The sequence below is a fragment of the Thalia democratica genome, chromosome 1 (genome assembly GCF_965202585.1).
Source record: "Thalia democratica chromosome 1, ktThaDemo2.hap1.1, whole genome shotgun sequence".
NCBI lineage: Eukaryota > Metazoa > Chordata > Thaliacea > Salpida > Salpidae > Thalia > Thalia democratica.
In genome coordinates this window covers 28,887,469-28,959,557 of record NC_139165.1, presented here as the reverse complement: position 1 = coordinate 28,959,557, position 72,089 = coordinate 28,887,469, and the positions used below count along the sequence as shown (strand labels likewise).

At 24.4% G+C, this 72,089-nt stretch overlaps 2 protein-coding genes and 3 long non-coding RNA genes across 5 annotated transcripts; 1 reads left to right on the top strand and 4 right to left on the bottom strand.

The window, feature by feature from the left end:
* Positions 1-10,976: 10,976 nt before the first annotated feature.
* LOC145847687 (uncharacterized) lies at positions 10,977-12,642 on the bottom strand. Its single transcript, XR_014371461.1, has 3 exons — positions 12,528-12,642; positions 11,168-11,273; positions 10,977-11,075 (listed from the first exon to the last, which is right to left on the bottom strand). It is a non-coding gene; the product is annotated as an uncharacterized LOC145847687 (long non-coding RNA).
* Positions 12,643-12,872: 230 nt separating this feature from the next.
* Positions 12,873-25,503, bottom strand: LOC145847674 (uncharacterized). Its single transcript, XR_014371457.1, has 4 exons — positions 25,379-25,503; positions 24,558-24,714; positions 14,133-14,311; positions 12,873-12,974 (listed from the first exon to the last, which is right to left on the bottom strand). It is a non-coding gene; the product is annotated as an uncharacterized LOC145847674 (long non-coding RNA).
* A 6,361-nt stretch (positions 25,504-31,864) lies between these two features.
* LOC145847684 (uncharacterized) lies at positions 31,865-33,451 on the bottom strand. The gene is made up of 3 exons (XR_014371460.1): positions 33,361-33,451; positions 32,588-32,647; positions 31,865-31,986 (listed from the first exon to the last, which is right to left on the bottom strand). It is a non-coding gene; the product is annotated as an uncharacterized LOC145847684 (long non-coding RNA).
* Positions 33,452-38,701: 5,250 nt separating this feature from the next.
* Positions 38,702-40,805, bottom strand: LOC145849124 (uncharacterized). Its single transcript, XM_082954219.1, has 5 exons — positions 40,725-40,805; positions 40,513-40,584; positions 40,137-40,289; positions 38,947-39,107; positions 38,702-38,765 (listed from the first exon to the last, which is right to left on the bottom strand). The coding sequence occupies exons 1-5, from the start codon at positions 40,750-40,752 to the stop codon at positions 38,715-38,717; spliced, it is 465 nt and encodes a 154-aa protein (XP_082810345.1). The 5' UTR covers positions 40,753-40,805; the 3' UTR covers positions 38,702-38,714.
* Positions 40,806-58,084: 17,279 nt separating this feature from the next.
* LOC145835009 (uncharacterized) lies at positions 58,085-69,926 on the top strand. Its single transcript, XM_082942542.1, has 5 exons — positions 58,085-58,153; positions 66,064-66,145; positions 66,512-66,703; positions 66,915-67,116; positions 69,716-69,926. The coding sequence occupies exons 1-5, from the start codon at positions 58,085-58,087 to the stop codon at positions 69,738-69,740; spliced, it is 570 nt and encodes a 189-aa protein (XP_082798668.1). The 3' UTR covers positions 69,741-69,926.
* Positions 69,927-72,089: the final 2,163 nt, after the last annotated feature.

Sequence of the window (72,089 nt, the reverse complement as noted above, 5' to 3'; positions counted from 1 at the left end):
GGCTATGACTATACCCTATTTTCAGATTTTCTTTTCAGTCCTGGTAGTATTAGTTCTCACAAATTGTTACAAAAGCTATAACGATATCATTTCGTGATTTGTGTGGTATCAAATTTTCCTCAAATTTTATTATCAGTTTTAGAACTATTGTGACAAACTTTGTTTGTATTTCAAACACTACTTAAATAGTTTTTGCTCTATCATAATGTTATTTAATAATTATATAGTTACTGGCTTTAAAAATCTAAAATGTTATAAGTTTATCAACTTTTATAGTATAGATTTCTAAAACTACTGCTGCTTTTTTTATTATTTCTGACTTCGTTCATACTTTTTACTTAAGTTGTTACATTACCGTTTAGTTGCAATGTCAAAAGTTTATTAAGTTCAATAAAAAAGTATTAACAATTTACGTACTTATTTAATTACTTAATCTAACTCTTCTTTGGTTTTGATTTTTATAACTATTCCAACATTTGATTCAAAAACCTTTGTGAAACAACGCTTCTACTAGTATTGTTAAAAAAGTGATATTGAAAGGAACGGTTTAGGAAACCTAAAACAACATTACATGTTTTTTAGTGAAAAAACAAATTTATCAACAATAAAACTGCTAATGTATTAAGTTGTTATTAGCTCAATAAATGTATTTAATTTAATATTTACATTATTACTAACAAGAAAATAATTCTTAAGCACAATCGAAAAATCACAGTTTCATTACCTTTTGAATGAAGTGACGGAAAACACTTGCATATTAATGTTCATATCTGTTAAGTTAGATTAGAAATATGTTGTTATAGTAAACTCACAATTTTTACTAAGTATGTTGAATGACTTACCGGATAAAGCTTTTGTTAATCGAAAAAACTACTCCGTCTTATATTTACAATTTCTAGGCAGTTCTATAAATTGATACTTTTAAACAATAAAAAAATATAAACTTTATATAAAAGCTAAATAAACATCTATATCCCTCCACAAGTCAAATTACTTTTAAAAATTAAATTATAAGAATCTAACATTTAGAAGAAATTAAAATACTTTAACTGTGTACTACGAAAAGTATCTACTTAAAGATCAAGAAAAAAAATCAAGACAACGACTTACATTTAAATTTTAAATTTCAGGTTTTTTTTTGTATGTTTGACTTATATTTACGTTGTGTTAATATATTGTACTAATCAAACTCCACAATTTGTAAAATGTATGTCTGAATCATTAAAGTTATTTCCAATCTGATACCTGTTTTATTTTATTGGGCTGGTTAGATAAATGATTTGATGATGAACCAAGATGATGAACCAAGAGCCATTGAATGGTATGGTAAACAAATGTATACTTGACTTTTTTTTTACTTGTACACGCATTTAGGAGAAATATATTTTTCATTTAGGTTATCACAAGTTAAAATAATACAAAACTTCAAAGTTTAAACTAAAAGATTACATTACAAATTTATTATAACGTTTTCTATTTATTAGTAAAAATAAACAAATAAATCTAAACCTACAATTATTTAAAAAGTTTTAGCTTATTGGTAGTGTTTAATATAACAAAGTCCGTTACTTAAAAATTTTTAACATAACAACATTAATCAATATTTTTATAGTTTATATATGGCTTTTTTTTAGTTAGCAAATAAAGAGATAAAAAAGTACCGAATGTTATTTTATAAAACGTGTTTATTTACGATAATGAAAGATAGAACTGTTTTTTGCAAAACTTTTTATTAATAGTTAGTCGATTTTTATGATTTAATAATAATTTTATTTAGTTGATATAGTAGTACTTAATTATTTGTTTTAAAAACGATTTACAATACAAATGTAATTTTTATCTAAATGGTATCGAAATAGTTTAAAAAAAAAAGTTTTACAATTTAATGAATTTGAATTGTCCAAACTTTGTTTTATGTTGAAAAACTTTACTATACTTTGTTTATAAAATTGAAACAAACGATTTTTTATAAACAAAAATATATTAAACTTAATAGAAAAACACAATTTTGGTGTTAAAATCTTAACTTATACTGTATAATTTTTTGTAATTTACTCTATTGATTTACAGTAAAATGAAGCTGGTAAACATCAGTACTTTATTTTAATTTTTTTGATAAGTTTTGTTTAAGGAAACTTATTTAATAAGAATACTTATTAAGAAATAATTAAGTTAAAACGAAAACATGGGTTTATTAATTTTGTGTTTCAGTATAAGTTTGTTATGTAAACTACATTGTTGTGCATAAATATTAAGTAACTTACAAAAAACTTTCATTTAAAACTTGTATACGAGGTAATGTAAAAACAAAAATTAAGATTAGTTTCTATAATCTACTTACTATTTGAAAGAAAATTTGTTAGTCATAAGAAGTTAATCGTTAAACTTTGTTTATTCTTTTTGTTTAATTTCTTTTAGTTTGTCTAATTATTGTTTTCTATACATTTAACAAAGACACTATGTTATTTTACCAATATAAACAAATTCATAAAGAAACAAATTAAACTTAAAATCTTTGTTTGTTTTTATAAAAAGTATTATGTGTAATTTGTTTTATTAGGAAAAACTATATTGAATGAACATTTTGTGTATAGCAGTGTTTATTCTAAAATTAAAAAAGCTAATACTAGTATATATAAATGAAAAATTATTTCTTTAAATGTTAATCTTTTAGTTTTTACCTTGTGTTTAAAAGTATTAGAAATTTAAATAACAACAAACCGTAAGTCATTTAAAAATTTGTTTGGTTGTAGAATATATAAAGTAAATGACAGTTGATTTAGTTTAATGTTTTTATACTTTTTTAATGTAAAGCAGCTATATTTTCCTATATTATTGTGGAAAAATTTATGCTTGATTGACCATCAAAAATTATGTTATAACCTAATGTTGCAGAAAATAGCTAGTGTTAAATCATCTTATTATAGCTACCAGTCAACAAAAATGGCGATCAATCATCAACAAGCTTTCAATTTTCGTTTGATGAACTCACTAAAAGTCGTTAGCACTTATGTGGACGACAAAAACAAAAAGGTTTATCTAAGAAATTATTTATAAAGCAATTACAAATGCTTTTAAAACTGAAAAGGCTACTGAAGTTTTGAGAACTAAACAATTTACTAGCTTAAGTATTTAGCTTTAATTAAATTTACACAAGTTTAGTTGAAACAACATTTAATTTTACTTCGTACTTGTTTTTAAGTTATTGTTTTAATATTTTACCGACCAAAACTAGTAGGTTACTTGCAAAGTTTAAACAAAAAGTTTATCTAATAAAGAAATAAGTATGCTTAATTTAAAGGTAGACGTTGGATATCATCATTATTTATGGAGTGCTACCTTGAACAACGTAATGCTTCGTGCGAAAGAAGCGTTTGAGAGAATGGGCTTGGATAATGTTGAAATGGGTTCGTTATGAGTAAAACTAAAACTTATAAGTGTTTTACGAAATTTTATCGTTTTCAAAGCAGCTTTGAGTATTAGAAAAAAATATTAATACAAACTAAAGAAGTTTTTTCAAATGTTTATGCTAGTAAACACAAACTCGCATTGACTTTTAACTGCTTACTTTTGATGTACTAATGAACTTCAGAATGAAAGGCTATTGAAACAAAGTATACTGAGTGATTGAGAAGTTGAAATTTATCTTAATTCAACTTTTCAGACAAAATCACCATTGAGGTCCACGATGGAGCCAACGACGTCACGTTCGAAATCGATGACGTCAACAAGACGTTTGCTGACGTCGTAATCGAATGGGTGCAAAACGTGATCGAGTTGAGCAGCGATCCGATAGAAAACGGACTTTTCACTTTGTACCTCGCTTTCGGTGAGTTGGGTTTTCAAAGTTTTCAAAGTTTACTTACAAAAAAAATAAAACTAAAGGCATATATAATTTTCATTTGCAGGGACCGAATCAAAAGTTTAATCTTAAATAGCAAATAATGTATAAATGTTTAAAAATTACTGTGTTTTAACAAGATAACATTAAAATTGAGTTAAAAACAACTTTTTTTTGTGGCTAATTTTTCAATTTTACTTTAATCAAAACTTTTGATTATGTCGTAAATTAAACAGTTTTTTTTTCAGAGTATGAAGGATAAAACATTGAAAAAATCTACATTAGAAACTGGAAATCTTTCATAATTATTCTATTCATTCAGTTTTTTTTAATGTGTAAATAAAGTACACTATAAAATATTTTGTTTTTATTTAAAAATACTTTTGATATTTACAAAAATGTACTAAACTGCTAAATTTTTTAAAATGAGTTTATCAGGCATAATTGAATATTTTTAAACAACTAAATCTTAACAATTGTTTCAATAATAAAAACAAATAAACTAAAAAACTGTAATAAATTATTGTTTAACAAAAAAATAACTTTAAAATACTTTATTAATTAAAAATAAGGTACTAAAAATATAGTGATAATAGTTTGCTTAAATTATTAATGTCTTTAATGTAAAAAATAACAAGTTAAATGACTACAGTTAGTAGTAAGTACCTAAATTTGAAAACGGTGTTATAGAATAGTCTAGGTCGAGATAAAATCAAACACTTTTTGTCAAAACTATACTTAGAAATGAACAACAAAAGTATAAAATAATCTTTTAGAAATACTACTAAAACTAAGTATATCACATTCTCAAGTTACGTATACTGAAAAAAATATAAACACATCGAACGATCTTTATAAACATATTATCAAAAATTTTACAACATCTGATCAAAATAGACAATATTAAGTTTTAACCATATCACTATGAAAAAATACATAATAGTATTTTCAAACCATATAGTTTTCTATCAAATTTAAACTGTTTACTGATTTAAAAGCACTTAATAAATTTTTTAGAGAACACTTTTGGTTGTGTTATCTTATTTAACGTTTTAACTACTAGATTTGACATCATTTGTAATATAATCAAAAAAAAAGTTACTTAAAAGTTACGGTGTCTACCTGTATAGATATGGCAAGATTATATAAAGATAAACCTTCTTTGTTCTAATATTTCATTAACATGTAAACACTTTTTAGCTAAATGTTTAGAATAACTTTAAACTTTTTAAAACAAGTTTTTTAAATAAAACTCTAATAAGTTGAGTTCCTCCTCTAATCATTACCGTAAACTAGTGCTCTTTAACAAGACAAAAAAAATAATAGTTAAAAATTTTTTTTTTAACTTTTTGTCTAAGGAAAACCTACACTAGAGTCTAGTGACTATACAGTTTAGAATTTTGAAAATTCTACACGGGAAAAATTTCCTTTGTTTTAAGTGATATGTTAGGAAAACAAATGCTAAAAACGCTAAATACCTTTAAACATTACAAAGTTTATTTTTAATAATTTTATGAAAATAATACAATACTCGCTTTTATCAGTTTTGTATTAAAATATATCTTGATTGTAGTTCAGCTTACAAACTGTTTTAGTTTTAAAACGATTGGAATAATATTTATTTATAGTCTAGTAATGCATCAAAACTCAAATAATGTTTTAAAAGATTTTATAATAAGCAATAAACTTATAACAAGTTTGTTATTTCTATTTGTTTAGTATTTATAAAAAAAAATATTAGTAATTTTTATATAGAAAAATAAAATTAACGTATACTAAATATTTATAAAATACAAAACTAAAATAAAACTCACATGGTTAAGAACAGAACTCTTAGGATTATAACTTTAACCGTTTACTAAGTTTCTACTTTTTTTTTGTTAAACAAAACGAGTCTTTACAAATATTAACACAGGATGAACTTTAATTTCCAGGAAATAAACTTTTCAATAGGTATACTTTCAAAAAACATTGTATATTGAGCCAATAAAAGATTTTCACAATCCTTTTGTATAAAAAAAAACTATAATATAAATGAGTAATAGTTTTTTTTTAATGACGATTATTGTATAAAAGTGTTAAAAAATCGAAGCTTACTTGTTTTAGTCAATTATAATCAGCTTAAAGATTTAGCTCGCAATCATTATATAGTTTATATAATACATGACATTAATCGATACTAGTAATAAAATGCTAAACATTTTTAAGTCATTAAATGTAGTTTATTATTTAAAAAAAGTAGTCTTTAAAAATATTAATTTTTCATAGTACTTTTTGTTGCTTATTATCACTAAATTAGTTTTTATACTATTGACTTTTTTGTGAAAATAAACTTATCAAGTTTTAAACTAATGCAGACATCTACTTTTATATATGCACATACACAGTATATATCGAAATAAATGAAACAAAACTAATACATTTATAAAATTAGAAGATAAAACTCTAAATACTTGAATACAGGAAAAAACGATTTTTGATAAATGTAAGGAAGTTTTTATAGTTTATTTAATGAATAAAAAAGAGAGTACTAAGCTAACACAAAAAGTTAAGCATATAAATCTTTGTTGGAAAAAAAAACCCATGTATTTTTAGGTCGGTTGTTTTCTAATTGATAATTTATAATAGGAGATATGAATGATTTTTAATGATAAAACTTTGTTTTAGCTAAACATACTTATTAGTAATAACAACAGTTAAACTTTCAGAATTAAATAAATTAAACACGACCAATAACTTTTATTTTTGAATGGTGAGGGTTAAGAAACAAATAAAGTCATATTTATTAAAAACATAAAAAGTAAAACAAATCTACTGATAATAGATCTCGGCTAAATACATACGTACAAAACTAGAAACAAATGTTCAGTAGGTAAAGATTAGTATAATTCGCAAACATAAAGATATTAGTGTTAAGGTTTCTGCTACACTTGGTGACAAGCCTGTAATGACTGAATGACAAAACAAAAGTGAGGTAAACTTTATCCCGCCAAAAAATAGCTTCAGCAGTAAACTGAATGCTGCAGAAAAAAATCTGCAACCATCGTCATCAAATGGCCGGGAGTTTTGTCGAATATTGTGGAAGTTCTGTTGGTTTGGTGAGTTATAATCCATGTTCATAACGAAAAGCAGGTGAAAACTGCTATTTCTACTTTGTTGCTGTAGACTTTTTTCATTGGGATTGGTGAAACTGTTGAAACATACGAAAGGTCTGTTTTATAAAATTCGAATGTTATGACAACATCAAGTTAAATGGTATGTCTAGTTAAAGTCATACTTTTAATCGCTGTTGATAAATAAATGTTAATACAATTTAAAATGAAGATTTTGTACTATAGTATTCTAAATAATATTTAAAATTAAGTTTAAAACCATTTTAATTACCAAAACAACTATTAAAATGTTTTTTTCAAACGTTGAACTACTTGAATTTTATCAAAAATATATTTGCTTCAACTGAACTACATTAAATGAACATAAATTCACTTACACCCATTTGATATTTAGAAGTGTTAAGTATACTAAAGCAAAGCTTTTCTGAATATCTTTAAATGGTTGTATGTTTTCGAAAGGTTTTCTATTTAGTTCTCAAAATCCTAGGTTGAATAAATATATTCTAAGTGACTACATTATTAAAAAAGGTGTAATATTATTTTATAAAAACTTTTTTTACATTTACATTAACTAAAAATAGTTTATTGCTTCAAAATTGTTTATTTAAGTTATCAATATAAACCAACTATAACTAATTAACCAACTGTCTAAGCATAGTATTACTGATAACTAAACTTATGTAACAAACTTTAAATTCATAGTATTGAAATTTAAAATTGAAAAAAAAAAGTTTAGGAGCTTTAAGTGTATGTTATTTATTTTATTTTCCTTTATATTCTAAACTGTTACTCTTAGCTGTCTTAGCTATAACTAGTTTAGTTGAATGGCCATCTGTAGTTTACTTGCGATTTATTTTACAGATAATTCTTTTAACTACTATTAGTTACAACTATCAAGGTTGCCATATGTTTTAGAAAATTTTCCTTTACGTAAGCGCAAGTTTTTGGATCTATTGTTATAATAAAGTTAAGTTTTAGGTAAAATACTGTCTTATTTAGCTTGAAAAAAATTAAAGATTTATCAGTGCTACTTAATTTCGTAGCAATCAAACAATATTTTATCGATATGACAGAATTTTGTATTAAACGGAAACTTCATTACTTCAAATGTAAAAATTGTTTAAAACTCTAGACTTTTTAGTGAATTTCGTTTAAAATTCGTTTCTTTTTTATTTTCTGTTTTCTATTTTTTTAGTTTATATTGACTAACTTCAAGTATTTCCAGGATTCCAGATCTCAGACAACCAAGAATTAATGAAAAACTAAAAATGCTTAATACTATATATATTTGTAAATATTTTATTTTCAACAAATAACTAAATGGATTTCACCATTAATATTTGATTAAGTTTAATTGATTTTCAAATACTAATTAAATTACCAAGACAATGATAAAAATAAAAAGGATAAGAATTTTATATACCTTTATTTGTAACTCTAGATCTTTTTATTTTAACGGAAAAAGAAAATAAATCAGTGTTATAACAAATCTAAATAAAATATCCATATAAAACGAAAATAATTTTTTTTCATTGTTTACTAAACTTATTAAAACAAGTCTTTACGCCTATCACATTAATATTTATTGCCACCAAAGCAATTTAAATACTTTATTTATATTTTATACTATAACTTTTGTTACTATTGAATTTTAAGCTGCTACTATTAGATGTCTTAGCTACAAATAATTTGCAGTTTGCAGTTTTTCAAATCTTAAATTACAGGTTATTCTTGATTAAAGCTCCTAATTAGTTCTATATGGAAAGTATACTTAAAGACTAGCCTTAGATGAAAAAACCTGAATTCAGAAAACTTTTCAAATCTTTGTTTATTTTTTATTAATTTATATCCTTTAACCTGACCAACTTTACCCAAACCAATTACAAATTAATCAACAATTTAAGTTAAATAATTAAAATAAAAATGATAAAAAAAAACTTTTTTTTACGCTAACTCACCTTCTTTTAAGCTTATTTCAGCTTAGACTGACTTTTTAGAAAACTAGCCGTACAAAAAAAGTAGACATAACTGTAAAACTTTTTTAAATCTTTTTTGTAAATTGTCATTTGAAGCAAAAAAGTCAGCCTAAATCTACCTAAGCGAACATATTTAATGTAATACAGGGTTTCCTAAAGTGGACCATTTCAGAACTTATGAGGTCAAAAGCTGCAAAGAGGCTAAACAGATGCCATGAATAGTAAAAGGACTGTAGGGAGCAATGACGCCTAATTTAAAACCTACACCAGATATTCTAATGATAAGGATTACGAACAAAAAAAAAGTTTATAGGTGTGTTTAAGGGTAGTTTTGGAACTTATACTAGATATTTTGTTTTGGTAAATTTCACAATATCAAAGGATCATAAGCTGTAAAATAAATAGTAAAAAGACCATAACATTAAACTTACACTAAATATTCTGGAGTAGATAATGTAGAAAAATTAAAAAAGTTTTAGGCGTATTTAAGGATAGTAATTTGGAAAATGTTATATGAGAAGACCATAGCTTTTTAAATTTTTTTGAAGGGCCATATGAAAAATTGTTAGAAAACCCTGATGTAGTATATAGCAAAATATATTCAAGTGTCATTAAAATTAAACTTGAACAAAAAATACTTAAAAAAATATTAATTAACCATGTGTTAAACAAAAAACTAAGAAAATTTCATTGTAACTAGTCAGGTTTTATGAAACCCTCTACGTGAATTTACTTTATTTAAGTTTCAATGAGTATAAATTTTACTTTATATACTACTCTTAGCTGTTAAAGCTACAACTGATTAACAATAATGCCATTTTTAATCAATATCATTGATACAAACTGTTCCTGATTAATGTTACTATCAAGGCTGTCAAATGTTTTTGGCAAATTTTTTCCAGGTTTTTAAAAGTACACATTTTTGTGTATATTTTTAATTTAAATAAAGTTTAAGTTAAAAACTGTGTTAAATAGTAAAAAAAACATTGAAAAGATACTGTAAAGCTACTTTAAATTAGTAAATAGATTTTTTCGTGTCAAATCAAAGATTTTCTACTTAACATGCAAGAATTGTTCAAAAATACAGTTTTTTTTTTCTAAGTTTCTCAATTCCAGGTTTTTTAGCCTACATTTTCAACTTCCAGGTTTCTAGGCAACCCTGTTTAAATCATATAACAGGATTTTCTAAAGAGAGCCAAGTTTTAGGGTCCATAACATAAATTAAGGGGCTGTGAAGTCATGAATTGAAAGTTTTACTACATATTCTGGAGTTAATAAAGAAAAGCGAAAAAGGATTTTACAAAGTTTTTTAAGAAATCTTTTTAGAACGGCCTTTGCTTTCTTAAGTACTTTTAAGGGGTCTTATCCAAAAAAAGTTTGGAAAACCCTGGCATAGAAAGATTTTAGCTTAGCAAGTCACATCTGGATAGTGTTTACTGCCAAACCTTATGAAAAATGTTCTTTTATCTTTATTTTATGAACTGGGTTCACGATTTTGTAGAATCGCTTAAGCTTTACTAGTCCAAATGTTATTTAAATATATATAATTACTCAGGCATATTTTAAGCAAAAAAAATTCTACGTTAATAGTAATTTATTCTGTAATGGATCTTTTAAACTCTAAATTTTTACTTTCACTTGTAATCGTTTTTACGCACTGATCACTTTTACTATTAAATGTCAGTTTTTTTTTTTTTCTTTTAACATTTACTTTATCAAAATGTTGAAAAAGTCAAATAATTAATTAAGTAAACTTTACTCAGCTACTATCAAATTTTAAGTTATCTAAAGTACTGAATGTTAAATAAGTTTTTGTTTTTACCAGTTTTCCTATTAATTTAAATATAATTTATATGATACCTAACAAAAAGTATTTTGTACGACAGGCATATTTCAAAAAATATTTACTTCAAAATCGATTTTATTTGTTCTAGTAACTATTTTTATAAACAAGTGACAAGTTTATTTTTTAAACAAAAGTGACTAAGTATTGAAATTAAATTTTAATGAAATTATTTGTATATTTTTGATCTAAACGATACGTGTTCCTCTCAAGCGACCTTTCTACCAGCGGAGGCATATCTGCGAAAAGTTGATGGCATACCAATATGCTCATGGGTACCTCTTCAAATAGATGCTTTACGACTGTTTTAGAATTATTTAATAAATATACTTTTGTTTAGTTATATGAAGAAAACTTAACATAACACTATTTCTGAATATTGAATAAGACTAACGTTCATAGTAACACCCCTAAGGCCAACAGTTACGCTTAGTACTTGTGCTGGGCAGCTCCGGCTTTCATGAGAGGCTTGTCAATACGTCCATCTCCAGCAACAATACCTGAAAGTTAGTTATATATTTTATTTTTAAGTCAGACATACACTGTTTAAAACTTGAACAATTTCTTTTTAAACAAAAAATCGGTAGACAGAAGTAACATAGTAGAACTTATGTTGATCTAAATGAAACTATACCTTTAATTTTTATGAGCGTTTAATTGAAATATGTCAGAATTATATTTTTCTGTATTTTTATAATTTTTACACCAAAACTGAACAATGTTCTAAAGTAATAACAATATTTTTTATTCGAAAAGTGAACACCTTGTTTGCAAGATTAATTTAATGAATATTGTTTTGCTTAATTAACTAGTAAGAACAACAGTTTTTGGTCATCATTTAAACTTTTTTTTAGTATCATATAAATTTGTTAACAGTGTTAAGCAATAAGAAATAAACTATATATACTAACCAACAAGCAGATTGATTTTTAACAGCTAAAACAAAATATAGTACTTTGTTTTTTATAAAAAGTCTTTACTCTTAACTTCCTTTTTTTTTTGATAGACAAAAAAAAAATTAGTTTACAACTTATACCAATTAGTATGTATCATTTAGCTACTGATATAAAAAAATCATTCAAATTCAGTATAAAAAATAATCTTCTGATTATAGTTGGTTAATTTATTATACATTAACATGGAAACAAAATTTTCAATATTTTACTGCTGGTCTGAAATAAGTGTAAAGGTATTTTGTTATTATTTATTTTTATTTCTTACTACTGTTATAAAGATATTTAGCTAACTAATATGTGTTAATAAAATTCATTGCTAAAGAATAAAATTTAGGTAAAATTAATTTTAAAATGAGTTCAAAATTTCATATAAAATGTACTAAACGATTGAAGTAAATATCTATCTTTCAAAATTAAAAATACAACCAGTAAATAAATACAGGGACTTTTTTTGTATGTATACACAATTTTTGGATATTTCTTCTCCTAAACTAATAGATTTATAGAAAAAAAAAAGATGGTATAACTTAAAGAATCATTATACTGTTAATAACAAAACAAGCAATCGTTATTTCAGTTTTATAAAAACAATTATATAAAATGTATGGTACTAAAATTGGTTGCTGTTTTAACAACATAATTTAGAAAATACACAATATTGCATCAATTTTACACACAAGCTTGTTCTAAAGTATTTTAGAAATAAAAAAAGGATTTCGAAAAGATTTTTTTAAGAATTATATGTAAAGACTTTCTTCGTTTAAATTGATTAAAGGTAATATTTAAAAGTCAACTTACCAATGACGGCACGGTTGGTAATTGGGATCATTTATTTTTTGGGAAGATTTTGAACTTCCACACAGGTTTTGCCAGTGTCTGCGTTGTTGGCAAGGATCGGGGCATAGCTTCCTGAATTAATATTATTAAAACTACATACTAGTAATAAAGTTCTAGAATCATCAGAAAAAGCCACTTGGCAAACTATCATATTTAAAATAGTTAGAAAAAAAAATTTAGACATTAGATTGTCCAAGGTTATTGCGAAAAAAAAGTTTAAAACTAAACAGCTGTTTAAAAAAATACATGTTAAACATTTATAGTAAACTTAGTGTTTAGAAGTTATTTATAATTTTAAAATTACCTGATGTTTTGACAAGCTTGCCACGATCACCTATCTTTTCTTCAAGGGAAGAGTAGCTTCAGGCATTTGTCATACTGGCATGACATTTCCAATTGTGAGTGAAGCTGTTAAGATTAGTTTTTAAATTATAACATTTAAATTGAAGTTATCAATATACTATTAATTTTTAAAAAACTTCAGAAATAGCCTCTTGTCAAATGATCATGTTGATATAGATTGAACAATGATATCAGACATAAGATCATCATAAGTTTACGCGTATATATCATTACGCAAAACACGCATAAGTTTTATATGGGATTAAGTACTCAGTTAAACTTTAAACTTAGAGTCTGTAAAGTACTAAATTCCAATTATTGAATAATTAGAACATTTCAAATACATATGTTTATATTTTGTTTCTACAGGTAATCATTTTTTTATTAACCTTTAATAGTTAACAATGAACATTTTAAAGTAAAGTTGCAGTTTCTAGTTCAAAAAAAGTAAATAACCTTTAATTTTATACTTTTGTTAATGTAAATGTTTCAAACGAAACTAGATTACATTATAAAAGCTGAACATTTTTAAAACCAGAATTAAAAGTATTGAAATATTTACTTATTAAAAATTCTTATGACTTTGAAATATTTAAGACAAGTAAGATATTAAAAGAAAACTTGTTTACAATCAAATGAGCATAAAAATCATAGTTAATATTTTAGATAACAAAGTTGTTAATACTTACAAAATTTCCAAAAGATTTTTGAAAATATTTTCCGTGTTTTTGGAAGTACTTTTTTTTGTTCATTTCAAGTATAAAATTACATTCAAGGTAAAAAACGGTGCAAAAGAGGATAATATGTTAAAAAGATATTTCAAATCTGTTTTAAATGTGATCTATAACAAATTTTTCAACGTACAAATAAAAGTTTACTAATACAATTAAGTTTCTATGAAGTGCACTAAAACTGTATATAAGAATTAACGCAACTACTTTTAGACTTGATCAGTGTTTAACCAAAGTTAATTTAAAAAGCGAACGCAAAAGTAAAAAAGAGAAACATAAACAAATTAGGCATTACTTAAAGTATGAAAAAAGTCAAGATTTAAAACAATGTTTTAAACTTTTTAAAGAAGAAAAAAAAAAAGTAATTAGAAACTTTTGTTGTAGTTTTGAAACATTTTTATTGTTATTTAAATTAAAATACTAAATAGAAAATTTTATGATACATTACAATATTTACTATGTTTAAAAGCTGAACAAAAAACATATTACTAACTTAAAAAGTAAGCGAACGAAACGGTTTCCTGTGCAACTTCTATTTACTCAACGTATCCGGGAGGAGTGGAGTCGCAGAAAGAAGTAGTGAGTAGTGACGATCACCGATCCGATAAACATTCTGGTACGACTTCCTGCTGAATCACTACTGACCTTCTTCTTATTGATTTTTGTGACTATCTAAGAAATAAAGATGTAATAAGGGAAATGTTTTCTTATAATTATAAGCGTAATGGTTTTAGATATGTTTAAGCAAAAGTTAGCATAGTTATTATTAAAAATAAGATAAAAACAGTTTCATATATGTTTGTCTAAAGCTCTCAGCAAAATTTAAACAAATTAAGTTTTATCTTCATGATCTGTAAAGGTTTTAGCGGTTGCGTATTCCTGGAAAGTCCAAGTACAGCTTTTCAGATTTTTAAAGCATTATTATCTTAAACAACACTGACTAAAAAAAATATTTTAGAAGATTGTTTAATAGTAACCAATATATATCTTTTATTTTTTAAAAATTTTATTATTTGTAGAGAAAATGTTAAACAAGCATAAATGTTAAATTTTTAAAAACAACCTTGCAATTAAGTCGAAAATACATACAAAAAGTATGTTGTTTACTATCTAAAAAAAGGTTATATAAATAAATGTACATATGAACATAACATATTTTACCTATGGTCTGTTTTTACTTATAGAAGCAAGTCATAAGTTTTTGTCAAAATTTAAATAATGTCTAACTTAAGGACAAAATTAATGATATCATTTTAAATATATATTGTCTATGAGTATATTTAAAGTATAATTAATTTCAATAAAAAGACTTTTGCGTTTAAGTTCATCTCAGAGTATATCTTTAAAAAATCTATTTAGAAATTAAAACATATTAACTTTGTTTAAGCACTAAGTTGAGTTTTTGATATAACTATTAACAAACTTAGAATTGTTTGCTTTTTATTAAAGAGATCACAATAAAAGTTCTCACTGAATAATAAGGAGAATGATCAGATCAAATTTTCATACTTTAATGTCAAAACAATGTTTCACTTGTTTGAAGTAGTTTAAATGAGACCCTCAGTTGAATTACTTTAACAAGTGAAATATTGTTTAAAAGTTCAAACTAAGATTGACAGTAAGAGTGTAAAACATAAGTTTAAACTTTAATTTTACTTATTAAAAGAAAATGACACAAAAAAACAAACTGAAACAGTTTAAAAATAAGCGTGTAGAGTTTAAAAATGACAAGGTTTTAAAAGATTTAGCTATTTTTAATTCTGCATTTTGTAGTAGTTGAATTATCATAGTTAACAGAATGTGAAAAATAGTTAAAAAACTAACTTATTTTCCTTCTAAAGGGAAATTGGCTTGAATTTCAAAATGAAAGGTTTTTGAAACCATCTCCTTTTAGATTTATTAAGTTTAATAGCAAACCATATGTTAAAATCATAAATAAAAGTTTTTTTGTTTTTAAGCTATTTGTCAGTGTCTCATTTTTCAAAATATTAAAAATGTGTAATATTTATACATAATTAGAATCAGAGTCTTATAATTTCAGGTTTGAATAGTTTTTTTTTATACTTATAGTATAACATAATATGCTAACATCACTGTTTTGTTAAAGCCTGAGGTGACTGACACTTTGTTGTCTGTCAAAACATCTTCAAATTGCAGTCTAAAAGTGAACAAAGAAGTACATAATTATTAGCCAATTTAACAAAAACATATAAATTATTATTGACAAAAGTCCCTTAAAATACTACATAAACAATAACAGTAAACAACTTTAGAAATGTTTAAAAAGTTAAAAAGGCATAGTACTTAGTTGATAAGATATTAGCTATACACTTATAAAAACAAATTTGAGAATAGGTTGAAATAGAATTGTCTATAGATGTTTAATAAAACTAATACATTGTAGTAGCCTATAACCTGAACATTATAATCACTTTATATTACAACATATATAGAAACTTCAAAACTATAAAAAAGGATTGTAATGTAAAAGAAGCAAAATATCTCTAAATCAATAAGTCAAAAGGTTTTTATTGACCAAATTAAAGAAACAAAACTACCATACTACATAAGAAAAAGTTTCAAAAACGTTTAGACTTTTAATTGAAACTTTTTTAGCTTGGAGCGAAATAAAAAACTTAGAAAAGATAAAAATAAATTCAAATATAGATCATTTACTATATACAAAAGTATCTTATAGATTTTTTTTGTTTTTTTTTATTAGTTTATTCGTTTCATCAAGATTTTTTATATTACAATCATAGCATGATAATTTATTACTTTTAGATTTATTGTACTAACTAAAAACTACTTGACTTAGACTCTTTTTATAAAATTGTATCTAGATAGTTTAAAATAAGTATATACATACTTGTTAGCAATAAGGACAACTTCAAACTATTTCTGATAAAACTTAACAGTTCAAATATGAAAACTTTTATCAATTTTACCTATTTAATTCTTTCTAGTTAATGACTAATTTTGTATTGCTAGAAAATTAATTATACCTTGTAGAAGTTCAACAATTTATTTGTTAAATTCAGTGTAAATACTTTTTAAGAACTAACTTATAGTACAAATAATTCTCTACCTACTATATGTTGTTAGAAAATTAAAACATTTAAGATAAGTTAAGCTTTACAAGAAAAACATTCTAATTAACTGTAAATAAATAGAGTTGAGGTAGATAACACGTTTGCCAGTCTCTTAAAACTAATTTACTAAATATAAACAACCAAAATTTAAGAATAATTTAAGAAAGTTAGGTAATACCACTAGTTGAATAGATATCTTAAGTCCTTTTAATAGAGTGTTAAAATTTATTGTAAACAGTTAAATTTTATACTTTAAAATGAATTAAAATAGTTTAAAAGAAAAAAGAAATGTAAGAATTCTTATAGTTTTTATCTTTGTTTACACAAAGTTAAAACAACATTACAAAAAGGAACCACACTCAGATTAAAATTCTGTTTTGCAGAAATTCAGCCGAGTGTAAATAGCTTACAAAATCAATTGCGATTTTATAGTTGTTTTTCTAAAGTAGAAAAGATTGACATTCACTTATTAAAATAAGAAAAAAGCTAGGGTTCATAGTTTGTTATCAAGGTCACCACTCGTTTTTTCAAAATTTCTTCCAGGTTTTTAAAAGTACACCTTTTTAATTTATTTTTAGTTTAAAATTAAGTTTTGAGTAAGAAACTGTGTTAAATAGTATAAAACAATGAAAAGATACTGGAAAGCTACTTTAAATATGTTTTTAAATAAAATAACTTTGATAATGACAAAATTTATATATTTACATAATATCTTTTTCAAGTCAAATCGAATTTTTACTACTGAACATGTGAAAATTGTTAAAATTCCTAGTTTTTCCAGGTTTGCAGGTGAAGTGACAACTCTGTTTGTTTAAGCTATTTTCTTCGAAAAAAATAATTCAAAATCTATGTTTAGATATTTTAGTACTAATTGCTACCTAACTTGAATACAACTATGAATAAAGTTTTGGGTCTAATTTTAGTTTAAAGTTAATTTTAATATAAACAACTTTCTAGAATATCATAACAACATTCAAAAGATACTGTAAAGCTACTTTTAATATATTTTTTTAATAAATTTATTTTATGATGATAACGATAATTTTTTTTATCTATATTAGGTTTCGTACGTCAAATTAAGGTTTCACTACTTTACATGTAAAAATTTCTCAAAGTTCCAGGTTTTCCAAGCTTTTTTAGTAATTTGTGTTTAAAACTTCAGGTTTTTGTAAGTTTTTATTTTAAACTTTTTCATATTCCAGGTTTTTCGAGGATTCCAGGTATTTTTGCAACCTTTAATGTAATAAAAATGATTAAATACATATTACCAGAGGCGTCGCGTGGGGTGGCACACTGAAGTTGTTGTTCCACGTAGTCAAAAAGAAAACAGAAGGAAAATATATATTTTCTATTATTTACAAAATTTTTGCCTTTTTTCATTGAATTAAATGATAAGTTTGATTAGTTTTCTGATATTTATATTTGAATTCTTGTTAAATTAGATCTGCATGCTCAATCTGTGTCAGATGCATTTTAGATATATACAAATTTATCCTACAAAAGGTACGAGCATTAAATTAACTCGAATAGCATTTTTTGCAATTTTAAAGAAATATTTAATATTAAACTCTAACTATATTCCTCATTTTAAAGCTAGCAAAGACTTTTTTTATTCTAGAGAACGCTTTTTTGCCTTTAATGAAAAATCCATTGGATTGAGGATTAAGAATTTTAAAGAAATAGGAGGGATTTCATGTTCAAATAATGATAGTTTTAGTAAAACGTGCATGGGTCATGTCTAAAAAAATAGTTTATATTAATAAAAATGTGGAGCATTTAAAATAGTCATAATTAAGTTTATTACTATAAGTTATTTTTTTTGCTTTAGTGACCATTACAAAATTGAAGGTCTTTGAAATTTACAATCAGCATATTTGTATATATTATAAAAACATTATAAATTTGAAAAAAAAAACTACGACCCTGAAAAACACTGCAAAGTAAGAATATTGAAAAAAAAAATTTCTAAGTGGCCCCCGTCAAAAATTTAAACCCCAATCCAATGGATTTTTTTTAATTAAAGGCAAAGGAGCGTTTTCTAGAAAAAAATCTCAGTTATCTTTAAAAATAAGGAAAATAATTTAATCTAAAGTTCGAATATATTTAAAAATTGCAAAATATGCTAATCATGCTAAATTAATGCTCGTATAAAAAGTTGTTAAAAAGATCATTTTTTGCTGCAATAAGCTGCAGAACTTATGTAAATAAAAAAATAGTTTCAAACAATGTGCATTTAAAAATGTAGTGATTTTAAACAATCTGAATGTAATAAATGTATAGTTAACAGTTTGAGTTGATTGTTGAAAGATCAATACTTAGTGGTAAATACATATATAACAAAAAAAAAACTATTAAAGCCAAAAATTATACTTTGAAAAGCATTATTGTTAAAAATTGCAAAGCATTATAGGTTTTTGTGGTTCTATTATGAGAGGTTTATTAAACATTTTTGATGATAGTTTTGGTTATTGTTCATACATAAACATTTGTCTTAACTGAAAAAGATTGCTTAACTTACTGAAATGTAAAGAGCTTATTTAAACAGAGATGTGCAAATAAGTACTTTATTGCAACCAGGTTTTGGTGACAATAAAATTGCGACCTCTTCACGTAAAGTAAAATAGTAAACTGCACATAACAATGTTGCTTATATTTAATGTTATTAGAAAACTTATTTATGCATAACAATCTAAACAAAAAAGTAAAATGCTACATATTCAAAAATTCAAGCTTATCAGTGTAAAGTAGGAAAAATTTGTCCTAATTTTACAACGAAGTGAATATAATTAAAAAAATAAGTCAAAAAATAGCTTTTAAAAAAATGTCTAAAGATATTTATACCTTGAAATTTTTCTATATGGAATTAAAACTGTCTCAAATTGTAATTTTAAGCCAAGTATCAACAAAACATTAAGAAAGCTAAAAGTCACTGAAAATTTCAAAATCTAATTTGCATTAGGTTAATGGAACAGTGAAAGTTTAACGGATTTAAGAACTATGTAAAAAAAGTTCCGAAAAATTATTTAAGTTGAATTATGAACTATCTAAAAGTTTTAGTAAAAGAATAATCAAACAAAAACAATATAAAATTAAGTTACAGCTGCATGAAAAACATTGAAACAATAATTAAAAACCACAACAACAAGCTAATAAACAACATAATAAAATAAGCAGGGATAAATCATGTAATTGCAGAAAGGAACAAACATGCCTCCTAGAAGGAGAAGAATGTAGGGCAGAAAATGTAATTTACCAGGCAACAACAAAAACAGACATATCATCAGAAATATACATTGGACTAAGTGCCAATCAACTAAAAAAACTATAGCAACACACAATACCATAATGGAAAACCTAACGACAAAAACCACCTCCAGTACAAACAAGCAACTAAACTTTCAATACTAACACATATATTAAAAAATGAAAACAAGAATTAGAAATTAACATGGAAAATACTAAAAAAAGGAAAAAAATCTAAACAAGTAAGAATAACATGCAGGTTGTGCTTAAGAGATTTTTTTTAACTTTTTCATTAAGTTTTGTTGATGTTAGGCTTAAAAAAGTTTTTAATATAGTTCTTAACTCGGCTTAGATAAAATTTGAGAATCTATTTAGATAGTTCTTAAATCCGTTCAAATTTAGACTGTTACATTAATCTTTAACAATTTAGATTTTGAAATTTTAAATGACTTTGAGTTTTCTTAATGTTTTGTTGATACTTGGCTTAAAACTTCAATTTTAGATAGTTTTAATTCCATTTAGAAAAATTTTAAAGTATATATTAATTCTATTTGAATAAGAATAAGTAAATGTCTATGGAAGCTGAAATCCAAGATTTGATTGAAAGTTCCAAAAAAGGAAAACTGTTCTAAGAAAAATTGATTGCATTTGGATGTAAAAAAGACAATGAATTCAATTCACTCCAGGCTGATATTTTTAGATTAAAAACTGAGTATAATGAAAAATGTAAGAGCATTGAAAAGAGTATTGTTGAAATTTAGAATGATGACAAATATGTGATGTTTAGTAACAGAGTTATTTCCTTAGAAGAAAAAGTCACAGAGTTACAAAGAAGTTTTTTGGAATTCAAAACAGAGTTTTCATCTAAATTTGAAAATTTTGAATCAAAGTTTTTTACATATGTTGATGCAATGAAAAAAATGAAACCAAAAGACTTATTTCTAAAATTAATTCTAAAATTAACAGTTTTGAAGCAACTTATGCCGGTATTGTCAAAAACAAGCCAAGTATTGAAGTTCTTACCGACATAAGCAGTAAACTTGATGTTGTAAAAGATAAAATAAAAGCTGATAACGAACAAAAACAGATTGAAAAGATAGTGTTTAATATTCCTGAAAATAAAGGTGTTCCTTTACAGGGTCAATTCTAAAGGTACAAAAAAGATTTTAAAGTCCTACAAGAAGTATTAGGTAAAAATAAAATCTTAGAAACACGAACTAAAATCCTTATACTGTATAGTTAAATTTGAAGTTGAAACAATTAGACCTATAATTGTAGAACTTAGTGACACAAAAGCTAAAGAAAGACTGATTAAACTGAGAAATCTCAAGTATGTGACCCATAAATTTGAAGTTAAAATCTACATAAATCCGGATCGAACCATTGAACAACTGAAAATGTTTAAGAAGTTACGAGAAGAATTAAAAAGAAAACAAGGTATGGCAGAACAAGATAATCTCTACATACAATATGTGATAAAGAACAATAAGATAGTTGAAGCGACAAATCATCTTTTTCGATTTGACACCTAGAAGCTCTTGGATTAGTAGGACAGACTGTAAGTCAGACGTTTTAAATTTTTATAAAAAACTTAACCTATCTGCTAGTTTTGATGAGATTAATCAGTCTTCTTTTAATAGTTATAATAATAGTAATTTAAAGATTTTTTATGCTAATATACGATCTGTTTTAAACAAAGGTGATTTTTTAGAAAATTATTTATATATGAAAGATATTGACTTATTTTATTAACTGAAACATGGTTGACTCCTAAAGTCAACGATGCCGTTATTTATCCTCGTAATTATAACATTGTTCGAAACGATAGGAAAAGTAGGGGTGGAGGTGTGGCAGTTCTCTACAAAGATTTCTTTAAAACGATTTAAACTTGATTAATACCCTTGGTTTTGAATATTTATGTATAGATGTGATTTTTAAAAAGACTAAACTAAGATTTTTTTGTATATCTATCTTTTTCCACTGGGTGAAAAATGTGCCCCGACTGATAAAAATGTAATTAAACTGATTAAGATGTTTTTGCCGGATAGCTATTCTTTTTTTTTTATTTGGGGAATTTCAATCTGCCAAACATAAACTGGAGAGTTAATTATACAAACTTTAATAAGTCCCATGAATTTTTTCATGATTTCCGTACAGATAATTTTTTAACTCAAGTAATTGAAAAACCAACTCATAAAAGTGGAAAAATACTCGATTTATTAATTTGCAACCATATTGGTTTAGATAAAATAACATCTCTTTTAATTAGTTTCTCATTAACAACCACGTGTGACCACAAGTTGATATCATTTAACATTAAAACTGAATGTAAAAAATACCTAAATCTAAAGTAGTTTTATATAATTTAAAAAAGACTGATTTAAAAAATATTAACAAATACTTGTTAAATATTTATTGGACTTCATCATTAAATAACTTTATCGACTTTATTCAAACTTCTATTAAACTTTTTATTCTACCTTATCATAAAAATAACAAATACAAAAAATATCCATCTAACATTAGAAAATTATAAAAAAAAACTTATTCTTTACAAAAAAAGTAAGAAAAATAAATCATTCACCAAAGACTATAAAATTAAATCAAAAGAATATGAATTAGTTGTTAAAAAATACACTTTAGATTATGAAAAATACTACTGTACTAACCCAAATTTAAAAAGTTTTATAGCTACGATAAATACAAAATTAAAATAAATACTTCATTGTCTCCCCTATTTGATCACCATAAAAACGAAATACAATATCCCAATATGGTCACCCTATTTAAATAAAGACATTACTAGGATTGAGTCTGTACAGAAAAATTTTATCTGTTTTGTTTGTAATAGGAACAGCATCTCAAGTGCCTTATACAAAGATAGATAAGTGAAGCTCAGATTAAAGTCTTTAGAGTATAGAAAATGGCAGTTTGACTTGATAACACTTTTTAAAATTGTTAATTGTAAATATAAAGAATTTTTTAATCAGTTATTTGTTTTTTCTTAGACCAATTATAATTTGAGAGGAAATGATAAAAAAATAAAATGTAAATATAATTATAATAACAGTCAGTAGCAAAACTCTTTTTTCTGCAGAACAATAAATATGTGGAATAATTTACCGCAGGATGTGGTTTTGTGTAGGAGGGTGGAACATTTTCGATTAAAACTAAAAAACTAAATTTAAATAATATAAACACAAGTAAAATACAGTGAATATCGAATAAAATTCATTTTAAAACATTAGTATCACTAAGAATAATTTTTCTTCCCTACGCTTTCCTCCTACAGATTACAAGTTGTTATATATAATTTTTGTTAATGTGTAATCTTTTATAGTCTATGCATAAGTTTTTATATTAGAATTTATTTCGTTTTGTTTTTCGTGGATACTAAGTTATAATTTATCATACAGGACTATTTGTTGTAATTATTTTACTATGTTATGTTTAGATTTTAATTTTCATTGAATGTAATTTGTTTGTTTTCTTTTTCGTTTGTATTGTTTGAGCGGCTTAGGTTTTAATGCCCGAGTCCATCTTCGCACAATAAACTCCAATAATGATATATATCTTTAAACTAAAAAAAGCTCTTAACTCACTTAATTTTTTGACTCCTTATATTAATTAAATTCAATTCGTTTTAAAATTAGTACTAATTTTACCTACTTATACACTGATAAACTTGAATTTTCGAATATGTAGTATTTTAGTTTTTTGTTTCGATTTTCATGCATAAATGAGTTTTTGAATAACATTGTAGATAAGCAATGTTTTTATGTGCAGTTTAATATTTTATTTCACCTGAAAAGGTCTTAATACATTTTAAAACAACTGAAGAAAGTAAAGATTATCTTATTCGGAATTTATTTAAGACTAATTAGTTATGTTTTTTGATTTTTTAGTTCTTACTATGTAAATAAGTAATATGTTACAAACAACTTAAATGCAAGTTTTAAATGTGTTTGCCTTAAATTGTTAATACAAAATGTGAACAAAAATTTTTATCAAATTAAAAATACTCATTACAAATAAGTTTGGGCTTCACTTAGTAGGATTTTTTTGTAAAAAATAAAGATAAGGTTTGTTCCAATAACTATACAACGCAATCGGTTTAATTGAGGCAAAATAGTTGACACAGCCTACTGTCAACAACTAAATCAATAACAAGTCATTTAAAAAGTAAATTAAAGTCTACAAAAGTCTTTATCTTAAATCACAGAATCACTTTACAAACATGCTTAAAAATTTATCCACAAAAACAAAATCAAATAAATATTAACATAATAACAAAAACTGAAAAAATAAACATGCTAGTAAGTAAACATATTTACTACGCCGACTACAATGAATTTTGTTTATCTATTTAATAAGAACTATGTATTTTTTAAACATTTAAAAGTTAAGTCATATATCAACAAAATTAAAGTCTACCTAACTATTGTTTGTTGATTTCAAGTTACGAATTTAACTTCATATTTATATAAAAAAGTAATAGTTATTGTACCACAAAAAATAAAGTCAATTAACTTCTTAAACAAATACTACAAATTTAATTGATATATATTAATTAATAAACAGACCAACGTGGACGATAAGAAGTTTATTGATCCCCCACTAAGTAGTAATTACTCTATAGTTTCACTAAAGCGTCTGTACCAACAAACTGTGCTGTGTTCGATAGGGACTTTCAGGTGCTTCACAGGAGCTTTCAGGTGCTTGCATTGTGTCTGATATTGTCTAATAATTATTCTTTCAATAGTATTTGAGAGTATTTTTTACGTAAGTAGAACTTTAAAGAACAAATAAGTTAAATTTAAATAATTAAATTACTTATTGATAAGAACAGACCATTAGAACAAAAAAATGCTTCTTTACAAAAAATACAATGAAACCCAATTTTTTAAGGGCTGGGTAATTAAAGTTGAAGTGTAAAAAGCTAAAACTATTTTTTAAATATTTCTCACAAACTTTATTTTCAAGCTGTTAATTGTGTGTTTTTTTAAGGTTTTGTTTTTAATAACTTAATTTAGTTAAAACAAACCAATCCTAGATACAAGCTCATATTTAAAAGTTTATATTTAGTAACAATAACCGTACACTTATAATAAAGTTAAAAAAAAAAATTTTTATACCAACATAAAAAAATACCCTTACATTCTTTACAGTATTTGGAATTACTAAGCGTCTTTTAATAACGAAAATTATATAACATTTAAAATTTATTTCTTTAACAGATAAATTAAAGTCTTCTTATTTTTTTTACTATTGATTTTTACTCAGTAACTAAAGTAAGTATTGTATATAATTAGTTAATAAAAACTAAACCACAAGAAATAAAGTCAATTAGTAATATAATAAACACTACAAAACTAGTTTAAAACTCAATAAGTAATAAACAAACCAACAACGCCGACAACAATGGAGGTTTGTTGATCTCCCACTCTGTAGTAATTACTCAACAGTTTCAGCAAGGCATCTGCACCAACACACTGTGCATTAACAAAGCGACCTAAATGTTTCACTGATACCACATTGCTTTGTATCTGTTAAAAATTTTAAATACTATAATACAAATGCTTCATTGTAGTTTTGGTTAATATTTTTTAGAGTAAGTAGAACTTTTAAGGCTAGGAATTAGGTAGTTTATTTCTAAGTATTAGTATGTTATAAAAAATACTTTTACCGACATAAATATTTGTATACAAATACCAATACTAGCTTTTGACTTTTTAGATAGTACAGATGTAACATAGGAGTAAAAAAACTATTTAAATACAAAATTTGTCTTTTCCTGAATTTGAGAAATTTTTTAAAAACATTTCAATTGACGTTGTTTAAAAGTATTAATAATTCCCAGGAAAAGTTTTATTAAACTTTTTTTTTTCAATAAACGAAAATCTTTTTTTTTGTAATGTAAGTTATTTTTTCAATTTTATTTTTCCTTAATTTGATTTTGATATTGCAAGAAACATTTCGTACATATTGAAAGTCGCCTTATAAAAATATAAAAGAGGAGATAGACTTTTAAGGACTTTTCTGAACTTAAAATATTTGACCATTAAAATTTATATTCATTAGTTTACAAAACTGACTAAATAACAAAGTCTAATTTGTTATTGCTTTTTCAAAAGTATTTTGAAGCATTTTTTATATAAATTTTGGCGTTTATTTATGTAAAAAAAAATTATAACTAATATCTAACAAATAAGTTTATTGAAATTAACAACTGTATTCCTAAACCTTTAATTTATTATATTGCGTAAATAATATTTATATTTAGCTAAGTATTTTAAAGAAAAATTATATACTAAAATAAGACCAAAATTAATCTACTAAAATTCAAGGTGCCTTAAAGTTTGACCAATTTAATTATTATAACCCAGTTATAGGTTATATAAGAACTATATTGGTCAAACCTCTGATACTCTAAAACCTTAAGAATTAAAGAGCATATTCCAAAGTGGATAAGAGAACATATTAAAGATCAGCAAAAGACAAATACTACAACAACTTAAAATGCAATAAAGAGATTTTCAATGTCAGAATGTTTAGTTAAAACTCAATGTTTCGGAAAAGTTATAATAAAACTAAACTAAAAATATTTAGAAGTTGTAACAATTTGTTTGACCTGATTGAAATTGAAGCCATTTACAACCATTTAAATAAACCAAAGTTATGTAAGCAAAAAAATTTTGATTATTTACTTCCTTGCTTAGTTAATTAGTTGCTTTCATGTTGTGTTTAATTATGTGTGTATTGTAATAATTATGTTTTTTTTATGTTTGCTTTTGCTTGATTAAAAAATTTCAGATGAGTTATAAGGTTATATAAGTTTAAAATTTTCTTTATTTTGTGACAATTGTATCACATTGAAAGTTCATTAAATATGTTGGTGTTGAATAATAGAATCGGTTTGTAATCAAGTAAAATAGCATACTAATGTTTATCGCTTTTACACCAAAATTTCTTAGTATCTTAATTGATTTAATAAGTTGACTTAAATATAAAGTATTTGATATAAACAGTAAATTTTTTATTTATAAAATTATTATTTAATAAATAATATTTCTCTTATTCTTAAGGAGATTTAGAAATAAGTTAGAAATATTTTATATATTTTTTAATTATATTGTTCAATACAAGGAGGAGATTAAAACAATTTATATTGTATATAATAATTAAAAAAATATAAATATTGTTGTTTAAACTTTAAATGCACTAAAAGTAATAAAAAATCTAACTATAATAAGTAGTTGTGGGAAATTAAAAGACTTAATACTTTAAAATTTGAAATATTGTAGAGTATTTACTAGCTTTATAAACTTCTAAAATTAGGAACTTAGATTGTTTTCCTTTTCAGTGATTAATATTTAATTTGTATATTTTATAATTTCACCGTTTATTTAGTCAGTTAATTCTGAAACTTGAAAGCTGTTTGAAATATAATTTTTTAAATTTACAGCTTTTACTCATGAAAAAATATAAACTTACAACTGAGCATGTTTGATATAAAAATATACGCTCAAAACTATAAAGAGATATTTTTAAAGTAGATTTTTGTTATTAATAAAAGAAAGTAGCTTCCAGCTTTGGCAAACTTTGAATTAAGAAACAAAGTAGTACTTATAAAAAAGTGCTTAAAAGAACTTTAGTATGCTTGTATGTTTTAAATTAACGTATAAAGATTTTAGAATAACAAGTTAAGTAAAGATTTTAACATAATAAAGACAATAGATTTAACTTTTTAATATAACTAAAATTTAATGTAACGCTATGGAAATAAGCTTTTTTCAACAAAACTGTAAATTTAGTTGCAATTTAGACTACGAAAACACAACCTGTTTTTTTTAAGGAAATAAAGAAAGTTCTAGTTTTTAATAAATCTCACAATTTAAAATAATTTAGTAAGTTAATCAAACAGTTGTAACATCTATAACAAAAGTGATAAATCTTGTGATGAAACAGTAAATTAACTAAAATATAAATTTAAGTGCCTGCTAATAAAGATCCTAGCAAAACAAGTTCACTGGAATTTATATTTCTAACAAATTAAAACAATACCCTTTCTTTATTAACACTTTATTACTATATTACTATATATACTTTATTACACTTTCTTTATTACACATCTTTCTGTGTGTTAATAAGTTAACACACTTCAACGATGCTCTGTAAAAAATAAATACTGTGAGGAAAGAATAAAAGCTGAAGTAGGTATTTATTTTATATATGTGTTTAATTAAAATAAGGTTAAATACTATAGCTTTTTGTAGATTAGTGGATAGCTATAGATACAATAAGTGCTGTAAAACCCGACTGTTACATAAATTTAGAGTATTTGCATTTTAAAGTCTAAACTTGATAAAGTAAAAATATACATAACAAAATAAAAACCATAATATAAAATATTCACGTGAATGTTCAAAAACTACTGATTTAAAAGATTAAACCGTTGTTAAACATTAAGAAAAACTTCTATTAGTTACGTCACAATACTACGCTCTTGTGCATTAACATTGAAACAAGTCATTTATCTTGCACTGCAAACTAGATAATTTATTATTTATGTTTTGAAAAAAAAGTAGTATGGCAATTTAATTATAATTATTAAAATTATTCAAAGTAGTAAAACAACAAACACTAGTTACTGAATTGAAAAATTAACAAATAGTTTAAGGTAACTAAAGCCATAAAATCTTAGGCTGATATATATTTATAAAATGTTTACAAATAAAAAATTATCTAGTTTGCAGTTGAAAGTAAACGACTTGTTTTAATGTTAATGCACAAGAGCGTAGTATTGTGACGTAATTAAAGAAAGTTTTTCTTGATATCTAACAACGGTTTAATTTTTTGAATCAGTAGTTTTTGAACTTTTATGTGAGTGCTTTATACTATGATTTTTAATATTAATTTGTTATTTACTTTACTTTATCTCATTTAGACTTAATAATTGCAAATATTTCATAGTTTTATATCAAAAGGACTTAACATTACATATTGTAACTATAACTATTCATTTATCTACAATAACCTATAGTAGTTGTTTTTATTTTTAGTAAACACATACATATTTACTTAAATTTCTTTTCTTTCCTTACATGTTAAGACAGGATTGAAATTTCTTAAATAAATCTTAATAACAATTTTCTCTAGTTTGTGGTTTTAACTGTCACCAATGCCGGTGTAAGTAAAGTACCTTGTAAGTAATTCCTTCTATAAACTGATAAGGCAAACTAGTTGTTCTGTTTTATTTACAATGCTCGTATCTACAGTTATATTAAAACATTTTAATACAGCCTTATTCATTAAAAGATAATTAATATTTAACTTATATAAACTTATAGTTTATTATAAAAAAGCGCTTTGGCAGGTATGATATTGATTATTAAAGAATGAAAATTAACTTATTTAAAAAATATACTGAAATATTTCAATAAATTTATTTTCTTACGACTAGTTTCACGCTTATGCGATGTTCACAGCAACAAACTTAATATGAAATGAATAGTAATTTCCCGGCTGTATGTGCACTTTTTTTCTGCACAAGTTTTGCCAAACCTTTTTTTTTTCTAAATTCAGTTTTTTATATTGAAATAAAACAAAAATTCAATAAATTTAGTTATACTAAAACTATATCTATAACTAGTCTTATTTATCAATAAATTAATATTAGTAAGTAGTTTATGGAAAAAAATTACCCGAAGTAAAAATAAAAAATTAAACTAACCTGAAGTAATGAAAAATAAGCCAGCCTAAACTATCCTGATAATCTGAGTGACCTAAAGTTGTGGTGACTATTTGAAAAAATTAAGTAATTAAGTAAAAAATAAATTTTTAAAATATATTAACATTTTACGTATTTTAAATTCATTACTGCTAATATTGAATATGAAAACCACATCCTAATATATTAACATGCGACGGGTCAAATATGCACAAAGGGTCGCTTTTTGAAGAAGAGTCTTTTTTGCACGAAAGTAAACACATTTATATAATTAAAACATGCAAAAACAAGAATAAACAAAAAAGTAATTAATTATAAAAAGTTACTGACCTAAGGTAAGGGGTATCAGTGATAATAATAAAACTAAAACGACAAAAAAAGCTCTTGAAAAACTTGGTCTAAAGATCTGGTGTACGAAGGAACCTAATGTACAAAATAAAAATAAAAAAAATTCAAATAACAACTACTAAGAAAGTTAAAAAAAATAAAATAAAATTAAAAAATAATAAATAAAATTCTAAACAAATGGTTGAAGATTATAAAGTTACCGAACGAAGGTAAAAATGAACAGTAAAGGTAAAAAACTAAAAATTTAAAAACAAAAAAGTATGTATAGGATATAAGATTTTAAGCCGTACAAATGTGTGTTTGTGTGCAAAGTTGATGTGATGCAAAATGTCATCGTAAAAAATGACTTTCTTGCAAAAGAGACCCTTCGTAATTTTTCGAAACCTACTTATGAGTACCACATCATTTTAATCTTTATTTTAAGTTTATTTGTTGAAGTTTCTACCAAAGCAACTACTTAAAGTGCAAAAAAATTGCCAAGTAACAGATTAGCAGTAGTATAAGATTTATGTTACCCTAAATTATATTTTTATATAAACACAACCTAACTTTAGAAAAAAAAGTTTTTATTAATAGTTAACGGTTTCAATTTAGTTGTTTTTGTTTCGGTAGGTTTTTGTTTAATTTTTATGTGTAAACTTAAGTTGCTTATAAAATGTTTGTACAGTAACCTCTCGCTTATTTACGCACATTGTGTCCACAGTAAAAGTGCGTAAAGATACGAGATATCTTAAAGATACGAAAGGTACCAAATATACTTACCATAATGGATGTTTTTTGATATTGCTTCTAATTAAAAGCAGACTGGGGACTTTCCCTCTTTTAACAATTTGTTTACTTTATCTATAAATATTGAAACAAAAAGATAAAACTATACATATATTATATAAAATAAATTAATAATAAAACTTATATAAAATAATAACACTTGTAAATTTTTTTTACTAATTTTAATAATAATTAGATTTTATCTTTATCTTTATTATATGTGATTTATTTGATACTTAACATTTATATTCTCTTAACTTAGCAAATTCAATTAATAATTAAGCATTTGTTTAAAATTAAGAAATGGTGTGGTGTCTATATAAAAATTTGTTTCTATAGCCTTAACAAAAATAGGCATTTTGTGCTGTAATGGATTTCTTATTTTGAACATAAATATATGGAATATAAAAAAATGGTTAATAAAAATAAAAACTGCTTATGTTCCTACAATTTTTTTTAATATGACCTTTACCCATATAAGGATAAACTTGTCTTGCAATGTATTAAAGATTTATCAGTGGATTCTTCGAATAGGTATAAAATTTCATGCCATAAGAATTTGAGGAATTTAAAATTTTTATTTATTAAAAGGTATAAAAGGAGGGGTGTTAAGACATCTAAGCCATAATAGTTAGAGCAATAGAGTTTAATAGGCTCCTTATGGAGGATGTAGAGAGGTGAGTTAACATTTAAAAACATACTTTAGGCTAAAAATATACAATAAACCTAACTTGTGCAATATTAAAGAAAAATATTTTTAGAACTTTTTAGTATTCTAAAATGCGTAACAAAACAAGAGTGTGTAACGTTATAAGTGCGTAAAGATGCGAGAGGTTACTGTATTATATTAAATGTAGTAAATGCAGAAAAACATTTGTTAAGTACGCACTGCAGTTTGAATAGTACAATATGCGCTGCGTTCAAAGTAGTCAGATAATTTTTTACAGAGTTTGGTAAAGAATAACATTGAAATTTAGAAATAAAAGTCAACCCTATAGTTTATCAACATCATTTTTTAAAATTTATATTATCAATAAAACTTACGTTTTACTGACGAAGCAATCTCTACTCAAAAGTATATGGAGGTACTTTTATTGATGGCTTACAGCCTGTCGTCAGCATCAACTTCCAGCTCATTATCTCCATCTCTAACGGCATAAATGTTTCTGAAAGAAAGTATTTGAAGTTTTTATGATTTTTGTTGTGAAAATAAAGAAATAAATTATTTCAAAACCAAATTAAGTTATGCTTCAGTTTCTGTATGAGTTTGACTAATCAAAGTTACCTTTCAATTTTTTTTTAATTTTCCTTTAACTTTAAACTATTTCAGTAATGATTCCGTCATTTAAGTAATGTAAATAGTTATGTTAAAAGCTTTTTTTAAGTTAAATTTGTTTTGTTATGTTTTAAAAAGAAAGCGGTTTTAGAAGGTAATTTATGATTAAATGAGCTTCAATAATTTTTTAAACAATTTAAGAGCACTTGACTTAACACAGTCTCTAGGTGATTAAAATAATTTATTTTTTGCCTAAGTTTACTTAACATTGTCTGCTATAACCATAACTATTGTATAATTTTCTTATTGATACTTAAAAAATTTTTTGAAATCAATTTAAAACACAAAAAAGAAGATAAAACACTTTTTTTTAGTAAGTTTTATAATAGCCTAAAAAGTATCAACATTAAAAAAAGGAAAAATAACATTCATTATGAATAATTTCGCTGAATTGATTTATTTTAATGCATTTCAAGAAAACATTCGCTTACAGCAGGAGTCGGCAAACTGCGGCCCTTTAAGTCGAAATCTGCGGGCCGCGAGATCCTTTTCTGCAAAAAATATACATTTTAAAAACAACAAAAATTATATTTTTTGAAATAAAAACTTACATTTAGGCTCTTAATTCATTGAATACTCTTTATTAATGGTCTAATATTAATCAAATTGTTATATATCTGATTTTAAATAATATTTTTCTACTCATTACTAGAATTGTTTTAGATTAATGCGGCCCTCAAAGGTTTTTTTTTTCTATATAGTGCAGCCCGCGAGCAAGTTTTTCTAAGAAAATTGACCTGCGAGTCACATAAGGCTGCCGACCCCTGGCTTACAGCAATATTTTAAACAATTTTAAGCATATTAAAAAAAATACTATTGATTTATACAGACTACACAGAAAAAACTCGTGTAAAATCTAATCTTACAACTAAAATACATATCAGTTTTTGTATATAATTTTAAACACTTTAATATAAATAAACAACATAAAACTATCTGTTAATGTTTTGTTTAACGTTTTAAACAATTAACACGAGAAACAATTATAAAAATACAGTTAAATAAGTTCTAATAAACTATTTTAAAATTTTTATATAAAAAAAGAAACTACCATATATCACACCACTTTTGTAAATTAATTGAACTATTTTAACTTGATACATATTTCTTTACTGATATGTACTGTACAAACAAACATTAAACATAAAAAGATTATATGAACTCAACTGTAAATAATTACAAATATTAAGATAAACATACTTACGTTCAATGACTTCTCACTTGTCAATCCAACACTTGTACTTTTTGCCTAGCAGCTCGAACCCCTTGTCTGTTTGCATCAGGGCTGGTCGTTGGGTGGCACTGTTCGAAGTTTTGGAGTATGTGATGCAGAGTTTTTGATAATATAATTGAGTAGTTTAGACCAGTGTTCGGTACGCTTATTCGAATCCGTGAACCCTATATCACAAATTCTGTGCATCCCAATTTACTTTCTTTAGCACCGCTAGTGTTTATAAACATGTTAACACTTTTAATCACTTTTTTACTAACGATCCGGTAACCCCAAATTAATTTTTATGCGCCGACTACAAATTAACCAGTTTACCTTATCCATCTTAATAATGTTTTAATATAATTTTTTTTTTTTTTTACAACATTATTTTACTTGTATCACCCAGGTCTAAAATACAAAATATATTAATTTTTCATTATTTGAAACTAGACTTGGTTATCCTTAGAGAGCTAAATATGTGACAGTCCTGATGTTATTGACCCTTTCTATACTTTAATTTTATTAGAAGTAAAACATAATTGAATTTTTTTGCCAGACTATTTTTTTGTTCAAATATCAGTTGAATAACCTGATTAATATAGTGATTTTAATGTAGCAAAACGCTTTTAACCAATAAGAATTTATAAAAAAGAACATCAATAGAATACTAACCGTTTTATTTTGATTTTAAGAATCTATGAGATTTGATCACTTCAGTTTTTCTTTTGGTGGCAAAGGGTGGAAGAGGTTTTACATTATGTAACAAATTAGAACTAGGAGAGTAAAATGGTCGTTTTATTAACAGGAAAATAGTCAATAAGATATCAAGATTGAGTATGTCTAATATGTATAAAAAAAATAGTTTTTGCGCGAAAAATAAAATTCATGTACCGCAAAATAAGCTTCATGCCCCCAAAAGTCTCGTGCACCCTAAAAAATAATTCATGTACACTAGTGTGCACCAGTGTACACCGTTCCGACCCCTGGTTTAGACATTAAAATGCTGTTGTTCAACTAGACAGAAAGGTCAGACATTGAAATATTTTAAAACTAAAGTAAAAGTTTGTGTTTCAAAACTGGTCTGAGTAAGAATAAATCAGCCTTAATCAATTAACTCTGCAACTTAAGTGTCAAGAGTATATCATATATTCCATTAAAAGCTATATAATTTTGAAATTACTTTTTGCACTGCAAATATATTAACCCTAACATAGATTGTAGAAGTATATTTTTGTTAAATAATAAATTTTGTTTCAATTATATAAAAAAATGGACAAAATGTTGAAACCATATTAAGAATAATAATAAAGAAAACAAACTAAAGAAAACTAAGAGATGTAGTAAATGAGATCAATTCAATGAGTTTACATTTCTAACTAGTTCTATGAAATTTCTTTAAGTATTTAAAAAAATAACCAAAAAACAAAGTTTTACTGAATATGCATAAAAATCTTATCAGTTAACTTGTGAATAAGATATTATTTAGTTTTAAAGAGCAACATACTCCTATTATATAACTTAATAAAACTACTTTTAGTAAACTAATATTAGTGCACAGTTACATTTTGCTAACAATAAAACCATTAAAGTTTTTAGCTAAATACTACTTAACAAAACTTAAACTATAATAGTTTATGTAAAATATAAAAAGAGTAACAAATGAAACAACTAAAATACAGAATAACAATACATATAAAACGTTTATCTACTATAAGCAAATGTTAGAACTAAATTGTAAACATGTTCTTTTTAAAGTAAATTAATATAAGTTTATATCATTGCATAAAAACAAACTTTTGCTGAATTTGTTATGCTTGAGCAGTAAAACGTAGGAAAATTCGAAACTGTCTTTTATTAATTTTAAAAGTTCGTTGGTCAGTAGGTCAATACTGCGAAGTAAAAACATTTAAATAAAGTCAGCATAGCAATTTTAAAAGTAGAACTTAAAAAGTAATTTGTTTTTGTTGTAGTTTTATACTTTTAAACTAATTTTTAAATGATGCTACTCATACAGTTTTATTAACTTATATTTCTATCGGTAAATTTGATCAACATATACGTTTAAAAAATCTGTTTAAAAGCTTGGCTAAAATAAGTTAATTTTTTTTTAAAGTTTTATAAACTCATAGTAAATAAAATTATTCTACAAGATTTTCAACGGGTATAACTAAACAATTTAACTATATGTTAAACATTTTGAGATTTTTATACAAGAAAAAAAATTCTAGAAACTATTTTATTTTTTGTAGATAATGTTTCTCTTATAAAACTAGATTTGAAATTGCTAAAAGGATGCTAAAAGTTTTGAAAAAATGAAATTCAGAAAATGTACTGCTTACTTAAATTTCGTAAAGCTTTGTACGACTACTTTTTAATGCTTTTTAATTTAAAAACCAACCATCTTGTAACATTATATAAATCTATTTGTTCGGGGACGGGTCAAGTATGCACAAAGACACGTTTGTACAAAGACACTTTTAAATAAAGACACTTTTGCACAAAGACACCTTTGCACAAGGAGTCAAATTTGCACGGGATGAATTTAAAAAAGAAATCAATAACTACATAAATCATTCACCAAGAAAATGGGTTAGGCTTTGGGGTATCATAATTAGTGAAATACAAAAGAAGTAATGAAAGTATAAAATTGAAGAAAAAAAATTAAAAAGAAAATTCTTAACAGAAACAAACAACCGACAAAATGAAGGGTTAGGGGTAACAGTGATAGTAAAAAATAATTAGAAAAAATAATCATAAGACTAAGAAAAAAAAGTTACCGACTAAGTGTAAGGGTAAGAAGGGGTAACAGAGATAGTAAAAAAAGAAACAGTTTTAAACCGTGCAAAAGTATTTTTGACATCTACCTATTTTGTATACCTTTTTCTTATTTAAGTTTGACTACTCAAACTTAAAGAAAAAAATATGCTACTTAATTTTTTATAAAACTGTACTGTAAAAAGCATGTTAAATAAAGATATTAAAAGTATAAAAAAATAAAAAAATTTAATTAAACTATATATTGAAATATATATTTTATTGAATGACAAAAAACACGCTCAAAAGGTTTGGTCCAAGGATCAGGTGTACAAAAAACCTTTCGGTTATCGAGTCATACACCAGAACAGTTTAACGTCATGCTGAGGACAAGTTTGACTATATGTTTATACGAGGCTGAGTATTTTTATATACTTAAAAAATGTATATTCGATTTTAGAATCTATTGTATTATCTTTTACATAAGTAAGGTAAGAACAGTTTCAACGCTAATTTTCAATGTAACAGGTCGGGCTTGACGAACCAAGTCTAAGGTCGAGCTAACTTTTTGCAGGTAGTTTTTAATTAAGCTTTGTCACGTTTAAAAACAAAATGATACTTCCACATGTAAATTGTTATAAATACGTTATTATTGTAAATTTGATGTTTAATTTAAATTATATTACAGGCGTCTTTTTAAAATGACAATAAAAGCCTTGGATTTTCAAAATGCTTTGTATGAATTTTTTTAACTACACAATTACACGTTGAAAACTTACATTAGATTTTTTTTTTCATAGCCATTCATTTAAAATATTGAATAAACTGTTTTAAAACTGCTATAAAAAGTTTTAGTTTGTTTATTTACTGTTTCAAGAGTTTCGATACAATTTAACTACTATATGTCCGGTAACTTTTGTCAGTTTGTTAGTAGGATATCCAGGATTACTTAAAAATATTTAACAGGCCAGGCATAATGAAAAAAACAAGTCAAACATGCACTAAGGGTCATTTTTTAACGATTACATTTCTTAACGAAGTCACTTTTGCACAAAAACACTTTTGCACGGCTTCACGTTTGAACGAAGACACTTTTGAGCGGATTAAATTTTTTAAATTTAATTCTATTTTATTTTTAATTGTTTTAATTTTTTTCTTTTTTTTTCTTTCACTGTCACTGTTACCTCAACCCTTACCCTTGATCGGATTTTTTTTTTCTTTTTACTTACTATTCTTTTATAGAAAACGACTAGAAGATTGATAACTATGGCTTTGTATTTGATGTGCTCAAGTTTTTAACCGCCTTAAAACACTTTATTCTAATCACTTTTTGAAGTTTTAGCAAATCGAGTATGTATTGAATAGTCACTAACAGATAAAAATCAGTTATAAAAAAATTTGAAACTAAAATTTAAAAACATCGTAATGAAATTGTTTTTCCACTTTTTAAAATCAATGTTCTGACAAAAAACAGTTAGCTTAAACAAAACGAAAATTACTAGTTTTTTAAGTTATTTAGTTTAGTTTTTTTATTGGTTTTAAGCTTCTAATTAGCGACTAAAACACAGCATGATAAGTTAAAAGTCATATGCTATGTTTATAGTTTAAAGTAAGTGATAACATCCTGAATGCTTAAAAATTTAAAAACTGCTTTTTTAACTTTAGTTTAAAAAAAAACATTTTATGAAGACTGTTAAATATGATTCACTACAAATGTTTGTAAAAAATATATTTTGATGACAAATTACTTTTGCGTTAGTCAATTAGGAGAAATTAAAATATGATCAGTCACTGCAACTAAATTAATCAAAATGTTTACACTACGAAATAAACTTCGGTATGTTTCTAAAATTTGTGCTTGACAATGGTGATTAATCGAAGAAAGGTCAGTACAACTGTTTATTGCTTTCGGCTATAAATTAAAACTTATAAAAAAATTACTATAATTACAGTTATTAATATTTGTATTCATAACACTTTAAGGTTTTTATCCACTGTGCAGCTAAAAAAAACTTGTGTCTCAATTTTTTATAAAAAGTACATTTTAACTGACATCTGCTTATTGTATTAAAAATTCAGGTTGAAAAAATTTAGAATGTTATTTTTAATAATGTATTTTATAAAATGACCTTTATTTTGTTTTGAAGACTACCAATTAAAAAGCCCTACAGAACAATGAAGAATATTGATTTTTACATTTAAATGATCAAATTCGTTTTCGTAAATATCTATTTAGCAAAAGAAAACTTCTTAAGATTATATAGTTTTATTTCCACAAATACGACATATACGAAGATACATACAAAACAAAACAAAAAAAATCGATTATAAAAACGCATAAAATAATTTAGTTAACTATAAACAGTTGTTTTTAGCTAAAAATGTATTACAACGAACAAAAATATGTGTTAAAAACAGAAAATAAATACAAAAAAATAAATATATTTTGTAAAAACAATTAGATTTTCTTTACAAACAAAACAGAAATAGTAAATATGTTTTTAATAAAACAGTTAATTTTTCCTAACAAACAATGAACGTCAAACAATTAGTTTTTACAAATTAAAATATATCTAACGCACAAAGCAAATTCATTCTTTCTTATTTATTCTTTCTGCCGTCCTCATCAGTTTGAAACAATCCTGTAAATCAAATAGTAATTACCTAATTTTAACTTAAAAATGAAAGCAACTTAAAAAAAGAGTTATAACTGTTGCTGTTTAGTTTACTTAGTATCTCAAACTAGAACATATAGATTAGAAAATTAAACAAATTAACTTCTTTGAAGGTAACGTGCTCGGTAACAAAGTTTTTGTTACTTACCACAATAACCATTGGTTCCAAGTTCAACCGGTTCGACATGTGCGACACCTCATCTGAAGTAGGATTCTTGGTGATTGAATTGAAGGTTCTTACCAAGATGTTGTGATGATGAGCAAGCATCCGCCTTGATTTTCCTCCTCGCTCCATAAGTCCATTTACAACTGTAAATTATGAACTTTATAGTTACAAAACTATTTAATGCTGCAGTTTTACAAGTGCAAACAATGTAAGATAGTATTAAAAACCAACAAATCTTGTTTGTTGTCTTGAAACTTGCATTTAGATAACGGTCTTATACTTTTTTGTTATAAATTTTCGAACCAAAAGCCAATTACTTTAGGAGTAATTAATTCAAGTGCACAACTATAAATTTAAAGCAGAATCTATTTTTTATTTTAGTAAATGATGAAGTTGTAAAATAAAAACAACTAACATATCTTATTCTAGTTGTAACGACTTTTAACAAGCTATCATAAGTTTACGGCATGTTTTTTATTAAACATGAATTAAAGGATGTCAAAATAATGTTGTCTTAATATTAAAAATAAACATTAAATGTTAACTGATTATATATACACAGATGTTTATAGTAAGTAAAGTTAATATTAATTAAAAGAACTAATATTACAGCTTTATCTATATATATTTTTTTTTAAATAAACTTAAAAAAAATACTTATTTTATAATACTTGTAGAGAAATATTATTATTATTTCTTTAAGTTTTTAATATGTTGAATCATTGCTATATATGTCTTAATATTATAACAAATTTTCTAAAAGATGATATTAATTTAGTTTTAGTACGAATTTCAAAATTTTAATTCAATCTCTTTGTACAAAACTTTGTTAAGCTTTAAAGTCTTAGCCAACTGAAAGTATAGAATATATTTACTTTTAAAATGCGGGTTTTCTGTAATAGCATCATCATTTATTTTTTTTATATTGAGCATGTGATCTAATATTATAATTTCAATTATTATGTGTTTAAATATAAGTTGCTTATTTATATTTAAAAGTCTTTAAATTTGGAAAGTTATAAAAATGTTTTTTCAAGTGTAGTTTTTGAATAACTTTAAATTTTTTTGAACTTCGTCAGCTAGTAGTAATATACTTTATGAAAGAAGCAGAAGTAAATGTAATTGAAACTACAAACTAAAATTTGCTTCAATAAAATAAAACAACTCCAAACCTCGCTGCGTTGTTTCATTGGTCTGTTCTCTCATCCAATCTGCAGTATTTAAATTTCCAAAACTTAAAGCTTGTACTCGATGGTGTTCATTTACGTTACCACGTGGTTCAATGTACGCGTCAGGGTTGCGTAGAACTGGGTTGTTACTGTGCTCTATAAAAACAATTAGTTAGTAAATGGTGGACAAGTAGAACTAACTACTAAGAACCGCTGTACTTTTAACTAAATTTAATTAAAAAATAATTATTAATAATTAGTGTTTTAATATTGCTATTGTTAATTCAAGTATTAATGATAACTGTTTTTTCAAAAAAAATATTTTTTTCTTCTTAAACTTATATATTAACTCAATATGCGTGATTATAAAAGCTAATACCTAACTGCAACTGCTTGTTTCGGAGGAATGACAGCACTTTTAGCTCATGCTGATTAAGGTGTTGGTAGCCTCCTGTTTTTTAACAAATTTTATCACATGTTTAGTGAAACAACAAATCTGATATAATAATATTATTTAGAAGAAAACAAAAAACACTTAAGTTATATAGCATAAGTTTATTTAAATAAATAAATAAAAACAAATTAACTAACCATAAACTTCGAAGTTCGATCTTTCCATTATGTCGCGTAGAAAAGCAAAATAGAACACTTGAAATTATTTTTATGTTTATCTAAAAAATATTATCAATAACATTTATATTCGCTTTAAACTTATAAGTAGTTTATGACTTAGTACTTAGTATTACTACTGTTTTCAACGGTGGTAGAAACAATACGAAACATAAACTAAAAAAACATCTTTTTTGAAACAAGCTACTAAACTAAAAACAGTAATACATACAGCACTGTCTGTCTGCCGAAAAAGAAAGTTAAAATTCGTTTTACTGTGATATACATTGTTAAATTTATCTTTTACAAGCATTTTTTTCTTTAAATTTTCTCTCACAATTTTCAGCAGGCTGTCTCGCCTGGTTTCCTTCAAAATCGAATTGAAATTAGTGGTAATTGTGAATTGACCGCAAATTGTTTACTCAGCATCAGATTTTCACCGCAAAGCACATACTTAAAATTAGCCTTAATTGCAATTCTTTCTTACTTTAAACAATTATCGTTGGCTGAGAGCAATTTAAGCCTGGCAATTTTCTCATTATGCGTATTCAAAGTTAGTGCACACAGAGTCAGATAACTGGTTGTAATTTGCTTAATCTAATTTTGTCTCTGTTATCGTCATTCGCTGCGCTTATGTTTTCAAAATTTTTATTTTGATAATGAGGTTATTTAGGATGTAATAATTCAAAAAAGTGTATTGAGAATTTTTTTAAAACAAAACTTTTCAATTTTTTTTTTGGAGAACATTTAAAAAAATATTATTTATTATACATCGATATATAAAGGTTTTTGAAATTCGGTATATATTCTTGTTTAAAAAAAAACATACAAAAACAAATAATGTTAAAAATTTTTGTTGTATTTAAGTTTGTTAAATGTCTTTTTAGATGCTGTTTAAGTAAAGTACTATTCTCTATTTGTTTTCAGTAACAATTTAATATTAGTTTGATAGTACTTTTTTTTTGAATTCAGTAAAGCAAGCCTTCTATTACATAGTCTGAGTTATTTTTTTTAATTAATAAACTTAGTGTTTTTAAACAAAATTTTTTGTATAAAGTCTGAGCTTTATAAATAACTTACTAAAATATTCGTACTCTAATTTATACTATTAAAAGTTTTGATTATTTTTCAAAATTTTAAATGCATATTTCGCTTTTTTACCAAAAATTTTCTTAAACGACTAAACAACTTATAAGCTGGTACTATAACAATAAAGTATAGTTGTAAATTTGAAGATATAACCAAAAACTAGTTTATGTTTAAATTTGATTTAAGTAAACATCGAGTTTGACTTTTTTAAATGTCAATATTCGTAAAATTAATTATAAACCTTGATAATAAATTAGTTTTGTGTGAACAATTTTATTTGGCTTAGGCTTATAACAGCTAAACCTAATACAATTAATAATAACAATTCATAATTGATTATTTGAACTTGAGTTAAAAAAATTATCAGTTGCTTGTTGGTTTAGTGTAAAGGTATTTAAAATTGTTAACTTTTTATAAAAACTAAATTAAAATACAAAAATTGTTATATCATGAGATCTGACTAACTAAGTATTTATTGAATAAAAATACATTGATAAGTTTTAAAGGTGTTGTGTATTTTTTGAAATTCTATTGTGTTTTGAAAACATAACTGATAACCTAATGTTTTCGTATAAAACTAGTTGTAAACGTTTAAAACTTTAGGAATATAAGTTGTGTATATGCTTGAAAAGAAGAAATAGTACACACTTGAAATTAGCTTTAATTACTTTTCTTTTTTATTATCAAAACATTTTAGCTCTCAGCGAGCGATTTATACCAGCCATGAATTTATTATTTTATGAGATAAAGCTGGCTGTGTGTAGATAACCAGTTGTAATTGTTTTACTTTAATTTTCAAACCAGCAGTATCGACTGTTTTGCCATTATACGCTGTCCTTATGTTTTCAATTTTGAATTTTGAAATGAAGATAATAAAGTTAACGTGATTATTAAAAACAAATACTACACTTCCGTATGTGAATTTTTTTTTCATATGTCTTACTTTGCTATATATTTGGTAACGTCTCAGAAAACTTTTTAAATTATTCACCAACTTACCAGAGATTTTTTTTTCGATAATATTTTAAATCGTTATGTACATAAATACAAAAAATTAAAAAAAACTTTTTTTTTTTTTTTGTATTTTAAGTTTTTTTTGTGTTTTTCATAATGATATTTAGCTTACCTATGGCTTAATTTTTTTATCCTTCTTAAGTTATTAACAGTGTTATAATATCATTTTTAACTTAGAAATTAAAGTTTTATCATAAAAATAGTAAATAAAACTACAACCTTGGTTAAACTAACAAAATTAATTTATATTTCATAATGAAAGAAATGTTTCAATATTTATCAAAATTTTGTTAGAAATACTTTCATACTTAAATGAAAAAAAGTACCTATTAAAAATGGTAATTTTATATTTTTGAAAATGTTTTTTTTTTTAATTTTAAATGTTTTTTCAATTTGACAAAACATAATCAAATCGAAACTAGATAGCTGTTAATACAATGTTTTAAATTACTTTACAGTTTATAACTAAAACCCTTAACTATTTAAGTTTAGTTACAGATTTAAAATAAAAAACTATAAAATTTCATTAGTTTATAACTTTTAATTTAAAATAAACATTTGCCTGATCTAACGGCTTAAACATCAGTTTTATTAATTCTTGATTTTGTGCTTGTTTGGTAATAATGTTAATTTATTTAATTCCGAAATCTGCTATTTTAAAGATAAACTTATAAAGAGTTTTAAATGCGTATCTAAAATATTAAACAAACGATAGAAAAGTATATATTAAATAACCAGTAAAACGAGCATTTAAAAGATTTTTAAATAATTTATAAGAATTCAAATGCGAATGAAAAAAAAAAACCTGTACAAATTTTAAAAGACTAAACAAAAGTATAATAACATAAAAACAGAGTATTAAAAAAGATATAACTGAGCCAAAGTTTAAGTTTAGATTCATAAAAAAAAATATTCAGAATTACTTCATAACTAAGTATTATTGTATACTTTATGTTTAATTACTTTATCTTTAATTTCTTTATACTTTTTTTTTTGTTGGATTTTGTAGGTTTATTTAACTTAAGTTTCTGTCAACAAGTAATAAGAAAAAGAACAAAACAAAAATATTAAAATAACAAATTATAAATAAATTTCAAAGGCTTCTGTAAAAATAATTGAGAAAAAGATATCGTTAGTAATAAAATTTTAGCTAAGTCTAATGAGCTTACTTTTAATTTTTAACAAAATATAGCAGCAAGGCTTTATTTTACTTTTGAAGCTTATACGAAAGTATTTATGAATAAAAAAGCACCACAAATAATGTTTTTCTAGAAATAAATATAAGCTTATTAAATAAGTTGCTAAAAAGCCTGTTAATAAAAAAATTAAAAATTTTTAAATGCTTTTTGTTTAAGTTAAAAAACAAAGTTTTCTGCTAAAAATATCTAGTTTTGAATATAATCATAAAGTTTTATATGGTGTCTTTAAAAAGTTTAGTTTAGTTTAAAAACGCTTTTTATAACATTATACTCAATGTATTTGACAACTGAAATTTTTAGTAGTTTTTATAAAGACTAGTTTGTAGCGAAAACTTTATATTTTATAATTTCTACATACAAAACAATAAAATTTTATGAAGCAAAATTATTTTGTAAACTGAGGTGGTAGATAGTTTAGATTAAAAAGCAGTTTGTACTTTAAGTGTTTTGAAACCCGAGCTATTTTAAGACAATATAATTAAACACATCACGACATTTATTAAAAATTGTTTTAAATTAAACTGTGAAAGTTGTTGAGAACAAAACAGTAGACATTGAAGTAATCTATTGGTCGAGAAACTACGGCTAGTGCAAAATCCGATGAGCTGACAATCAATTCTTTTCGTGTGACTAGTGTTTCACTCATAACTATTTATGGAAAGCTACCTAAATGTATTTTTTTCCGATTAAAATTTATGAATATGATCAAAACTAGACTGTTAGTCGGTATGGTACTAAGTTATGTTCATTTTTTTCAACAAAAGATTTTCTGTTATGAAAATTTTGTTAAAAAAATATTCAATCATTATTTTTATTGTTAATTTTTTCTTTATTCTTAAGAGGTTGTCGAACTTGGTGTGTACAGCAAAATGGACTTTTTTAGAAAACATGTACTAACACAAAAGTCAAATAATAATAAAACGCGGTAAAGCAATTATTTAACAATCTATACTCTTTTAATTTAACTTATATTTTGGAAAAGTTTAGCGTTTTATATACACCAACATATAGATCAGAACTTTGTTAAAGTTGAAGTAAAACTACTACTCGTTGATTTATTGATTGAGTACAGTAGTTTATTTCTTGTAAAAAAAAACTGAGTTAAGTAGACTTTTATTCTGGAAACTTAAAAAAAAAATAATTAAATTAAGAAAACTAACTTTTTAGATAAAGTACATGCACTTCTTTTGAAACCTTTCGAATTCCTATTCGATTTAAGTATGATATATTTATATACAATTATATTTTACTCTCATAATTTTTTTTATTATACAGTTTTGAAATATCTGTAATTTATTTTTTGTTTATGACATGATTAATCCTTTCTGATAATAATAATTTCTTTACTAACGCTTTATAACACAACATTTTTAGGTATCATATTTACTTTAATTATTTATAAATAATCATAAAGCTATTAATAATGAAAATATACAATTGTTTTTAATCATTTATTCAAGTTTAATGCAACGTATTACTGTTTTATTAGCTACTATTTACGTAAAAAATTTAAAATAATCTTCGAAACTGTCATCAAAAGAATGTTAAAAAAACTATTGATTTTAGAACGCGCAGATAAAATATGAATTGATTTATAATATAAACTAGACATTTTATTAAAAATATAATTTAAACCATCGTTATTCTGACTAAAATAGATAATAGTTGACTTGCGGTTACTGACCAAACAGTTTCGTAAATTCTGAAAGGACAATTTCGATTTTGCCTACGTTTTACTGCTCAAGCATAACATAGCTAGCAAAATATTGAAGAATATGCTATTTATTTACAACATTTACATATTGTTAAGTTATTTCAAATTTAGAGATGTTTATGTTATTTAATATTACATTTAAAGTGTTATCCAGAAGAAGTTTAATTTATACACTGTTCAATTATTTTGTAGTGAAATTAATTAATTTTAAAATGTAATATTAAATTAATTGCATTGTACTAAAATAAGTCTAATAAACACAGCAAAATATGTTAAATTTTAGAAACAGCAATCTAAAATTTTTTTATGTCTTTTTTTGTATTTAGGATTACAGTTAACTCAGTAATAAATATCTTAGTAAAATTATAAATTCTAATTGTTCTGATCAACAACCATTAATCTTTATAGGATTATGTTTAAACTTAAGGAAACATACCGAATTCATTTAGAAGGCTTCTATTCACTAAGTTAGTTTCACTTACTTGAGTTATTCTATATTTTTGATCTGTTGTTATTAGTTTAGTCTAGATTAATAATGGACTACCGCATTTGATCATAGTGCAGAAAAGCTATGAATAAGTCATTTTATGATTCATATAACAAATAATTTACAGTAAAACAGAATAATATTACTATTTGCTAAGTAGTTTTTAAATAAGTGTATCACAACCAGTGTTAAATAAAGTATTTCAAGCTCAAGGTAAAACTTTTATGTACTAATATGTTAAAATACTTAGTAAACACAGAACAGAAATAACAAAGCTGAAAATTTTAAATTAATTGTTTTACAAACAGAAAGTTGTATATTTATAAAAATAAATTAGAACAATTGAATTGTTTTTTTATCTAAACAGCCAAATTTCAAATAATTTAGGTTTTAGTTCAAAATATTTTTGATAAAAAACTTAGATAAATGAACTTAAAAATTATCTTTGAAATAAAAAAAAAATTCTTTTGTCATACTTCAACTTAAATTGACTTCAGGACATGTCTTAGAAGACTTTGATCAGAAAACTATAAACTTTTTGATTAAAAAAAGTTAAAAAACTAATTTTTCTTGGAGTTTCAGTGCTCAAAATATGCAAATCTTTTAGTGTTATCATTGCTACTTTAGTAGATGTTACAACTTTATATTCAGGAAAGGTGTGGAGATTAAGTGGGCGGTGGACTCAAGGACAGATGTATCCAGGCAATCCTATCTTGTAATTCGGGTCCCTTGTAATCCCATGTAATAAAATGTATCCTTGTAGTTAAACGATGCGGGGGCACCTCGGTCATCAAGGGTTCGTGAATTCTAGTTTGTGGTTCGAAGGGGCACATGGTTCGTGAGTCAAAATCTCCATCGACATCAACATCGTGTAAGTATTTAAAAAAATTTACCATTAAGTCAGTATTCTAACTAGTAGTATTAAGTAAGATAACCTTTTTCTTTTATGTTTACAGTTATATTGATAATTGGGTTTTTATTAAAACTTGGTCTGTTTAAGTTTGCACAGAACATATAAAAATAGTTGTTTTTTGTAACTGGCTAGATGGTCAAACGTCGATATTCACCTGTAGTCATTAGGATCATCAGAAATAAGATCAACTTCTCCATCAACATTAGCGCCTTGTGGGCGTTTAGTAAACTTTACCGTTTGTTAAGAATGGCAAGGGAGAAAATATGATTTTACTTTTGTGTATAGTAGTATGATTTAGTTTATATACAATGAAATTCACATACAGAAAAAAAGAGAAACTAAACTCTTTTCTTCCTTTTGTAACTTGGAAAACCGATCGTTTATTTATAACCATACTTTGTTAAGGGTAATTTTACTATAGTCATTATTTAAAATTTAAACTTCGCTTAGTAGTTTATTATTGAACCGAAACTTAGTTATCAAAGCAAAAGAGTATATTTTAAAATCCAAAAGTTCAAAATCTCACATCTTTGTACGCTAACCGTACGAAGACCAGATACATGAACATTGTAGTTTAAAAATATCAAGGAATTTTCTATACAGAATTTTACTAAACACTAATATATAGCTATTAGGGTGAAAATATTTATAACTAGATGTTTTTCCATCAGAAACATAGAAGTTATCCAAACTCCAATATAGTTAGCCAATATCCAAACTGAAAAAAAAAACAGCAATGTTTGCTTAATTTATATGTTAAAAACACTCAAAGTTGTATACAGGAATAATAAATTAATGTTCATCAATAAAAAATGGATGCTAAAAGTAAAACTAAAAATTTCCTTTGGAATATAATAGTTTAATATTTTAACTCTTACATAGTATAGGACTTTTCAAGCATAAAAAGAGCTGATTTACTCACAATTTCCAACCGCAAAAATTCAAACCAAATCAATTTCAAAAAACACCAATCTATTCCCATTTTAATCAATTACCATCCAAAAAAATTTTATCTCAAAAAATACCACTTGACTTTTTATTTCTTTTGATTATCTATTTACAACTTGTTTTTCAAGGCTATCACTGTTACCTGTAACCTTTACTTTTGGTCGACATTAATACTTAAATATTTGTTAATTTGTTTAAATAACTATACGTATGTACAATATTTGTATTTATATTTTCTTATATGCTATTTTTAAGGGAGATAAATAAAATATTTGTTTTGTACTTAATCTTGTTTAAAGTCAGAAACAATAAAAAAAATTACTAAAAGTTGTCTGAGAATAGATGTACAGTAATACTCTGCGAATCTATGCGTTTTTGTTTAGTTTTGTATTTTAAAATTATAAAAAAAATATACTTTAAATTATAACTTTGAAAACCTTAAAATGTTTAAAGGAACAATTTAGAAAAATATATATATACATATTTATAGCAATTACTATTTAAAGAAACTTTTTATGTATTTAACATTGTCTTTTCAAAAGAAGGTAGCCATTGCAGCTCCAAACTAAATACTATATACAGCTTGATTGAAAACTAATTAAGTAAACAAGTGAGAAAGTCCCCAAACTGTTTCTGGTAGAATGCATTATCAAATAACAACCAATTTAGTACACAAATTTCTATCTTGCTAAGTTATGTTTTCTCATTTATTTACTCACTTTTACTATAGACGCAACAGACTTTGTAAAAAGCAGTGTAAAAAGTTTTAGAAAATCCCCGTCAGTAACTTCAGTCCTACTGCCAGGGACTTTTTATTATTTTTAATTTTGCTTTTACTAAGTCTGGAACGCAACTTGTGTAGATTTGCGAGATATTGTTGTACTATTAAAGTAAATAAATAAAAGCAAATTGTACTTCAGTAATAGTATCATTTTTTTTTAATTTGAACATAAGTTATAAAAAAATTCTCTAACAGACGGAGCAATGACGATAATTGAATTGCTCAGATATTATGAGCATGAAGTCAAACTCTAAAATACCGGATGTAAAAACTACATAAAAGTTAAGCTTTCTTGGAACTTTTAATTTAGTTAGTTTGTTTTTAAATGCATAAATATTTCCATTTTGTTTCATGCTAAACTTTGCTATGAAAGATATCATGTATCTCTAGTTTCTTTTAAGCATAAAAGTTTTTTTTATCGATATATTTTTTCTACTATTTTTTAGTTACAAACTTTTTGTAATAAGTATATGCTAATATCAGGGCAGTCGCAAAATCTGGAACCATAAATTTAAAAAACTAAGGTTAAAAAAATTAAAAAGTCTGGAAATTTAAAAACATTGAAAAACAATAGAAAAACTTGGAATTTAAAAAATATCTTTAAAAAACCAGAAATTCTTAACAATTTTAGATTTTATGTAGTGGAAATTTTTTTACACAAAAAACTTATCATAAGATTTATCAAATTTTACCAGCCTCAAAATTTTTCTATTAAAAAACACAGTTAAAGTAGGTTTACAGTACCTTTTCAATGTTGTTTTACTACTCAACACATTTTTTGACCTTAAACATAATTTTAAACTAAAAAAGTCCGAAAACGTTTCTTTGTAAACACCTGGAAGAAATTTCTTAAAAACCTGTTGCGACCCTTTATTACGAAATAGTTTATAATCTAGAAACCAGCATTATTTATTGGTGTTAATCTTTTATGACTTTAAAAATTTAATTTGAAAGATTAGAGGTATATTTTTTGCTTAGATTAATATCAAATTAATAAATTATAAGTCTTTTCTAAAATTATATAATCAGTTTAGAAGCAAATTTTTTCCACAAAAAAAAATTAATAGTTTAAATTGATAATATTATGATTAATGTTAAGATGTATAAAATACTTAATATATCAATACATTTCAGTGTTTTTCAAGATTTTTTTTCAAAATATTCCCTTTAAAAAAATTAAACAAGCAATGGTCCCCTTCAATACGATTTCTCAAAAAAATACCATTTAAACCGTTCAAGACCTTTTTTTTGGTCATCGTCATTAAGTCAAAATATCTAATGTAAGTTTCAAAGTATGGCTTTGTTGCTTACATTTTACGGCTTGTGGCACCCTAAGTTTTTTATTTTTTCATAATATCTAGTATAAGTTTCAAAACTTCTATTAAAAACGCCTAATACTTCTTTTTTTTGCTTTTCCTCATCAACTCCAGAATATCTAGTGTAAGTTTCAAATCATGACCTCATGGCCCCCTTGTGGCTCCTCTACTGCTCATGGTCCCCAAGGGGGCCACTTGGCCCAGCTTTGGAAACCCCAATCTAGTTATTCTTTAATTTATTTACTTAGTAAAAAAATAATAACTTGTTCAATAAAAGTTTGAAAAGTAGTCAGTAATCAAAAAAAAATATTATTTTTAACACAAATAAATCAACTGTAAAGTCAAAAACATAATAGTTACAGACTACACTGGTTACTCAGACTAATAAATAGATAAATAAACTTATAGCAGTTTATGATAGATTAACATTTAACTTTTTTTTAATGTAGACTCATTCGGGGGAGCTTTTATAACTTTACAGTTAATTGTTAGAATAATATTTTTCTTAAAAGTGTTTTTTAAAGATGGCAATGGTCTATCAGAAATTTCTTGTCGTGAGGTATTTTATAGTTTAAAAATATACGCTCAAAACTAATGAAACTTTTTTTGATAAGATTAGAGATTGAGTTTTAGTAAAAAATTGTTTTTATTAACTATTTTAGTACAAATTTGTTTAAATTATTTTATTTAATCTTGCAATAGTATAAAGTTTTTAATTAGCGCGGCTGTTAAAAGATAACAAATACTGAATAAAAACATTTTTTCTAAATCTACCAGTTTACTAGATAATTTAGCAACCTTCATATTAAATCTTATGTTTTTTCTTAATCTTTTATAGTGTTTAAGCTTGATGTTTAACAATTGTTTTTTTTTGTTTTTAACTGTTTTTAATTGTTAAGTATTAATTAAAGTATGATAATTAAGGCTAGTTTCGTTAAACTCAAATGGCTTTTTTTGTTTCAATTAGTAACAACCCTTTTACTACAAGTAAGGACTTTTGATGTTAGCTCTAAATCTTAAAAGTGTTTCCGTTTGAGATTTTAAATACCTAGTTTTACTACTTTAAGCTCACATACTAGAAATTTTTTTACAGTTTAATCAGACCATGTTGTACACAAAAAAAAAACATACTTAATACATAAGTTTAAATGTACAAATTACAGCTATAAGTCTTTATAATTATTTTGTTTGTAAAACTTAAGTTTGTTTGTTGTATGACTAAAAAATGTATAAAAGGAAAAATATACTGCTTTAAATTGAAGAATGATGATACATATATTTAGTATACAAAATTATAATTATCTATACATAATTTAATATCATAAACAATAAGTAAAAACAAAACAATTTAGAATTATGGCTGCCTATGATTAATTAAAGTTTCAAAAAATTATTTAAAGATGTCAGAATACCTTAAATAAGTTATTTTATAGTTTTGTATAAAAAGTTACAAAATAATTGGTTTTTAGCTAAATTTTTTAATTTCATCTATGGCAAATTGAAAAACTTACTGTGTGATAGTACAAAGCTAACAAATTTTTCAATTAAAGTTTGTTGTAAATGATAGTGTTCAATGATAAAAGCACTCAACATAAAGAACTTTAACAAGAAAACTTTAATAAATTTTGAGGTTATGTAATTCACTACTTTACCTCTGAATTTTATATCAATTTACGTGCAATTTAACCTTATGCACAATATAGCAAATATTTGTTCTATATCTATTTAAATATGTAAACTGCAAATTAAATTCAAATTAAAAAAAAATTGTTATATTAGATAGCAATAAAAAATTTTTTGACAACTATTTATTGTTAAATTACATTATAAAGAAAATTAATACATTAGAAAAATCTAAACGAATTAGTTGTTTTTAAATATGAAAAGGTTAGCAAATATTCTTCGTGGTAACAAAATGTTACTTCTCATCCGTAAGTTAAACTAGGTTTAACCTAATACCATGCAACTTTTCGCTTTCATAATTTTCGCTGTTTTTAAGTATATAATGTTTTTTGCGTGTATAAAAAAATAAAACTAATTTTATTTTTCTTTACTAAATAAGTTTCCTTTATAAATTAAAATTTATCAAAAAAATTATTGTTTATTTAAATAATACTTTATTACCTTGAAAATTTTGTAATTAATGTTATAAGATATAGATTATATACTTAACAAGTAAAATAATTATAACATTTATGTATTAAGTTAATTATATTATTATTTTCAAAACAATATAGACAACACTTATAACAAAAATATATACATACTTAAAGTAACTTTTTTTTTTGCTTTATTAGAACAAACAATCTTATTCACACTAGTAGTAATATTAATGTATATGAGCTATTGATTATATATAATATTTTTGTAAACGTAAATTATGTCGCATTTTAAAGCGATATACTCGGCTGTAGGATATAAATTATGTATAATAAATTTTAATGTCAGATACTTTAAAAAACTTCTAAAGGGGATTTTTCTTACTTTGAAAAAATGTCAGGCGAAATTGATCTCAGTCAGGCTAAATGAAAAAAATTTCGCGCACGAACCCTGAGCATTATATACAGGGTTGCCAAAATAACTTGAGACCTGGATATACCTTGAGTTTGATTTAGTCAAAAAAAATGTTAATGAAAACTGTAAATTAAATATAGATTAACAAACACTTACTATATAAAAAGCAATGAAACATTTTTGACCAACCAATTATGCAAAAATTGCTTTAAAAAAATTTAATTAATTAAAAAAATTTAAACGAATTAATTGTTTTTAAATTTGAAAATGTTTGCAAATACTCTTTGTGGTAACAAAATTTTACTTCTAATCCATAAGTGAAACTGGGTTTAACCTAATACCAAGCAATTTTTCTGCTGTTTTAAGTTAATAATGTTTTTGTGTGTATAAAAAGTAACTAATTTAATATTTTTTACTTCATTAGTTTCCTTTATTAGTTAAAATTTAACAAAAACATTATTGTATTTTAAATATTACTTTCTTACCTTAAAAATTTGTTATTAATGTAATAAGATATAGATTATTATACTAAAAAATTAAAATAATTATAACATTATTTGTAAAATGCTTGTTATAATATTATTTTCACAACAATATAGACAGCATTTAGAAACAAAAATGTATACATACTTAAAGTAACTTTTTGTTTTGCTTTATTAGAATATACAGTCAAATTCACAATAGTAGTGATATTAATGTGTATGAACAATTGGTTTTATGTAGTATTTTTATAAACGTAAATTATGTCGCATTTTAAAGCGATATACTCGGCTGTAGGAAATAAATTATGTATAATAAGTTTTAATGTCAGATACTTTAAAAAACATTTCACAAGAACCTTTAATTCTTTAAATTTCCGCCACTTATAAATAAATAAATATAAATATTTGAAAACATTAACTTTTTATAAAATCACCCATATTAGGTAAACACTTTTTTTACTTAAGTAGAGCTTTTAAGTGCTATTTTTAGTAAATTAAATAGACGTAAAGTATATTTTTCTTTTGTAGAAATATTTGTTATAAACAGTGTTGTTTTCTGCCTATATATAGAATTTTAAAACATTTTTTTGTATATACTTTTGAGGATATAGACAATTTTTGGTTCATAAAAAAACATGCACTTGAAATTTGTATGATATTTAAAAAAAAAATAATGCTCCACTAGAGTATTTTATTTAATTTACTACTTTTATTTAACAATTTCTTTATTTTTTTCAATATGTAATTATTTAATTAGCATCTACGTGTGTAATTATTTGTATTACTACAAATGATTGCTTGATTTACTGAAATAAATATTTATTAACATGTAACAGTTTAGTTTTTTGTTTAGATTTTCATCCATGAATAAGCTTTTAAAAAACATTATAGATAAGTAAGGTTGTTGTGTGCAGTTTATTACTTTTTTATATTTATAAGATCGCAATTTTTGCCACTGAAACCAGGTTGTAAATAAAATATTTGAATTGAATATCTTTATTTAACTATAATCTACAAAAGTTAATATACTTATTACATCATAGTTATGTTTGATACGGGTTATATTAGTAGAAAAGTTGTAAAAAGAGATACAATTTTGAAACACAACATTTTTAAAATTTCAATTATTACTTACTTCAATTTCACAGCTCCGTTAAAGTGTGTTAATCCGTTAACATATAGAAACATGTGTTAGTTTAACAAAAGAAGGATACTGTATTGTTTGTTATCATTATAAATTCCAGTGAACTTGTTTCGCTAGGATCTTTTAACAAATTATAAATTTATATTTTAAATAGTTATTTTGTAAAATCTCAATTTTCTGCTTAAAACTAGTATTAATGTACTAATACATTTTTGTACTAACTTTGAATTTTTTAGTTTTAAATGTTAAACCTGAACATTAAAACCTAGACAATTTATTTAAATCCCACTAGAGAAAAGATAAACAAATACATATATTACTAAAAACTTATACCTTAAGATACTAACATTGACAAGAGGAAAAGAAAAAAAATTAAAAGTTGTCAAAGTATATATAACGAATTTCAAATAAAATATACAGCTATGAAGTGTAACTTAAAAGTACAATTAATAATCTATAAACAATATTATGAGTCAACTATTAAAAAAATATTTAGTTTTTAACTCAAGCTTTAGTTATACAGCTTTAGCTATTTATAGTATTGCAGAAGCGACCAATTAGATGTTTGGAAAGGCAAAATTTATGTTCGTATTATCAATCATCGCGTTATTCTTTATCTCTTAGCTTTTTATTTATGCTTTTAACAACATAAATTGAATTATGAAAAAAATTATCATTGTGGGAGTGTTTATTAGTTTCTTTTACAGCTGACAAAACGGAGGTTGATTACTTGAAAGGGGATACGATGAAGTTTGACGTCACGTTTTCAGCTAAGCAGTTTCTTCTTGCTATACGGTTTGTTACGTTAGTACTTTTAATCTGTATCCATAAATTATTTTTAAACAATGATGTTTTAATCTTAGTACTATTTTAATGTTATCTATATTTTCAAACACTTTAATAGCATATTTTTTCGCTTTTAAACTTAGATTTATAAATGTGGTACACAAACAGCCTTGATCATTATATGATCTGAGTGTTTTCTACAATTGCTTAACAATTTTTAAAATGTACTTTGTTCCGTATTTTAATACAATATGATCAGCTATAGAAAATTAATGGTTGTTTTTTATTTAAATCGCAGAAATATTTAATTTTTTTTTAAATTAGGTTGTATTGAAATTTAGAATGTATGCTGTTTAATTTTTTACCTGTACGAAGTTTAGCTGTATGTACACTTATTTAACTATTTTGCAATGATTTTTTTTAACAAAATCACTTATGATTATCAAAATAACTTACTTTTATGAGCTTTTTAGTTTATTTTCAGTTAATATAAGTTATAGAAAACAGAGTAGAAATCTTTTAAATTTTTATACCATGTGGCAAAACTTTCAAAAAATCTATATAAAAAAAGTTTCTAAACACTGATGAAAGATTTTGTTTGTTTTTACTTTAACTATTATCCATACATAGTTGTTACAACACTTGCTAATAAAAATCTAGCAACTATGTTTAATAAAAAAAAATTACCTTTTGTAACAACAAAATAATATGTAGTTTTTTTTTTATCATTTTTTACATAGTAAACTTTTTTCTTTAGTCCAAAAATAAATTAATCGTTTGTATACCGGGTTTAAACAAATCAAAAAATCCAAAAATACTGCAAATTTTTAATAAATTAATTTAAAGTAGCTGACATCTTAAAATACTGCTGCAGTGTTTTAGATAAAAATATTTACATAAAGATTACAATTTTTTTTTTTTAACATTTATTAACAAGTAAGTTATTACTAAAAAAATACAGAAAATGTTAAAAATTAAAACACACAACTTACTCATTATAAAAAAATTATTTAGTTACTAAATATATATGTAAACATAAAACAAAAAAGTTTATCAATAAAAATTTTCGGTAATTTAGGACATTAAAGGAGCATAATGGATAAACAAACTAAAATCATAAACTATCCTAAAAAAAATATATAAAAATTTTTAAAAGAAAGAGCACGTTTAAAGTTAGAAGATACCTTGTAGTATAAAATTTTGAAAACAATTTTAGTAGTTAAACTTTATTTTTTAAGTTCTTAACTTTGTTTTTATTTTATATAAGTTTTTATATTAATACCTTTCGGCTATTTCATATATTAGGAAGTTAATTTTGTCAGTTATCAAATCTTGCGTTTAATATTAGGATTAGTTTTTTTTTTTAATTTAGTAATTTGAATTTTAACAGTAAATTTACATTTAAAATATTTACTGAGCAAACAGAACACTTTAAGTAAATATTTTTTCTAACATTATATCTATACTTGACAATAGTTTTATGCTGTAAGCTAGTTTTATTTTTAGCAAAAACAAAACAATTTATAGTTTGTTTATATTTTCTTTTTTAAGTTGATAACGTTTATAAAGGGTTTAAAAAAAGAAAGATATGGCCATTATTAAGCGATTTTGGTAAGCTAAGGAGTAATATGAGAAAACAGATTTAAAAATCTGGGTAGTCATAGAATTATTATTTTGAATATTGCTATTTTTCTAACTTTAGCTTGGTATTAAATTTTTGACTCTTAGTTTAAATTTCTACCAAATATTCATTAGTAACACTAAACAAAAAGAATAACTTAATTGCTGTCAAAAATATGATTATATGAAAGTACAAGTGACCTTGTTACATTAAATTAAGTACAAATAAGTAGCAGTATACATAGTTTAATTAAAACAACGTCAAAATTATAAAGTGCTTGAAAAACACTTAAACTTCTTTGAAGTTAAAATTTATTCTACAATTTAAGATTTTTTTTGTCGAGCAATTAGTTTTAAAATGCGACATATCTTTACTTTAAAAATTTATCTAATGCTTAACAATTTTTAGTTTAAGAGGTTGCATTAAAGACATGGTTTTCTAAAAAACTTTTTTTTCTGTATAGAGCCCATCATTATTATTAACATCAAACCTCAAAAAAACAAAAGCATAGAAAAAAATCTTTTATAATTAACAGGATCAATAAGTTAAATTAACCGCAACACTCCGACAAGCATCTGCAGACGTGACTAACAAATCTGAACCACAGCAAACAAATATGCCGCTAAACTGCAATATTGTCATCAACGCTGCTTGTAAAACAATTGCTATCTGAAGATTATTCACTACTCAACATAAACAAGTTTGTTTTATTTTTAATATTTTACTAGTATAGATTATTCAGCACTAAATGCTAACAACTTTGTATTTTATTTAGGTATTATGCTTAATTCAAACACAAAAAGAACGGTACTTGTTTATATAATTAACTATATAGTGGTAACCTTTTTCTAAAAGTAAACTACATTATTTAAAAACAAAACAATATTAAAATATTAACAGAAAACCAAACAACACAAGCAAATCAGTCGTACCAACTCAAACGGAAAATAGTGAAAATAAAGTAAAATCTCATACCTCCTTTTTAAATAAGAAATTCTTAAGCGCAGGTGGTTAAAGCAAGTTCTCTTGCAAAAGTTATAACATGTTAACAACTATTTATATATGTGGTGTAATTTCATTCATTAATATTAAAATTTTTACTTACTTAATTACTTGAAAAAATTTAATTTAACTAAAGTTAATACTACATGAATTCAAAAGTTTCACTAACCAATTAGATTTTTTTATGTATTTTTCTTTACATTGTTTCCAGAGAAGATTCATTAATTGATCAAATTAATATTTTTAATACAACTTTTTTACAGGATTCTTGCCACCTTAGAATAATGCCTAACAACTAAAACCACCAAAACAACAACCAACACCCTGAAAACATGATGCCCCCTCACTACATAGAGATGCCCCCGCAACCAATGATGTGGATAGGCCCTCCAACATGGGAAGTAACATGAGGATGAGAATGGGTTCCCCACCCCTGTTACCCTTCGGCCTCAACGGGTTAGTTGTTTTGGTATTATGCGTTTACCAAATGCTTAAAGTTTAATGTGTTTAAAAGTCTAATTAATTAGTTATATAACTTGTCAGGATATTAAAAATATATTTTACTTAGAAAAGATCAATGCTATAAAACCTTTGGGATACCTTTAAACAAAAATTTATAACAAATTTTAATAACAAAAAATGTAAAAAATTAACTATGTTTTAGTTTAGATGTATGAAATTGTAAAAAAAAAACTGTTACTTTTTTGCCTTGGCTAAATTTTTATATATATACTTGTAATTGGCAACAAAAATACAAAGGTATTAGAATTTAAGCTTAGACATGCAATAGACTAGTCGTACTCAAAAATGTTTTATTTTGAAACGCTGACAAATCTTCTATTGGCTATCTAAATACTAGGATTACTTTGGCTCGAATAGCTTTTTTTTGCGATTTAAAAATAAAATGTTCAAACTTTATGTCAAATTATTTACCTTATCTTTCAAGCTAACTTATATATTTTTTTACTATGGAGTACGCTTCTTTGCCTTTAATTTAAAAAGACCATTTAACTTGGGTTTAAATTAAGTAGATTGGCCCCTTTAAAAAATTAACTTTGTTTCTTTTTTTATTACTTATTTTAGCTTTTCTCTAAAAATAAATTAAGAACATTTGTCTTTAACTTAGTAATTAAATCAAGTATTATATAATGGAAATAGTTTTTTTAAGATATCCCCAAATATTCCCAAGTAAAACTTTCAAAATATTATAATTCATCATGGCTGTACTGCAAATATATTATATTTTTCAAATAACTTTTTCTTCAATGATCTTATTTAATTAAGTTTTATATTAAAAAACATTAGTTTATCCATTTTGTTTTATATGACCTATCCATGTTTTACAAAATATTACATAATTCGAAGGATTTCTGGCTCAAGTGCTATGAATTTATGTAAAACTTGAATAGGTCACATAACAAAAAACATTTGCAAAAATTAAAAATTCCCTTAAATAAAACTTGTCAAAAAAAATATGAGAAATAAAAATTCTTTGAAAAATTATAGAATATAATTGCAGTAAAGCGATGATAAATTTAAATATTTTGGAAAGTTTTATTTTGGAATATTTGGAGATATATAAAAAAAATAAAAAAAAAATAAAATATTTCCACCATAAAAAATAAAGTTTAATAAGTAAGCTAACAATTTTTTTTTTGGAGAAAACCTTAAATAAAAAAAAAAAAATTTAATTTTAAAATGGCCACCTACTAATTTCAAGCCCGAATCAAATGGATTTTTTCTAATTTAAATGCAAAGGAACGTTATCTAGAGAAAAAAAAAATCAGTTGGCTTTAACAATAAAGAAAATAATTTTACCTAAAGTTTAGACATTTTTAAACATTTGCAAAAAAGCTAACGAGCCAAAGTTAACCTCATATTCTAAATTATAAAAGTATTTCATCAAGTAATCATTGTAAATGCGATAAAAACGTTGATGATAAAATTATGGTTTTTGCGACAATAAGTTCAAATAACATGCAGAATTTTAATTAAAATGTATATACTTTTATGAAAATTTAATATAAGTTTAATTTTTAAATTCAAGTTATTTTAAATATTCTGAGCAAACCATGTTTGCAAAGCACAGAACAACTAGAATATATAAATCAAACATAAATTGTTTATATTTTATCACTTTCATATATTTACATATAGGGAGAATTCAGTTTTAAGAACTTTTTTATTGTTATCTAGTACTTGTATGAATGATTTGTATCAAACACAAAGTTTAAATTTGTTATAATGATTGTTTATAACACACTGCGATTAACATATCTAAAACTTTATTAACTTTAATATCACTTAATATTTATCAGGGTTGTCGTAAGTCTTTTGAACTTTTTTTAAATTTTAACTATATTTATTTTCAAAATATAAAATTTTTCTGTATTTTTTATAGTCGTGTTAATATTTAAAAATATTAGTAGAAAAAAAAAATTACAGGTATTTTTGTTTGACAGTATTTTTCAGCCATAAATAACTTTTTTTTATCAAATAGCAAAACATTATCTAGTTCTACTTCTACTTTTTTAATTAACAGTGCTAATTTTGTATCTACAGTAATTATAGTGTCTTTTAATTGCTGTATTGAATCTTTTTATTTATTTTTAAATATATCGTCAACCTAAATATTTTTTACAAACATTTTCAAATGATATTAATACAAAAACTTTTTTATTTATATCATTTTGCTTATATATAATATAGATTGTTATAACATTTTAGTTATAGTTTTTAAAAAAGCTAGAGTAAATTGAAAATATTTTACACCCTAAATATAATTTTTATTCAATTAAACGCCGTTTAACTTGATTTCTAAACTTATGCAACTTAAAAATAGTGTGAACATAATTTATGTCGCATTTTAGCACACAATGCTCGATTTAAGCATTATAAATTTTACTAAAAAATGCCTGTAAGACTTGATGATTTTTTAAATCAATTTTTGTTTTCGAAATTATTTTAAATTAAATTGTGGATAGTCCTATTTATTTGTACCTAAATTATTGTCTCAAAATTTTATCAGCATTTGTTAATATTATTTTGTACAACTAATAAATTATTAGTAGAAAGTTTTAATTTAGATTCCTATAATAGATTTGCCACATTTTTAGAATATGATATGTTTGAATACTGAACAAGATATTGCATTATTTATGTGAAACATAGAAATTTAGTAATGTAGTCTTACCAGTTGAAATATAGAAATATGAATCTTGTTATATCAAAATTTAAACACATTTATTCTGTATATTGTTTTTAATTAACTTTAAATCAATAAATTTATCAAACAAATAACCTTTTAAACACATTAAATAAGGGTTGCAGAAAAATAAACAAAATATCGTAAAAAGTTCCTTAGTTTTTTTATTAAATTAGAATTAGTTAAGACAATAATTAGACATAAAATAGATACCAAACATAAATTTAGCACAAAAACACTTTTATTAAAAGTTTTTTAGTGTAGAATTCTAGTTAAAATAAACAAAACAAGAAAGGAAAATGAAAAAATAAAGTTATACACTTGTAACTAAATCTAACAAAAACATTTTAAGATACAAATATAAGTATATAAGAAAACAAAAAAAAAATTGTCGTCCAACCAATAAAGAGGTAGTATACTTAAGCTTCAGTCTGATTTGCGTGTTTACTGAGTCAACAAGAATAATATTTTTTCATTTAATTTTTACTTTTAAGTATTTATTTTCGCTAAACTATTAGTATGTTTGTTTGGGTAAGGTGGATTTGAGTAAGTTGTAGTTATAAAACCTAAAGCTTTAAAAAACCTTGATGACTCAGGAAATCTGCAAATCAGACTGACCTTTAGTGTACTTTCCTTATTTAAAATCAAAATATTAAGAACACAATAATACTAAAAAAAATCTAAAGACTTCGTTTAGCCAATTTAATTAAAAATAAGACCCTAAGAGTGCATAACGCAAAATAAACATTTTAGTTAGATGATGCCTTGTTGTTGATAAAGTAAAGTAAATCATTTTTTTTTATTTTTAATAGTCATTTGATCATTAAAAATAATCTCAAATAAATTTACTTTTTTTGTTTGTTTGTATCTTAAGTATAACTATAACTTTGAGCAGTAATTATTTTGAGTTATTCAAACTAAATGCTAAACATTTTCTAAGTTTTACAACTTTCCATTGTTATTACGTTCATAATATTTCGTTTTATACATCTAAATATAATCAATCATTATGCTTTTCTACATCAATTTAATTTATTTGTTTACTTCAATACTATTTTCCTACCTCTTTTTATTGCAATTAATTAAGTAAAATTTAAATGAACTTAATAAATTAACTGTATGGTTGCTTAATCAGCACAAAATTTTATTAGGTAATTGTCTTAAAATCAGATAAAAAAAATTAAGATTGTCTAAAGTTTATAGTAAAATATATAAAATTTTATTTTAAACTAGCTACTATCATTTAGAGCGAAGAATGAAGTCCTGGGAAATCTTCAGGTGGAGGGAGAGTAACATTATAGAGTTTTAACAGAATTTTATTCCTTATGTGGTACGTTACTTTTACAAATATGTACTTACATATTACGATCAGCTTTTAAAGTTGATTAAAGTAAACTTTTGCACTTTTATAAGGTTATCTTTACGCATTTAAATCTAACTTGTTTTAACTTTAAAGTTTGTATATCCATAAACGCTATTTATAATAGGGTTTAAGATTAAAAATAGTTAAATATTATGTTTACTTTGTACTAAATATAGTTCAATGTTAAATGCCATAAATATTTTTTTGCAATAAAACAGTGTGAAAATACATTTACAGTGAGCTCTCATATGCCATAAAGTACCATACGGATTTATCACTGAAGGACAAACAATCTTAATCACATTATATGAACCAAATGTTGTCGAAGATTTATGACTAAGTTGCTCTCCTTTGACAGGTTTTCTGCTTCAATGGTTTGTTGTGTTTAATATATATATATAGCATACTAATATTCTTAAACAAATTATTTTGTAATAAAGGTAAAATTTAACTTAAGATTTATTGGTCATTTATGATATACTATATTTAGAATAAGTGTATTTTTTTTCAAGTTTATGTTTTAAAAAAGTATGAAAAACAGCTATGACCAAAACAAGATCAAAAAGAGAAAAAAATATATTATTTAAAGTTACCAACCTCTATCATAGTTTAACTATATACATTAATCAATTTTTTTTCTATAAAGATATAAGCAAAACTACAGATTTTTATCAAAAAGTCATTATTTTATGTTTTTTTTATTCCGTACAACTTATTAAATCAAGCTAGAAATATTTAATACTTTGATGTATTAATTATAAGTTTGCCAGAGTTCAAAAAATTATAATCTATGACTATTAAATTAGCTATTTTTTCGTTAGTTAAAATAAAATAGAATAAATTTTTGATCACTTGGAGGTTAATTTAGTTAACTTATACTTAGCTTATCAAAAAAATTAAATTATTACTTTGAAATTAAAATGTTCTTTAAAAGTTGAACAATTTGCAATTAAAATTCAATTAGCTTACAGTATAAAACTTTGTAAATTTCGAAATATTAAACAAAAGTATTTACATAAAGCGACCGACTTATATTTTAATTTAAAAACAGGCTATTAAAAACAAATAATAAAGAAATAGTTAAAAAAAGTAGTACTAACAGTTTACTAACTGAAAAAAAAGTATTTCTTAATAAATGCACAGGAGTACTAAAAATGTTTAAAAAAATCAAAATTATATAAAGTATAAAAAAGCAAAAGAAACCAATCAAAAAATAGATTATAAAGGAAATTAAACTAAAACAAGAAAAAATTCAAAAACCCAATATACTGATATAAAATCAAATAAAATTGACAAACAAATAATGATAATTATATTCCAAGCTAGAAATACTTTTTTGTTTATAAATGAAAGTGTTTGAATGAGTGTTTAGAATTTTAATTGATTATTATGTAAGTTATAAATTAATCTTTTTATCCTAAAATTTACTTTCATACTTCTAGCTATCTTATTAATTTAGTAACAAAATTAGTTTTTTTATGTCAATAAATTTGTGTTTTCGATATTATTATTTACATTATTTATTTGATTTCTAACAATTGTTTAGAGAATTAAAAAACGTTAACAAGTATTAATTATAGTATTTAATTGTCAGAGTAGTTTTAAACTTCCAAGTTAGTTTGAGTTTTACTAAATGCTAAACATTACTTACTTCCTTATTTTCTATTGTTATTAAGTTAATAATGTTAAATTTGTATACCAATAAATAAAGTGATTTAATTTTCCTTTTTTACATTCATTTCCTACGATTGTCAAACAGGTAGTTGTTTTATTAGATATTACAATTTTATTTCTATAGGTTTTATTTTTAATTACTAAAGCAATAGAACATAGTACTAAAGATGTAAAACAGTTATACATTTATGTACAAAGTATTTTTTTACACTTTTATAAATAATTTTAAAAACGAAGTCGTTTTAAACATTTTACACATGTTATTATTAATATCGAACCAAGTTAAATAAAATCTGAGAAATTTTGTGAAAACTACTTATTTTAAGGAAATAAAAATAAATTAAACTAATCTTAAAAAAGCTTACTTTTGTTCCTTGTTAGTTGTACATGACGATACTAATGAAATAAACTTTTACTGTTTAAAAAATGAAATTTTAGTAAAATATATATAAATCAAATAAAGAAACATCAAGGATCACCCATTTTTGAAACATAATAAGGTAGTAAGGTTTAGCAACATAAACATTTTTTATACTTTAAGTAAACGACATTTGTTGCAACTAAGCAAACTTGACTGCTTTTTGATGTTAATTTTACAAAAAAAAAGTTTACGTCGCATTTTAAAGCCATGTTTTTGGCTCTAAAAATTAAATATTGTTTCAGTAAACATAATGGTATACACGCGTAAAAATCATGTTTTTTTAAGTATTTAAAAACTAGTTATTTTTCCGAGTTTTATTCGCAAATTAGATACATACATAATTGTAAAAACTTTTTTTCTTAAAAATAAACAATTATACATAATAATTTTATTAAAGTATTTTTTATGAGTGTGAAGTAGATATAATTCTATTTTAGATGTCAAATAACAATAGACTTTTTTTTTATAAAATTTTACTATTGCTAAGTTTTTTTTTATTTACTTAGTAGTTTAATAAGTTTATTAATTGCAAACACTTTTTAATTTATATAATTTTTGCATTGAAAATGATAAATTCTTAGTGTATAACTTTTGAAATGCTTCGTATTTTTGTGCTTCATTAAACCATTTTTTATTTATTTATTTATTGTATTTTTTTTAACTTGTGGTAAAAATTTGTCATATTATAACTACAATTTATCTATTTTAGAAATTTATTTTAAATTATTCAGAATAATATTTGGCTATTTAATTTTAATAATTATCATTGCACCTTTTTCTTAAGATCTAAAAACGTTGTTTCCTTTTTAGAATAAACCTGAAAATATCAAGTGAAATTTGAAATCTTTGTTCTACTTAAATTCTTTAAACATTTGTTTTTGCTCTAAATTGTAAATTTGTGAGCACTTATTGCAGTGGACTTCACAGTGCTTAAAAACTTCTTACTAAACTTGTTTAAAAATAATCTAAGGACTAAGTTCAAACTTTTTTTTTTGTTCTTTTCATCACAAACCCCACTACGGTTTATGTATCATCAATGATCACTCATTACTAGTCGTCAGTCCCTTGTTGTTTAAAATCTCAAACTTGCCTCTTTCGTCCTTAGCTAGTTATTTTGCCTCCTCAAATTACTCAAATCGCCCATTTTGAAAAAAAGTTAATTTCAAGTTTTTTCACCTATAGTTTTCAAAAAACAGTTTAGTAAATTTAATAAACCTATACATAAATGTTTGTTACCTTTTCTTTTTTAATAAAAATGCACTATCTTTACATAAGTACAACATAAATAAACAATGTTTTATATAAATAATAATTAATAAAAAAAAACTTTTCTTATTAAACTACTATTGTTGTTTTATTTTATTTTTTCTTATTCTTTATAATTAACGTAAAATTTATAAATTTAAACACATGTAATTTTAAAAATTGCTAGGTTAAGAAAACACTTAAAAACTCAATCTTTATTCAACATTATAGCACTATAAAACCTTAATTGTGTTTTACAAATCATACACTAACTATATATCTTTGTATAAATACAACATAAATAAACTACCTTTAGATGACACCCGAGCAGCTGCATAACTGGCGGTGGGATTGACGGGAGGAAATCGACACCATGTTCTAAGACGGCTACAAGGTCCTGCAGCCGCCCGCCAGCTACCAGCCCGCGACTCCCACCCCACTGATCGGCCCCGGAACTGAACTTCACATGCAGACCGAGGGAGGAGGTTGTTGCTGCAGGTATTGTAGATTTCGGTTTTAAAATATTGGTTTAGCTAATTGGATATTGCATTTGTTAAACTTTAATTTTATTTTTGTTGTTGGTAATTTTAGAGTACTAAGAGAATGAGTACTTCAAAAAAGTACTTAAGCGTATCAGAGTTAAGTAAAATAAACCTATAGTTTCATATATCGGTTTAAGTGCATTAGTTTTATACATATTAATTGGTGATTTTAAAATACTTATAAAACACTTAATTTTAAAGGACTAGCTGACCAGCCCAGTGGCAACTTGCCTCTACCTCAAGCCCGACGACATCCAGTACTTCAAGGAGTTGCTGACGGACGTCGACGAGGATAAGCTGTCTCCGGAGGAAGCCAAAGAGAGGAGAGTCATGAAGCTGCTGCTGAGGATAAAGAACGGCACGCCTCCGATGCGAAAGAGCGCGCTGAGGCAGGTCACGGACAAGGCGAGGGAGTTGGGATCCGGTCCCCTATTCAACCAGATCCTTCCCCTATTGATGTCGCCCACCTTGGAAGATCAGGAGCGCCACTTGCTCGTAAAAGTTCGTTGCCTCGGTTCTTAGTTTTTTTTTTCTTTTAAACATATATCTTACATATGAGTTATCTACATTAGGCTTTAAGGAACTTGGTAAAACATCCTATTATAAGAATACAGTGTTGAGTTTTACAATACACACAATGTGTGTAATAATACAATACAGTTTACTTTAAAGCTTTTTGGTAGTTTTAAATATCAGCACTAATTTTACGCAGGTCATAGACATTGTCTTGTACTAGCTGAACGATCTGGTGCGGCCCTACGTGCACAAGATCCTCGTGGCCATCGAACCGCTGCTGATCGACGAAGATTACTCGCTCGCGTTAAAGGCAGGGTGATAATTTCCAACCTGGTCAAGGCCGCCGGACTGGCCACTGTGACTTCCGTGATGAGACCTGACATCGACAATATGGACGAGTCAGTTTCATTTGCTTGTTTTTTTTATCAGTAGAATTTATTTAGAAATAATATATCTTTTTTTAATACATAAGTAGCCAGCTTTAACTATCACCTAACCTAGAAACGCATACGTATAAAATTATGTGAATTCATTTTTTTTCCGCTAGGGTTGTTCAAATTTGGATAAAATTGAATTCAGTTGTTTGTTGACTTTTATTAATTTATTGTTGTTTTGTTGCCTCAGTAAAATATCGTTTACAGGGTTGTCACACGGTCAGGAAAAGTCAGGAAAAATTAATAAAAAAAGACAAAAGTCAAGAAATTTGACTAAATTAAAAAAAAGGTCAGATTTTCTCAGATTAATTTACAAAATTCCTTACTTTCCAAAGCCTTCAAATAGTAAAATGTTAATTAAAAATCTTTTAAAGTCAGACTAAAATTGCAAAACTTTTCTAGAAATTTACAAAATTATTTAATTTCCAATGCCTTCACCTGATTTAAATTAATAAAAAATCCTTCATAAAACTGCAAAATTTTACTATTAACTTATTGAACAACTAGCTTACTTGAAAAAGCAGTTTTTTAGGCTTATTAGTATTGATGATCTATGGCAAGAACACTTCCATAGTGAAACTGTGACAAATACACAAAATTTTCTTGCATTTCTTTAGTTATGTGATATCTCTTATGAAGCTATTTTTGACATTGTACCAGAGTACCCAGCCTGTTGTTGATTTTATGCATGAGAACATTTCGTTCTTGGTAATTGAATTGATGTGCATCATTATGAAAGACGTGGTAGTTACGAACCTCAGCTTAACCAGTTATTAAAGGTTGAGTTAAATGATCAAACTTACCTATAACTTGTTGCCCTTGATTTTTGTTATGGTGCAACCAATTTGCTTGCAAATTTGAGGAAAAAAAGGCCTAGTTGAAGAACAAAAGGTATTAAATTTCAACAAAAAATATAGATTATTTGTTCTAAAAGCGGTTAAAAATCTCTAGAGCAGAATAGCTATTCGAAGTACATTTGTAAAAAAATATGTCATGTCTAAATCCGCATAGCTTTGAAAAATTAAGAGTCACAATTGTTTGTTAAAATGTTTTGCAAACATTGTACACTCTTTAACATAGTCAAAAATGTGCTTCAACTCTGAAGGTGATGAGAGCATTTAACAATTTAGAACTTTGGTAAAAGGTTTAATGAATGCATTAAAGTTCAAGAGCTTCAAGCAAAAGGAAGATTTCTTGGACCAGTTCTATTTTGAAACATAAAAATTTCCTGCCAAATCTTCTCTAGGAAAGTTATTGCAACCATTATTTGTGTTGCAAAATGACCAGGCTGAGGTCGAACTAGATTAAGTATTAACAAGGCTCTGCTTGAAAAAACTATCACATTCAGAAGAAGAGTTAAAGATTATATGTATGCATACAAACTAGAACTACATCAAGTTAAGAAATACAAGTATTTTGCTGATGGAGTTGTTTATTGCAAACACATCAATTATACACAGATGGTTCAAGTAATGTAATGGAAGTTAGATAATTGAATTTATCAAAAAAACTGTTGTTTTAACCTGTATAAAATAAGACTGGAAGATTTATATAGTTTCAAGTGTTTGATTATGTATTTTAGAATAAGTTTAACTTAACAGTTTAGATTTAGAAATGTCAGAAAAATTATAGTTGAAAGTCAGGAAAAGTCAGGAAATTTTTCTCAGCTTGATCTGTGGCAACCATACATACATACTGTCTTTTTATAAATATTGTTTTTTTTAATATGTTAGAATTATATATTTAATATTTTGTTTAAGCATAATAGATAAATGTTTATATACTTATTAACACTATGACATCATCAGTTAAGATAAAAGTGTTTTTGTTATAAAAGATGTATAAACTAAAAACAAATTCGTATTACTGGCTAGCTTAAAGTTCAAAGAAACTCAAGCTTAATAAATATTTTAGGTTTTAATTTAAACTAAGTTTAATTTAATATTTTTTCAAATCGTAGATTAAATATATTGACTTATTTTTTTTTCTTTTAAGAAATCCATTTGTTGTGTTTTAATTCATTTCGATAATTCAATTTGATTAAAAAAAATCATTTTGCTAGTTTTATCTTAAAATCAAGACTTAATCACACTAATAGAGTAGAACTCAGACTTATTGTCAAACAATCAGGCTGACTTTTTTGTTGAAAAGAATGACAACCAAATATATGTCAGTTTTTTAAAAATCTCCTAAAAAAATTCGTGAAATAAGTGAAACTTATTTAAATCCCATTAAACATACAATGAGTTTAATTATTTTTTGACTAAAACTTACGTAAAAAAATAGTTATTTGTAATAATAGTTTTTGAATTTTAAGATTTCTGTTTTGATATGTGTGTTAGCCAAAAATAGATAAAATAAAGCTTTTTATCTTATAGAGCTTTTAAAAATTAGAATATAAGAGTTTAATTTTTCTTATCTAAAGGAAAACTTTATTTTTCTTAGGTTACACTCTAGCAATTCATAATTTATTAAATATTTATTTTACTTTTTTGTTCAACACAATACTGAATGTAATTTTCATTGTTCAAGGTTCTTCTCAATAATTTTAAATTACTTTTAGGATTTTGCAACCAAGATGTCTGTGATAAAGAAGCTTAAGAACTCTTCAGTAACATAAGTTTCCGTCAACACGAGAATACTAATAAGAATCAACACTATGGATATACATCAATATAACATATAATATCCATCAATAACAATACTTTACTAAAATTTTTTTATTCCTGTGTTTTTTTTTTGTGTTTTTTTTTTACTTAATAACTTTCGTTACACAACCAATGACAAAGTTTTTACCACAATGTTTATTGACGTTAATTCTGTATAAATTTATTACATTCCGAATTTTAGTGGGGATAATAAATTTGCTTTTGGTTTAGTTTACATATGTACCTATGTATTGCCTTCTTTTTTGAAGACAACTTTAAGGATTTCGGTAAAATTATGAGGTCTATAACTTAATTAAAGTACATATGATTATAAAATCAAGAAGAAATATGTAAAAGAATGATAGTAAATAAGTTTTTAAAAATCTCATTAAAACAACAAATTGTTTCAAAGAGTAAATTAGCATATTTTTTTTTTCCAAAATGAAGTTAAATTTTTAACATGTTAAAAAATACGACAGATTTTATGTGTCAGGCATGGTTGCCTTTTAAAAGCTATCACAAAACTACTCGAGCAAGAAGCTAAAACATGTTTTATAACTCAATCAGAGCTATTTTTCTCTAGGCAATCCTGGTTTCAAACATCCTTTGCTCAAATATCCAAAATAAATTAGATACATATTTCAATCTCTAGGAGAAAATTAAATAAAGTTTTTGTACGTTTTGTGCAAAGAATTTTTTTAGCTTTTTATTGTATACATATTTTGTTTAGTTTAAGGATCCTTCCTTTAATTTATAATTTTTAAACTTTATTTTACATAGTTAATAACATATTTTAAAACAACTTTATTCAAAGTTATAAAAAAAACAAGTTTATATTTTTATTGTATTTTTTTATTTGGACTAATTTACTGTATAATTGTAAGTAGTATATTTTCCAGTATAACTTTATTAAACTTGAAAGTGCTTTCAGGTCCTTTACTACATTTGTTATGTGAGTATAAATTTGTTTAATGTAAAGAAACTATAAGCACACTTAATAATTTAATTTGAGCATTTTAACAGTTTTTCTAAAATCAAAATGGGCAAATTTTATAGCAATCCGTTTTATTATTATGTGCAAAAAAGTAATAATTTGTAGGCACGTTACCATGAATTAAAAAACTTAAAACTACTATAATAAGTACTATGTGGCTTAAGGTCTTCTTTGTTTACTTTTAACTTGGGATAATATTTATTTCTTCGTGTTTCTTCTTGTAGAACTTTGGTTTTAATAAAATGTTTGAATATTTTGGTGAAACTTGGTGCATACTGTGACATTAAAAAAAATAGCTTGCTAACTAAACTTTATTTCAGAAATAAGTGATACAAAATTTATAACACATTTTCTATGACTGTACAAAAACACTGCCTCTGTTTCATTGGAGCAAACTTTTCACTCTGCCTAAACACAATAACCGTAGAACCTGTTAGACCCAGCTTACACATATAAACTATATTTTGTTACAAATGAATATGTACTGTAGGTTTTAAAGTAAAAAATAAATTACAGGTCATTACTCTTTAAAAAGATATAACTAAAACGAATATAACTAAACTTTTTTTTTTCAAAAAACTAAGTTTTGCTATAAGAGCTTTTCAGTGGATTAATAACATATATATATTATTCAAAAACATTTTTATGCTATGCACTGACGACCTGCTTTAGCGAAACTTTAAGTACTAAAAATTTGAGACATATATCAGGGTTGCCACTTTACCTGGAATTTGACAGTTTAGGCTAAAATAACCTGGAATTTGAAAAATGTTGAAAAAAAATCTAGAAATTTGATCAAAACACCTGGAATTTTTAATAATTTTAACACTTTCAGTTGTAAAATTTTAATTTGACACAAAAAATCTATCATATAATTAAAATTTTTTTGTCATCATCAAAAATTTTTTTATTAAAATACAGATTTAAAGTAACTTTACAGTATCTTTTCAATGCTTTTATTCTATTTAGCACAGTTTCTTTCATAGAAACTAACTTAAAACTAAAAATAGACCAAAAAATGTGTACTTTTAAAAACCTGGAAGAAATTTGGAAAACCTGGAAAAAAAATTGAAAAAATGAGTAACAACCCTGATATATATACTGAAAACTTAATATTTCTGAGTAAGATTTTTATTCAATGATTTCGTTCACTATGAATCTAGTTATTAGTAAATAAACCTGTGAATATGTTTAATGCATGTCACACTTTTTTAGTTTAAACACAAGTTTTTTGTTCATGAAATCTTATGTAAAAGAACATACGCTATTGAGTTTTTTTTTGTGATGAGCTATTT

Coding starts and splice junctions, on each gene's coding strand:
- LOC145849124 (XM_082954219.1), bottom strand. CDS start 40,752: ATGGAAAGATCGAACTTCGAAGTTTATG. Junction 40,290..40,512: donor AAACAAGCAGTTGCAGTTAG/GTATTAGCTTTT, acceptor TTGTTTTTATAG/AGCACAGTAACAACCCAGTT. Junction 39,108..40,136: donor CAATGAAACAACGCAGCGAG/GTTTGGAGTTGT, acceptor CATAATTTACAG/TTGTAAATGGACTTATGGAG.
- LOC145835009 (XM_082942542.1), top strand. CDS start 58,085: ATGATGCCCCCTCACTACATAGAGATGCCCCCGCAACCAATGATGTGG. Junction 66,146..66,511: donor CATGCAGACCGAGGGAGGAG/GTTGTTGCTGCA, acceptor CTGTCTCCGGAG/GAAGCCAAAGAGAGGAGAGT. Junction 67,117..69,715: donor GACATCGACAATATGGACGA/GTCAGTTTCATT, acceptor AATTACTTTTAG/GATTTTGCAACCAAGATGTC.